The following is a 72,089-nucleotide window of genomic DNA, read 5'->3' on the forward strand; positions in this document are numbered from 1 at the left end:
AAATAAAACTAGTAGCTCTTTTTAATCATGGCCATCAAAACAATTCTTAACATGCAACTGCATTTAGAACTGTTATTTGTTGCGCAATGACTGGGCTTATAAAAGCACGTTTCACTCCAGTACCAGCTGGTCTCGCGTTGTCTGACAGCTGATAGGCCATTCCGCTCCTCAGACTAGACTCTATGCTGTGTGCATGACGACTAGCAAAAATTCACACGAGCCAATTTAATTCCACTGAATTATGCAAATTAACCTAGACTGAAAAGCATGACCGGTCAAATGTATTTTTTGGCGGCTAACCGATTAGCGGTTAACCGTTAAGATCCCTAAGTCAGAATGTCACAAAAGGAATGAGTGTGTTTGCTATTTGCCCCAGAACTGAGCGTGGTGCACCAAGGCTGGCCTGGACTGAGACAGGCTGCATAACAAATGGCACCCTATTCCCTATATAGTAATACTACTACCCTATGGTCCTGGTCAAAAGTAGTACACTACATAGGGGAAAGCGTGCTATTTGGGACGCAGACCAAGACTTGAAGGTCCTCCAAACACCTCCACATTACGCTGTTTGCACAATTATCAGAGGGAAACGCTCAGTTCTGCAGAGCTGCTCAAACCCCGAGAGACAAGCTCCAGGAATGTCTACTTCCATCTTCCCCCCCTCATTGAAACCAACCAATGGCCTCTATCTCTCTCCTCCCTCCCTCTCCTCTCCCCTGGAGGGAGGGAGGGAGGGGACCTATTTCTGGGACATTAATCTGCAGCAGCGAGACAGACAGTGAGGAAGGAGGCTGCTGGGTTGGTTTCAACAGTGATCAGTAATACATTACTGCAGGCCCAGGATTAGATGACTCAAGCAAGGATGATATCCTACAGCAACACACAGTATACGGCCCAAATGGCACCCTATTCCCTATTTAGTGCACTACTTTTGACCAGGGCCCATCAAAAGTAGTGCACTATATAGAGACTAGGGTGTCATTTGGGCCACCCCCAGAGACAACCAGGCAGGGGGGAAATAATGCAGATGCATGAAAATCTTTTGGCATCCTTGGGCAGGAATTAGTCTTTCAGGAAGACGGCTGTGAGCTGAGTGTGATGCGACTTAAAGGTGTGAATTATAACTGGGGTTGGAATATTAATGCAGGCATGTCTCAGTGTTTCTGCTGTAGAACTACAAGTGTGTATACAACCATTCAGAGAGAAGGTGAGCGGTTTGTACTGACAGGAAAGGGCGAGTATCTCAGCAGCATCTCTTATTTATATCTTGCTTTCCTTCCAGCTGACTTTATGAGAGGAGAAGGTGGCTGGATGGTACTAAGGGAGACACTATGAGGGTCATGGAGGAAACCACACCCACTCACCAACTAGTGCTTCAAGAGGCACAGACCTGCCCTACCAAATCTAATTTAATTGGTCACATACACATGGTAAGCAGATGATATTGCGAATGTAGTGAAATACCCTGCCCCGGCACCAGTTTTACACCTTGATAATTTTGCAAACGAGCCGCAAAGGTCCCCAAATCAACATTTAATGCATCTTCAACCAAAATGTTCAACTGAAGGCAAAAGTTTTTAGATGGGAGAGGAAGGGACAGATGTAATCCTAATATATGTTGAGTGAACAAAACATTAGGAACACCTTCCTAATACTGAGTTGCACCCATTTTGCCCTCAGAACAGCCTCAATTCGTCGGGGCATGTACTCTACAAGGTGTCAAAAGCTTGCACATGGATGCTGGCCCACGTTGACTCCAATGCTTCCAACAGTTGTGTCAAGTTGGCTGGTAGTAGATCTCTACTCCAAATAGCTCATTCCATCTCATCCCACAGATGCTCAACTGGATTGAGATCTGGTGACTGGGCAGGCCACTGCCCTAAGCTGAATTCACTGTCGTGGAACTATTCCTGGACAATCCTAGCCTTGTGGCATGGGGCATTATCCTGCAGAAAAAATACATTTGCAAATGGATACACTGCCATGAAGGGATGCACCTAATTGGCAATGTTGTTCGGATATCCTGTGGCATTTAATTATTGCTCTACTTTTATCAAGGGGCCCAATGTGTGCCATGAAAACACATCCCACCACACCACCAGCCTGCAATGTTGACATGCAGCATGATGGATGCATGTACTCATGTGGTTCTCCACACCCTTGTCCTCCCATCAGCGTGAAACAGCAGGAACTGGGATTCAACCGACCAGGCAATGTTTTTTTAATTTTCCAGTGTCAAGCGTTTTCGTTCCTTAGCCCACTGCAACTGCAGTTTCTTGTTTTTTGCTCAAAGTAGTGGAACTCTGTAAGGTCGTCAGCTGCCATACCCCATTCGTGTCAAGGTACGACGAATTGTGCATTCTTTTATGAGTCATTGGGCACCAATGTTGTACTGGACTGGCAGTTCAACTGTAGCCCGTCTGTTGCTCTGAACAATTCGTGGCAGCCTCCTTTTCTTTCATCAATGACCGTTTTCGACCACTGGCCTGCCGCTGTCTCCTCCCCTTCATCTACGCTGATTGAAGTGGATTTAACATGTGACATCAATAAGGGATCATAGGCTGACCAGGTGAATCCAGGTGAAAGCTATGTCATGGAAAGAGTAGGTTTTGTACACTCAGTGTATAATGGTAGGAGAAACACTGCCTGAGACGTAATATAAAGCATATAAGCCACGGGGTAATACTAAGTTTCGTTCACATCTGCTTGCAGTTATAAACTGTGGAATATAGCACCATCACTCTTCCTGGCAAACATCCAACATCATGAAGCGTTGCTACATTCTACCAGCTAAAGTACACTTGAGGTTCAAAAACAGAACAGGCTGCACCTGAAATGTGACAGTAAAATAAACGACACAATGAACTGAGCAGGACAAAAATAAAAACTGGGGTACTGTTAAGACCCATTGAGCAAGAGAGAGAGAGAAAGAACTGGCTGACCTCGTCTTCTCTTGCTGCTGGCTGTGATTTGAGGGGAAGAGGGCTGAGGTGCTGGGTGTCAACCCTCCCCACAGCTGTTAGTTACTGAGTTAGGACACTGGACCCTAAAGACCAGACATGGGTTGATATAAGATTTGTTTTCTTTGAATCGCATTTAATTTCGCCTGCCTGAGAGTGCCAGATTGGCGGGGTTTGCTCTGCCACTTTTGGGAGTATTGAATTAGGCAAGCTCAACCAAGCGTAGCTAAAAGCATTTGAAAGAAACTAAATAGTATCTGAACCCAGGTCAGCTCTCCAGACTGACAGACAGCGTATGTGTAACTAACAGTACAGTACTCACTGGCTGCCTCCACCAGCTCCGGGTGCAGGATGTAGGGGATGAGAGGATCAGGAAGGTCAGCGAAGAAGGCCTTCAGAGCCCCCGCCACAGCATTCACAGCCACGTCCATCACTATCAGGTCCACACTGTGGTCTGCAGGGGGGAGAGAGAGAGAGACATGGCTTGATTGGTGAGGGGAAGAAAGTTAACAGTACTCACAAAGCGTCTTTGGGTTTTAGAAAAAGAAAAAAAATCATATGTATTAATACTTATTATTATTATTATTATTATTAGAGAGAGCCCCAGAGTGAAGGAGAGCGGGGGAGTAAGAGAGAGCAGGAGGAAGTGAGAGGAGAGAGGGGGGTGAGATAAGAAGAGAGTGGTGAGAGGAGGAAGAGGCCGAGAGAGAGAAAGAGCTAGTGAGGGCAGGACAGGGCCTAAGGTGAACTGACAGCTGTCAGAGTAGATCTCTCTCCCAGACAGCAGAAAGGGCAAGAGAGGGAGAAAAATGCACTTAATTCACAAATTCCTGTGGTGGAAAGAGAGAAGAAGGAGAGAGAGGAAGAGAAATAGAGAGAGGGGCGGGTGAGACAGGAAGAAGAAGAGCGGGTGGAAGGAGGACTAATGGTTCCGGGCCAGCAGGCAGATTCATGCCCATAGTGTCTCTTTTGGGCAAACTGTGTCTCATGGATAGGAAGTCATTTGGCCACTCAGTGGAAGGAAGATTTTTTTCACCCAGCCCCTTTGCACAGCTCGATGGCTCAGATTGACTGGTATTGGATTTGAAAGATGGATGAAAACAAAAAGGGAAACGGGTCTTACAATGGGGCTACAGATGGGAGAAACTAAATCTATGGCCATCGTTCCCCTCTGGGAAATACAACCAACCGGTGAGCCTATGCAGTAATTCAATTCCAGACAGAAAATAAAAATGCAATTAATTGATTGCTTGTGCAAGTCAATTTGACCCGGTCCAGGTCAAATTGCACTATATATATATATATATATATATACATATATATATATACATATATATATATATATATACACACACACATATATACACACCAGTATTTTTCAAGCAAGCGAGAGAAGGTAGCAGAAAGATCTCTATGCAGCCGAGTGGGGACTATATCAACATCTATTCTAAATCATATTATGCAACATACCCCATCTGTCCCTAATTGGCAGGTTAATACAATCAGCCTTCCCCTGTGTGTTTTAAGACTCCCATTGATTCACAGTAATTCACTCTAATACTGTACCTAGTCCAGCTCTTTCATGGACAAACATCCATAATGCTTGTGGCTGAATTTAAACAATTAGGAGGGAAATTTAAAGTCCTTGGGAACAGTCATTATTGGTTGTCTCAACCAATTCCTTTCCTTCTGACATCTTAATGAACCAGTGTGATTTAAATGTGTGTCCAGTTTATAAATAACAAGAGAAAAAGACTAAGGGCAAACATGTCACGTGGGTATGAAGGGATCGGGAGACAGACGCAGGAATGCGTAATAGTTTTTTTTATTGTACCCAAATGACGGCGTGCCATTTAAAGGCATGGGGACCAAACAAACACGTAACAAAAACACAGGGTTGATACCCAAACAAAAGAGTGAGGAGTACCTTGAATAAATAACTCATGGGACGAGACCCGTAATCATCTGTGCAATCCGCAGGGGCACGAAAGCCCAAAACACACAGCACAGGTACTCACACGAACCAACGGACATTGTAACATTAAATGGACAGGACAATGGTGAACCAAAGACACACTTTTACAATTACTAATTCACTGGGAATAGGGGCGAGGTGTGCTTAATGAAAGTTCCGGAGGGATCCGTGAAAAAATATATGAATATTTTGAAGACGATAAGGGAAAAATGAGCTTTTAAAAGAGAAAATAATGTAAGAGCAGTTGACAGTTGCAGACGTGTTTTACCTTGATCAAACTGCTTCTGAATATTGTCTTGATCGGTCTTGTTTCCACTCACACGATACAGGCCCTCTGTATTAAGTCCTGGAAGACAAAATAAGAGATATTTGGAGATATTATGAAGTACAAAAAAACAGCCTACTAGGCTGACCTGCTATCAACATAGTTTGATTTCCACTGGGAAAAGGGTAGGAGAAGTCTAAAGCGGTTTTCCCTCTAGCAGTGATTTCAGATCAGAGAAAAATGTAAATGCAGACACAGCCACATTAAGCATGGCTGAACCATCTTACACTTACACACACACACACGCACACACGCACGTTGACAAGGAGGAAGGAACAGACACAGTTAAAGCTTGTGGATCCTGAGGCCATGCTTTGAGGAGGCAGCAACAAGCAGCCTAGCGCTACCCTGATCAGTTTGCCAGGTGTCCTCAGATCACACCAGCTGATCTGAGGACAGCGCTTGGGGAGCATCTAATCAGCTGCATAATGCAAGCTCTGTGGGTGTGTGTGTGTATAAGCAGTAAATGTGCGCTCTGTCCGTGCTCGCTGCAATGACAAACTGCAGTGGGTGTGACCTTGCAGCACATACACTGAGCAGCAGCACTGAGGCAGTTTATACTATAGCCGGGCGCTCCCACTCACACACACAGCGTGGGCTTATATATTCCTGAGACGCTGTAACATGTCAGAGCAGGTCCTTTCTTACAGCACTCAAGGTGAGACTGATGTGATGACACACTGGGTTCATACTCTATAATACTGTAGCACAGCAGTACAGGTGCAGAGGAACAGGTAGGAGCTGAATTTCTTGCTCACCAGCAGCCAGATAAATGGCAGGTGGCAATCCAGGTGAATCACACACTGCGCAGGACTGACTAGGCTCCGTCCCAAAGTCCCTATATAGTGCACCAGAACCCATAGGGCCATTTGGGACACAGCCCTAGCTTAGTTATGACATTAACGTCTTATGGAAAGTATTAATTTCCTTTCCCAATTGGTCCTTGTGCAATTTGTGTGTGAGTCTGGTCGGCGGTGTAAGGCCCCTCCTGACACTGTCAGCAGAATGTAAGCTCACAGGCAGGGCAGGAGCATGAACACAATCTTGCTACACACACACACACACACAGAGAAAACGCTGCACAAGAGCAGCACTGAGGACATTTCCATGGCATGATAAGATAGAGATAAGAGCTTCCATTTTATAGAGCGTAACACTGACTCCCTCTTAATGCTGTCATTCCTGACTTATGCTCTGATTTCCTCTAACCACTCGTTCATGTGAAGATAATGTTTCCTGTAACCACCATTAGAAGCCATTTAAAAAGCCACTCAATGTAAGTTAGGATCTATTCTGAGAGGTGAACGAAGGCATGCTAAGACAGCGGTAAGCTAAATACCACAGTCTAATGACTTGCTCTACATCCCTTCAGAAAGTATTCACACACCTTGACTTTTTCCACATTTTGTTATGTTAACGTTACAGCCTGAATTTAAAATGGATTACATTTAGATATTCTGTCACTGGCCTACACACAATACCCCATAATGTCAAAGTGGAATTATGTTTTTAAACATTTTTTTACAAATCCATTAAAATTGAAAAGCTGTAGGTATTCAACCCCTTTGTTATGGCAAGCCTAAATAAGATCAGGAGTAAAACTGTGCTTAACAAATCACATTATAAGTTGCATGGATTCACTCTGTGTGCAATAATAGTGTTTAACATGATATACAAATATTCCAAAACATGCAACCTGTTTGCAATAAGGCACTAAAGTAAAACAGCAAAAAAAAAACAAACAAAGAAATGTACTTTATTCCTGAATACAAAGCGTTATGTTTGGGGCAAATCCAACAACACATCCTTGAGCGGCACTCTTCATATTTTCAAGCATGGTGGTGGCTGCATCATGTTATGGGCATGCTTGTCATCGACAAGGACTAGTGAGTTTTGTATGATAAAAATAAACGGAATAGAGCTAAGTCCAGGCAAAATCCTAGAGGAAAACCTGGTTCAGTCTGCTTTCTAATAGACACTGGGAGACAAATTCACCTTTCAGCAGAACAATAACCTAAAACACAAGGTCAAATATACAATGGAGTTGCTTACCAAGATGACATTGCATGTTTCTGGGAGCTAAGCTAGAGTTTTGACTTAAATCTGCTTGAAAATCTATGGCAAGACTTGAAAATGTCTGTCTAGCAATGATCAACAACCAACTTGACAGAGCTTGGAGAATTTAGAAAATAATGTGCAAATATTGTACACATCCAGATGTGCAAAGCTCTTAGAGACTTACCCAGAAAGACACTGATTGTTGCCAAAGGTGATTCTAACATGTATTGACTCAGGGGTGAAAACTTATCTAATCAAGATGTGAGTTTTTCATTTTTACAAACGGTCACATTTTTCTTCCACCTTGACAGAGTATTTAATGTATATCGTTGACAAAAGAAATGACACATTTTTTATCCCACTTTGTAACAACAAAATCTGGAAAAAAGGGGAGTGAATACTTTCGAGAAGGCACTGTACATAGACACAGGTCTCAGCCATAGAAATAGAATGTAGCCTAATTGTTCTAGTCATTCTATTTCTATGGTCACAGCGCCTGTTAGTTCCACCCCACATCATGGCTTTTCTGACTGTTGCCATGCCATCGTTGAAACAGCACTCACAGAAGAGTGTGACCCTGGTTTTAAGGAGAAACGGACCTCAAACTGTGGGACTGGCAAGCGAACAGTCCTGTCTAGCTGATATATGCACATGCCTCATGGTTGTAATTTAGACACCAGTTCATCTGTACCAGGATGCAGCTTTAGTTATTGTGTGTTTGTGTGTGTGTGTGTGTGTGTGTGTGTGTGTGTGTGTGTGTGTGTGTGTGTGTGTGTGTGTGCCGACGGGTCGAGGCTTTTGACTGGATGTGACCCTTCCTGCTTTATTTAGTCGAATGACTGGGAGGAAGGTTGCAGCCAAAGACAATAAGAACAAAATGAACTCAAATGAGTGAGGGAGGGAAGTGCTACGGGGAAGTGATCCGAATTTAGATGTGTTCTACAAGCCGGATGTTCTATTGTCCTCCTCCCTAAATACTCTAACTCAGCACCACCATCTCCACCAACACTACTACTACACTCACTCTGTCTGGAAGTCGGAGCTAGCCTGGACCCAGATCTGTTTGTGCGGTCTTGTCAATGCCAAATCCTACGGAGTTTGCAGGTGCAAGACAGCAGAAATAGATCTGGGACCAGGCTAGTACAGAACATAGGCTCACCTTACAACTACAACTTCAGGAAATACCTGAGGAGACTGATGGCAGAACTGGAATTTTTGCATTTCAAAATCTGATTAAATGGAACCTCCAGCGGTAGATAAATCTCCTGATATCCTGGGTGTGACAGTTAGTTCCTGTGTAGTCATATCGCCGTAGAAACTGTGGAACGATCCACTACAGTGTTTTGTTTAACTGCTGGACAGCTGCCAGGATCGTTTTATTACCATGGCAACAATAAAATCCAATAACTGAATAAAAACCTCTTCCACCTGGCCTCTGGTTGTCCCATGATGATACTACAAAAAGGTCAGCAGTTAGCTAGTTATCAGATGTAACAGTTAACACGGTTGTTGAACACAAAGCTCGAGTTTAGGCTTAGATATGGTAACTACAGGCCAGGGATCGTCAACTAGATTCAGCCACGGGCCAATTTATTTATTTGAGCGGATGATCAGGTGGCCAAAACATAATTACAAATAATTTGTAGACTGCAAATTGACCACAAGAAGCCCTAACATATATGTTTGAGTAAAACATTTTAATTCAAACCTTGCTTACATTTGTATACAATCATATATATTATGCATGGGAATACTTTTTGAACAGATTTGCTAAATTAAAATCACTTGGAGCTGATGACAGTTGGGGAACCCTGCTGTAGGCAGTATGTCCCATAGTTTAATTTCCAGGCTAAATAACATTGAGGACAATTTTTGGCATCAAAATTGTCAATTAAAATCCAATAGAAGCCAAACTCTTCTAGGCAACAATGGCATGAGAAATATGCTGTATTAAACCAGTCAGGTGGCAGAGCTGAGAGAGAGTTGAGAACTTCACCATCATTGCCCATCTTCACAATCCTCCTGACCTAATGCTATCCTACATCAGTATCTACAGTAGGCCACAGATTCCCACCCATATTCCACAAAAATAACAGAATAAAGTGTTTTATTAAACCCATTGATCATGACAAGGACTCAACTAATTCAGTCAGAGACTTGACTGTTGTGGTGGTGAAATGTTCTGGTCGTTTGTAACTAGTAGCTACTCTGTCTAGACTGGAGTCTAGGGCCCTATTCCATCCTCAGTGGAGGGAGGCTGAGGCTCAGGCCAGTGCTTGCTTACTTCACAAATGGCACCCTATTCCTTACATAGCGCACGGCTTTTGACAATAGCACAGAATAGTGCACTATGTAGGGAATAGGATGTCATTTGGGATGTAGCGGTAACAGTAACTAACTACATTGTATTAAGAGACAAGAGCATCCTAGCCGACTCATACAATTCCAGCAGAGGTCGACCGATTAATCGGAATAGAACGACAGATTTTCGTCTTGTCAGCTCGGGGGATCCAATCTTGCAACCTTACAGTTAACTAGTCCAACGCAATAACGACCTGCCTCTCACTCGTTGCACTCCACAAGGAGGCTGCCTGTTACGCGAATGCAGTTAGCCAAGGTAAGTTGCTAGCTAGCATTAAACTTATAAAAAACAATCAATCATAATCACTAGTTAACTACACATGGTTGATTATATTACTAGATATTATCTAGCGTGTCCTGCGTTGCATATAATCTGACTGAGCATACAAGCATACAAGTATCTAAGTATCTGACTGAGCGGTGGTAGGCAGAAGCAGGTGCGTAAACATTCATTCAAACAGCACTTTCGTGCATTTTGCCAGCAGCTCTTCGTTGTGCGTCAAGCATTGCGCTGTTTATGACTTCAAGCCTATCAACTCCCGAGATAAGGCTGGTGTAACCGAAGTGAAATGGCTAGCTAGTTAGCGCGCGCTAATAGCATTTCAAAAGTCACTCACTCTGAGCCTTGGGGTGGTTGTTTCCCTTGCTCTGCATGGGTAACGCTGATTCGATGGTGGCTGTTGTCGTTGTGTTGCTGGTTTGAGCCCAGGGAGGAGCGAGGAGAGGGACGGAAGCTATACTGTTACACTGGCAATACTAAAGTGCCTATAAGAACATCCAATAGTCAAAGGTTAATGAAATACAAATGGTATAGAGGGAAATAGTCCTATAATTCCTATAATAACTACAACCTAAAACTTCTTACCTGGGAATATTGAAGACTCATGTTAAAAGGAACCACCAGCTTTCATATGTTCTCATGTTCTGAGCAAGGAACTGAAACGTTAGCTTTCTTACATAGCACATATTGCACTTTTACTTTCTTCTCCAACACTTTGTTTTTGTATTATTTAAACCAAATTGAACATGTTTCATTATTTACTTGAGGCTAAATTGATTTTATTGATGTAATATATTAAGTTAAAATAAGTGTTCATTCAGTATTGTTGCAATTGTCATTATTACAAATAAATAAATAAATAAAAAATATGGCCGATTAAATCGGTATCGGCTTTTTTGGTCCTCCAATAAATCGGTATCGGCGTTGAAAAATCATAGTCGGTCAACCTCTAATTTCCAGCTTAGTGTATTAATAATTGTTCATCCTTGCAGCCCTCTGTGCCCATAAATCACCAGCCCCATACAATGCGGGAGAGGAAAGGAGATGGGACGGGTGAACTAGTCTGTATCCCAAATAGCCCACCCTATGGGCCGAGGTCAAAAGTAGTGCACTAGAAGGGTCTCCCGAGTGGCGCAGCAGTCTAAGGCGTCACTACAGACCCGGGTTCAATCCCAGGCTGTTTTAACCCGGCCGTGACCGGGAGACCTATGAGGCGGCGCACAATTGGCCCAGCGTCGTCCAGGTTAGGGGAGGGTTTGGTCGGCCGGGATGTCCTTGTCCCATCGCGCTCTAGCTACTCCTTGTGACAGGCCAGGTGCATGCACGCTGACTCCGGTCACCAGCTGTAGTGTTTCCTCCGACACATTGGTGTGGCTGGCTTCCGGGTTAAGTGAGCAGTGTGTCAAGAAGCATTGTGGCTTGGCAGGGCTGTGTTTCAGAAGAAGCATTGCGTAGACCTCCACCTCTCCTGAGTTCGTACGGGAGTTGCAGCGATGGGACAAGACCGTAACTAGCAATTGGATATCAGGAAATTGAGGAGAAAAAGGGCTAAAACAAATACAAAAATGTAATAAAGAAAAGGGAATATGTAGGCATTTGGGAGAAATACATAATACAGTAGGATGCCATTGTTAACTATACTGAACAAAAATATAAACCTATGAAGAGTGTACCATGAGCTGAAATAAAAGATTCCAGAAATGTTTCATATGCACAAAAAGCTAATTTCCTCTAAAATGTTGTGCGCAAATTTGTTTACATCCCTGCTAGTGAGCATTTCTTCCATGTCAAAATAATCCATCCACCTGACAGGTGTGGCATATCAACAAGCTGATTAATACACAGGTGCACCTTGTGTTGGGGACAATAAAAGGCCACTCTAAAATTGTCTGTAATAAAGCCCTTTTGTGGGGGAAAACTAATTCTGATTGGCTGGGCCTGGCTTCCAAGTGACTGATTTCCTATGAACTTTAACCCAGAAGGCTAGGGTTTAAACAATTATACTGTAAACTTTGATGACAAGCTTAGGTAGATACTCTAGACAAGACACATAACTGCTCCTCTCTTCTCTGGAGCTGAGTGAGCACACTGACCCAGGGTTTATCCCAAATGGCACCCTATTCCCTATATAGTGCACTACCTTCATGCAGAGGCATTTGGACCAGGAGTAAAAGAGTGAAGGATAAGCTCATAGACATCAAGCCCAGTTGGCAGAGCAGAGTCTGTCAGTGGACGTAAGGTTCCATCAAGAATGTGTACACCTACAGCAGAACAGACAGTAAGAAGCAGCTCCCCTGGTACTCGAGAAGATTTAGCAGAATGAGGGATGGAGGGAGGAGAGGAGGCACGGCAACTGGGGCCTGACACTGCTACTGCACTGACTAGAGGACAGCAGAGAAGGCAATCATTAACATGAACTCCTTCTCTCTCCCTCTCTCCTCTCTCGATCCTCCTCTTCTAGTGCTGACTGGATTGCAGCCAGGCAGACTGGATTGACTGCCACACAGCATACCTGGGCAGAACCTCATCATGTTACCTAGGGTCACAAGAACACCTCGCGGAGAGAACATTCATTAAGTGTGTAGTTGGAGCATGTGTCGATACAGATAGGATGAAAAAAGGCAGCGATGCTCTCGGATCAGCTTTCTCCATTCAAATCCTACCGTAACATTAGTATTATTCCACAATTCTGACGACCGATCAGCACCTAGACATACATTTTCACCTACAGTTGAAGTCGGAAGTTTACATACACCTTAGCCACCAAATACATTTCAACTCAGTTTTTCACAATTCCTGACATTTAATCCTAGTAAAAATCCTGTGTTAGGTCAGTTAGGATCAACACTTTATTTTAGGAATGTGAAATGTCAGAATAATAGTAGAGAGAATGATTTATTTCAGCTTTTAATTATTTCATCACATTCCCAGTGGGTCAGAAGTTTACATTTGTATTTGGTAGCATTGCCTTCAAATGGTTTAACTTTGGTCAAACGTATCGGGTAGCCTTCCACAAGCTTCCCACCATAAGTTGGGTAAATTTTGGCCCATTCCTCCTGACAGAGCTGTAACGGAGTCAGGTTTGTAGGCCTCCTTGCTTGCACACGCTTTTTCAGTTCTGCCCACAAATGTTCTATAGGGTTGAGGTCGGGGCTTTGTGATGGCCACTCCAATACCTTGACTTTGTTGTCCTAAAGCCATTTTGCCACAACTTTGGAAGTATGCTTGGGGTCATTGTCCATTTGGAAAACCCATTACGGACCAAGCTTTAACTTCCTGACTGATGACTTGAGATGTTGCTAAAATATATCCACATAATTTTCCTCCCTCATGATGCCATTTATTTTGTGAAGTGCACCAGTCCTCCTGCAGCAAAGCACCCCCACAACATGATGCTGCCACCCCCGTGCTTCACGGTTGGGATGGTGTTCTTCGATTTGCAAGCCTCCCCCTTTTTCCTCCAAACATAACGATGGTAATTATGGCCAAACAGTTCTATTTTTGTTTCATCAGACCAGAAGACATTTCTCCAAAAAGTACGATCTTTGTCCCCGTGTGCAGTTGCAGACCGTAGTCTGGCTTTTTTATGGCGGTTTTGGAGCAGTGGCGTTTTCCTTGCTGAGCAACCTGCTATATATATATATATATATATAAGGTCCCACAGTTGACAGTGCATGTCAGAACAAAAACCAAGCCTTGAGGTTGAAGGAATTGTCCATAGAGCTCCGAGACAGAATTGTGTCGAGATACTAACATTGAAGGTCCCCAAGAACACAGTGGCCTCCATCATTCTTAAGTGGAAGAAGTTTGGAACCACCAAGACTCTTTCTAGAGCTGGTCGCCCGGCCAAACTAAGCAATCGGGGTAGAAGGGCCTTGGATGGGGAGTTGACCAAGAACCTGATGGTCACTCTGACAAAGCTCCAGAGTTCCTCTGTGGAGATGGGAGAACCTTCCAGAAGGACAACCATCTCTGCAGCAAGCCACCAATCAGGCCTTTATGGTAGAGTGACCAGACGGAAGCCACTCCTTAGTAAAAGGCACATGACAGCCCATTTGGAGTTTGCCAAAAGCACCCGAAGGACTCTCAGGCCATGACAAACAAGATTCTCTGGTCTGATGAAACCAAGATTGAACTCTTTGGCCTGAAAGCCAAGAGTCACGTTTGGAGCAAACCTGGCACCATCCCTACGGTGGAAGCATCATGCTGTGGGGATGTTTTTCAGCGGCAGGGACTGGGAGACTTGTTAGGGTCGAGGGAAAGATGAACGGAGCAAAGTACAGAGAGATCCTTGATGAAAACCTGCTCCAGAGCACTCAGGACCTTAGATTTCTGCTGAGTTTATAGTTTATATATCTGTGCATGTGACAGTAAATGAGAAAGATGTACATCACTGTTCCACTTTCCCTACAACCCCCTGCCCCTTTCCCTTTTGTTTCCTCTCGCTCTCGTTCTCTTCTCTCACCAGGGACAGCAGCAGCAGAGCAAAGCTACATTAGTTGCCTTATTGTAAAAGATTAACAGCTGCGAGGCCCATTAAAAATCCTGGCCTGAATATAATGAGACAAATGTGATGGATTATGCCAGCAACAAAAACAGGCTTGTAATAAGAATTCAGTTTAAAGTTTAACTAATAGGAACACAGTGTATATGATAAGGTTGTGCAGATATTCTACTCTTAAAAATTGACTTTTTCAGGCTTTGATGACATCAGCCAAAGATATTGATGGTGATGACACATTGGAATGACTTTCCAATCAACAGCTAGCTAGCTAGCTACATTCTTTTAATTCCTTAAACTTTTTCAATACTTTTCGTTTTTGCTGGCAGCCTAGAAAATGTTTCTGAAAAGTACCAAGTATATGCTCACACACACGCACAGGCTAATCACGCTAGGAGTGTTAGAGAGGCTTAACACAATGATCCGCTCATTCAAACACTTCACTCCTGCAGTCCTGAGAAGTATTAATACCTACGGTGTAGTAGCTACACTGGTTAACGCTGTCATACTAACGACGTTGTGATGTGGGGAGGACTACAAGCCAAGACACTATGCCAGCGCCGATCAACTGCCAGCCTAGAGCCATGAAAACTGTTACATAAACAATAAGTAATGTCCTATGGTGTGTCAGTAGTGCATTACACAGGGTAATTTGACCCTGGTTACCATACCAACAGTTAAGTGTTGATAAACAGAAAAGAGGAACTCTTCTGAGCTCCTTGCTATGGGGTGGGTAGGGCTGGCTGACGGTTGATGGAACCAGTAAAGTGTTTAGGGCCTGTTGGCAGAGAGTGTTCTGTTCAGGCTGTGTTGTGTTGTTCTTCCATTGTGAGGCTGATGTGACATGACTGCCAGCAGAAGAGGAAGGGGAGGGCCACCCCTGGTGCCTATGGTGGGCACACACTAGGGAGGGTCGGTGGCAGTGGCAAGCAGCTCCGAACAGAACAGGGTCATGTTGCGTAGTGAGAAAACGTTTGGAATCAGAGTGAAACAGGACGGCACTACCTAAGCTTTTCCAATAAGAATACAGATTTTCGTTTTGCGTTGCAAACACTGTGTTCTACTGAACAAGACCCAGGCCTGCTGTTATACACAGACCCCAAAACACTGGGGCCTCCTAGGGCCAGCACCAGGCTAGAAGAGGTAGAGGAGAAAGAGCTGGAGGAGGAAGTAGAAAAGGAAGAGGAGGAAGAAAGAAGAGCAAAAGGCGTAGGATGAAGAAGAGTGCTGAACACCCAGCCCAGCCTGCTTGCAGCCACAGCTTGAGAAGAACAGGACCTGATGTGTGTCGAGTCGACAGCTCTGTCATATCCAACTCACTCAAGCTCCCTCTGTGACATCCTCTGGCCCCAGACTGAGGGGAGAGAGCGGTGCAGAGCAAGCTGCCACAGGGAATAACAGGACTTTTGTCTTGTTCAACATGGACCGCTAAGCGTTTGCCCCGTCAGTGGAGACCTTGAAAAAGCAGTCTGTCACATCATCACTAAATTCCCCAGTTGCAGCTGGCCTCCAGCAAGGTGCTTGAGTCACAACGGTCAGGGGAGTGGAACAGGAAGAGTAGAACACAACAGCAGCACAGCAGAGGTCAGACCCTCAGTTCCAGTATTGCTGTAGAAAGAGAAGAGCGTGTCCCAAAGTCCCATGCATAACTGATTGTTGTTTGTGTGAACTGACGAATCATTCAGTCAGTCTGGAGGGACACAGATCCCCATAGTCATGGGGGGGGGGGGTAAGTGAGTCATAGTTCATCTGACTGGAGGGGAGAGAGCCAGGCAGGTGGTAGTTAGAGGCACATCACAGGGTAGAGCCATGCCCCAGAGGCGGCTAGCTGGAGCACAGGGCCTGCCATGTCATGCCCAACCCCACAAGGCAAAGTCATGCCCCATTAGTACACAGCACAGGGCCACAGGGCCTGCAATGACGCCCATCCACCGCGAAGCTACTGCTGGAGCTGGATTGAAAGGAGGCTTGACTAATACTGTACATCTGATCATGGCCCTACTACTGCACCTCCCTCCACACAGCTCTGAGCTCTCCCCCTGGGCCTGGCTCACTGAGGCCCTGGCTAAAAGCTCCTGCCTGGATCGACCTTAACAAATCACCTGAACAACAGACTGTGACTGACCTCAGGGCAATATACACACACATACACAAATGGAGACAGAGAGAGAAAGAGATGGCAACACTTCAATGCAGTATCACAGCTCGCCAGAGATGACACTTCAAAAGAACAAGGCAAAGATGATTAATTATGGCTGCTACTGTTACTGTCGAAGTACCACCTTATCCCTCCCTCTCAACTTCCGACACTCAGAAAAAGACCAACAAAACAAAGGTAATAAACACATACAAACAAACCTAGATAAGAATAGAAGAGGCCTAATCAAAGTTAGAATACGTCAACAAATCTTTTACTTTTTCCTACTGATATTGACTGTAGTACAGTGAGTATTCTCAAGAGCCGTTTCCTCGTCTTGGTTGACATTGACGGCTAGCGTGAGTAACTCAAACTAGCATGGCTGGCGCCTGACAATCATTGGCCCATTGAGGAGCAGAGTAATCCCTGAGACTGAGGAGAATGATAAACAGGACGCCGCGGCGCAGTCGCCACCCCCACCCTCCCAATCTTCAGATCCAGGGGCTAAACACGCACACACGCACTGCTGGGAAAGAGCTGACGGATGCTTTTCCACTCAGCATAAAGTCACTTTGAATGCTGAAAAAGCTCATGGTTATTGTAACTGCATCCCCACTGAGTTGGTCTGAGTCCTCTCTCTGCTCCCCCTCTTGCCTGGTAAGTACAGCAGCCATGGTCCGATTGGAAAACCAACTCATCAGGACACATACTGAGGGTTGAGGGCTTAATATGCAGGCTTATACAGAAGTGTTAACCAGGTCAGTATTGCAAAAGCTCATTTGGTCTCAGTTACTTGTGTCTAACAAATGTATACTGAACAAAAATATAAACGCAACATGTAAAGGGTTGGTCCCATGTTTCATGAGCTGAAATAAAACATCCCAGAAATTTTCCATACACACAACAATCTTTTTCATATCAAATTTTGTGCACAAATTTCACCTTTGCCAAGATGATCCATCCACCTGACAGGTGTTGCATATCAAGAATCTGATGAAACAGACCGCTCATTACACAGGTGCACCTTGTTCTGGGGATATTAAAAGGCCACTAAAATGTGCAGTTTGGTCACAACACAATGCCACAGATGTCTCAAGTCTTGAGGGAGGATGTAATTGGAATGCTGACTGCAGGAATGTCCAACAGAGCTGTTGCCAGAGAATGTCATGTTAATTTCTCTACCAAAAGACGCCTCCAATGTCATTTTAGAGAATTTAGCAGTACGTCCACCGGCCTTACAACCGCAGATCACGTGTAACCATGCCAGCCCAGGACCTCCACATCAGGCTTCTTCACCTGTGGGATCATTGGAGACCAGCCACCTGGAGAGCTGATGAAACTGTGGGTTTGCACAACCAAAGTATTTCTGCACAAACTGTCAGAAACCGTCTCAGGGAAGCTAATCCGTGTGCTCGTCATGCTCACCAGGGTCTTGACCTGACTGCAGTTCGGCGTCGTAGCCGACTTCAGTAGGCAAATGCTCACCTCCAATGGCCACTGGCACATTGGAGAAATGTGCGCTTCACGGACAAATCAACTGTATAGGACAGATGGCAGAAAGCGTGTATGGTGTTGTGTGGGTGAGCGGTTTCCTGATGCCAACGTTGTGAACAGAGTGGCCCATGGTGGCGGTGGGGTTACGGTATAGGCAGGCATAAACTACGGACAACAAACACAATTGCATTTTACCTATGGCAATTTGAACACACAGAGATACCGTGACGAGATTCTGAGGATAATTGTCATGCCATTCATCCGCCGGCATCACCTCATGTTTCAGGATGATAATGCACTGCCCCACGTCGCAAGGATCTGTCCACAATTTCTGGAAGCTGAAAGTGTCCCAGTTCTTCCAGACATGTCACCCATTGAGCATATTTGTGATACTCTGGATCCACGTGTACAACAGTTTGTTCCAGTTCCCGCCAATATCCAGCAACTTCGCACAGCCATTGAAAAGGAGTAGGAAAACATTCCACAAGCCACAATCAACAGCCTGATCAACTATGCGAACGAGATGCATGTCGCGCTGCATGAGGCAAATGGTGGTCACACCAGATACTGACTGGTTTTCTGATCCTTGTTTTTAAGGTATCTGTGACCAACAGATGCATATCTGTATTCCCAGTCATGTGAAATCCATAGATTAGAGCCTAATGAATTTATTTAAATTGATTGATTTCCTTATATGAACTGTAACTCGGTAAAACCTTTGAAATTGTTGAATGTTGCTTTTATATTTTGTTCAGTGTAGCTAGGAGTAAAAACTGGTTAGCTCATAGAATACCAATGCATTAATCTCCTTTACTTACTGTATAGCCTACATTTTATGTACACAAATGTCACTCAGAGATGACAGTCGTCCCTTATTGTGACCCCCTCATCCATCTGGTGTGGGTTAACTTGACTGTTGGCTTTCTCTGTGATCCAGTGAGATGGCTTTATCTGCCCATGGCTGTTTGTGAACATCACAGGCCTCCATTACCACTAATGGAAAAAGTGCATCAACGGAGCAGGCTACTCCTTCCTTACTATTGTGAATCCCTGGGGAAACAAATCTCTCTCTCGTACCAGTACTAGTACCAGTCAAAAGTTTGGACACCTACTCATTCAAGGGTTTTTCTTTATTTTTACCATTTCCCACTCTTTGCCTTGATGACAGCTTTGCACACTCTTGGCATTCTCTCAACCAGCTTCACTTTGAATGCTTTTCCAACAGTCTTGAAGGAGTTCCCACATATGCTGAGCACTTGTTGGCTGCTTTTCCTTCACTCTGCGGTCCAACTCATCCCAAACCATCTCAATTGGATTGAGGTCAGGTGATTGTGGAGGCCAGGTCATCTAATGCAGCACTCATCACTCTCCTTCTTGGTCAAATAGCTCTTACACAGCCAGGAGGTCATTGTACTGTTGAAAAACAAATGATAGTGGGACTAAGCGCAAACCAGATGGGATGGCGTATCGCTGCAGAATGCTGTGGTAGCCATGCTGGTTAAATGTACCTTGAAGAGAGAGCCAGTTTGATGGTTTTTGCGACTGTACATGAAGAAACTTTCAATGTTCTTGACATTTTCCAGATTGACTGACCTTCATCTTTTAAAGTAATGATGGACAGTTGTTTCTCTTTGCTTATTTGAGCTGTTCTTGCCGTAATATGGACTTGGTCTTTTACCAAATAGGGCTATCTTCTGTATACCACCCCTACCTTGTCACAACACAACTGATTGGCTCAAACACATTAAGGAAAGAAATGTCACAGATTATCAAGGCACACCTGTTAATTGAAATGCATTCCAGGTGACTACCACATGAAGCTGGCTGAGGAGAATCCAAGTGTGTGCAAATCTGTCATCAAGGCAAAGGGTGGCTACTCAAATATAAAATATATTTTAATTTGTTTAACACTTTCTTGGTTACTACATGATTCCATATGTGTTATTTCATAGTTTTGATGTCTTCACAATAGTTCTACAATGTAGAAAATAGTAAAAATTAAGAAAACCCTGGAATGAGTAGGTGCTTCCACATTTTTGACTGGAACTGTATATATAAACCAAGATTAGCTACTAGTCAGCATGCCAGTGTGAACATGCTTCTTTACACAGCACGTCATTAATTCTTTCATTTTCTTTCCTCCATTTTGTGATGTGGAGAGATGAGAGGGCCCATAGCAACAGGGGAGAGAAAGGGTGAGAGAGAGGAGAGATGCCGAGAGAAAATGGGCTGCCATGGGTGTCTGTTAATTGAATGTGATTGCTTATTTTCTTTCAGCATTCTTCAGGCTCTTGATGAAACCAGCCACTCTCTTCCTGCACTCTGCAGCACTGTGCTGTTGTATGTTATGTTCAGTGATCCGATGTTAGTCTGCCACCTATTATAACTATTTCCTTAGCACAGGACTTCCAGTCCAGTGGAAACCAAGGTCCCCAGAGCTAAATTCAGGCCCTGTCTGAGTCTCATCACAATTGTCATAAGAAACCAACAGAAGACAAACTCTTTTGGCCACAAACTAGGCTACTCGGACCCGTGTGAAATTCACCACCATGTTGGTTTGTTTGAGACCGACTACTAAGCTACTCACTCACAGGGTATTGATTAGTAGGCCTACCAGTCAATGTTTCCATTGAATATGGTGGTCAGCTACAAAGCATGGTAAAGGGAAGTAGGGGGGCACGATGCCCATGAAAGCAATAGCAGGCAGTTTCCAATGACTACTACTTGAATTAATTCAGACTTACTCTATTCCACTGACTTCAAAGCAAACAAAAATAATCATATTTTTTACCCAGTTTGGGTTAACATATGCTCTGAGATTACATTCAACCCCCCAAAATGAATGGAAAACCACTTTCTTATATCTATGAAAAAAACAAATGCTGCATGGCGGGTTCACTAAGCTCAGAGAGGATATCGTTTCCAGTTCCAGACACTACTGTGAACTGCAGATTTACAAATCAGATATCATAACCAATACCCTAGAGGGAGATTTCTGCTGCTGCCTTCAAAATATTGCCCTCTCTCGCATTAGGCTAAGTGCTTAGACAATAATGGCCAATGAGATTTCCAAATTCATCAACATCAAATTCCATTTAATCATTCACCATGCTCAGTCGCTCGCCCTCCCCTCTTCTACCCCCCTTGAAATGCAATTTATTACTGAGGAAAAAGGACAAGTTTAACGAAAACCGCGATTGAGTGTGTAAGCAGTTAGCAGAGTCTTCTTTCACCAGTCATTGCTTGCAGCTGGTGACTGATACACTTTGCAGATATGAAGGCGGGTCAAGACCTTTGTTTCATTGCAAAGGGAAACAATATTGCTACAATGCTACATTTGACAACTAAAGGATTATGAACAAATGTAGCTGGGCATCTCAGTGAATAAGCTTGTTTAAAACCCATGGGCCAAATTAATGAATCAATAGACTAACCCTTAACATTATATGAGATCCAACAATTAAAAGGATCAAGTGAGCTACGTAAGCGCTTCAGAAGATCTTAAGCAAGGTTAAGTCGATACAAAAAGGAGGGGACCCTTACAAGGAACTACACCATAGCTCTAATAAATTCATCCTCTCTTCTTCCTGGAATTCAGTGGTTTGTAATGCAATAACGGCAGTCTTTCCCCTAGGATCTTTTGAAGCAGTGGTGGGTTGATGGCTTTGGTCATCCTGGGGCATACCTTTATACATCTATTAATAGGGTTGGCTACACTTCCAGGATTACAAGCTGGTTACACCCGCAATAACATCTGCTAAATATGTGTACGGGACCAATACAATTTGATTTAGCTAGCTAGTTACCTTGGAGGTTTCTCGGAGGATCGGATGTTGTAACTTGTCTCTGATCTTAAAAGTACGTATCGGCAGAATAAAAAAAAATCTCTCTATATGTATATATTTGATTTTTTTGCATCTATTTTTTTCAGTGGTGACTGATTTAACAGTGGTGGTGTGCTGCTGCTAAATAAATATAGTGGAAACACTGAACAATAACCAAAACCCCAACGATGGTCCGTCATAAAGGTCATGCCAGTCTGTTGGGGCAGAGGACTTATCATGTTATCATAGAACTGAACTCCCAAGAACTGTCAGCTAGTAGTGAAAAGGCAGCAGGAATAAATCCCACATTTTATTAGCAGCGGCCGCAAAAAGCTCAAGTGAATTCCGACCAAATAGCAAAAGATACAGTACTTGGGGTTGCCTATGATCAAGAGAAAAATGGAAGGCACGCCCACATACACTACTACAGCGTCATGCTCACACACTCAAATAGCAACAACAACCCAAATCAGAGATGAGGGAGAACTGATAAAAAGTAACCTACCAGTGCGTTCAATGTAGTCCACACACTTCTCAATGAACAAGGGGATTGGCCGGTCCGGGGTGACCAGGTTCTGCAGGGGAACACCAAAGTAGTTGCTGTCCCAGTTCCTCCGTGTGGGTGGGTACAAAGGCTTTGGGGGCTTGGATTTTGGCTGTGAATAACACAAAAACACCGTGAAAGACAATATTACAGCATTGTTTTCAAGACAGAGAAAAAAGTAAATCCTTTGAATGTCAATTCTTCAAGAGTTGTCATCCCCCACAAGTGTAAAACACCTTGCAAGAAATAATATTTTGTTCTTTGTTTAATGTTCTGTTGCCTGGTTATCAAAGGAAGCAAAATGTTCAAAAAATGAGAATATTCTTCATGGCAGTAGTGCTACTGTACTGTCACCGATTCATGATTGTAATATATGAAGTTTGGCTTTTAGCCAAAACATTTTTGTATGATAGATTGCCCTGTTATATGCAAACAAAATCATTTACAAAATGAAGAATGAAGCAAGCTCTTTGAAACGTAATTGTGATGCTTTAACTACTGTATTTTTGTGAAAATATAAAGTTTGTGAGAATATAGTTTAACAGGCCAATCTCTCCCTTATGTCCCAAATGTCACCCTATTCCCTATATATTGCACTACTTCTGGCAAGAGTCCATAGGGCTCTGGTCAAAAGTTGTGCACTAAATTTGGAATAGGGTGCCATTTTGGACATAACTGCTGTCCACTGATTCATGCCTCAGTGCACTTCCTCCAAGCCCTGGGAACCCTGCCTGCCTCCAAATGCCTTTAACATCTGGCCAACTGTAGCCAGACCAGACTACAATACAGTGGGATGCCCAGATATTCTTCAACTGCATAAATCTCCTATCACTCCTCAACTATGACAACAGAAGGGGCTACCTGCAATATGGCGGTCATATTTAACCGTGATTATGTTGTCACTGCTTGTGTTGTAGCTTGTCTTAACTGCTGAGGAATGGGAGTGCATGTTTGCCAAGGAATATGTGATGTTGCAATATTGAACAGAAATTGCAAGTCACGTTTGCTCTCAGTGTGATAGATAAAACATCGACTTGCTTCACAGTGCAGACGATTCTGAATCTCTTTCATAGTAATCATGTGTAGTGCTTGAGATCACCGTATTGTATGACCAGCTGTTAAGACAATGTACAATTACATATAACATGTACAATAGCTTTGATTTCTCTTTACAGTATTAGGCCTATCTAAAACAACATTTTAAAAAATTATATAAGAAACGATTGCACAGAAGATGAAGAATCAGAACACTGACCTTTTTGGGTTCCTTTGTCTTTGGCGTTTTCTTCTTTTTCTTCTTCATGTCATCCTGCTCTGGATCGGAGGTGATGGCAGGGTTGTCTATCCCTCCCTTCCAGGGGTCAGCAGGGGAGAGCAGGGGGTCCTCCTCACTGCCCCGATGGGCCCTGCCCTTTTTCTTCTTCTGCATGGCCGGCCCAGACTCATCGTCGCTGACGTCGGAGTGGACACGTCTGTGGTACATCTTGGTTTTGCTGAAGAGTATTTTTGAGCGGTGCTTATACTTGGAGGGCCTCCTGCTGGCTTGTGTCTTGCGGTCAAAGCCGTTCTCCTCATCCCCGTGCAAGACGTGAAGCCCCCCAAACGAATTGCGCATTTTGACAATCCTGCTCTGGGTGTCCTCCGGGACAGCGTAGATGTCGTCGCTGAAGCCTTTTGATTTCAGGAGAGTGTCTATGGGGTCTGCGTAATTGTCGGACGTCTCAACGTCTTCACCGTGGGCCATGGGGCCGCGTTGTCGTCTGTTGCTCCTCATCCCAGCCTCGATGGTCTTCAGGAGATTGGGGTCCAGCTTCTTGACGTTGGACTTGGGTAGTATAGGCTTGGGCCTAACCGGGGGAGGCACTCTGTGGTTGCGCTCGTGGTCACTGAGAGGTGTGCTATGGACAGGGTACTCGTTTCCCTCCAGATCGATCCTGTACTTAGCACGTTCGCTAGGCGTTGGAAGAAGCTGCACGTCATCCCCGATGGGGCTGTAAGGTGGAGGAGCCTCGGTGTCATCCTCTGAGTCAGGGTAGTAATTGTAAGCAGGGGAATGACTGTGGGGAGACTGGGGGAAGACATCTTCACTCGCACCCATGCAGTCTCGAGAGCTATCGTACATGAAGGCGCTCTCGATACTGCTCTTCTTCTCTAGCACCTCGTTGAAGAACGGTGTGAAGACTTCCGTCTGCCGATGGTACTGAGACAGAGAGTATAGAGCTGTGAATTTGGCGGTTATCTCCGTAGCGATGTGCTCCCCTTCAGTCATGAGCTCTTTGATTTCGTCGTTCTCAAAGAAGTCGGCTTGACTGTCTGTGATGGCCACCATTTGAACAGGGATGACGTCTTGGACCTCCGCCAGGAAAGCTCTGAGCATCGCCATGGAGGACTTGCGTTTTGCCGAGTAGACCAGGATGTATCCGTGGACAAGCTCGTCTTTCCTGATTCCGATGGAGGAGTGGTAGGAGAGGACTGTGACCTGTATTCTTCTGCGACTGTCGCCGATGATTTTGTTGAGGATCAGAGTGTTACTTTGGCCAGGTTGCCCTGCGCTGCAGGAATGTGAATCCAGGAATGGTGAAAGGATAAGGTCCACACTGAATGGATCCCCACACACGGCACACATAACGATCCTCAAGTCGGTCTCTGACATGTCTTTGATGGAAGGCAGAGGGCTCGTCACATCAAAGTTGTGCTTTAGTCCTTCTAATACTCCTCTGAGAGCCTGTTTAATTTGTAACTCATTAAACTTCCGCGGAAAAGTATCAGAGGGTATGTCTACAAAGGTGCACTGTAGCTTATTTGCAAGCTGTTGGCCCTGATGCCTCAAGATAGGCATATTTTTGCAAACACTGTCTCTCTGGTTTGCTAGGATTAGAATGAATGGCAATGGCTGAGCGTATCTCTCCCTCCTGTTCTGTGCAATCTCTGCCCTGATTCGCCCTATGCAGTCGCCAATACAATTGAGCGACTCTATGGAGCTGAAGACACAGAAGATTCCGTGAGGTTTGAAGGTCGACGCCCATGTATGGCTAAAGAGCAACGTTGAATTGACATCAACAGGCAGAAGCTCCAGTTCATAGATTTTCCCATCCAGGGTGTACTCGTCATCTGTGGACTGGGCTCGGATTTCATTTGCGAGTTCTTGTGCGAGACCCTCTCTTCCCAAGAGACACAGATTGACTTTTTCAATGTTGGCACTGTTATAGTAGAGATTAGAGCGACTGTGGTCCAGTTGAACTAGCCTGTTAGCCAGTACCTGCTCGACATTCATGTCAACGCAGCTCTGTCCGCTCAGACACGTCTCCTTTGTGGGGTGGTAAACGAACCCGATGTGCTTGAGGAGAAGCGACTCCCTGTCCGGGGCCAGTTTCTGCAGGGCTCTGTATCTGGGCTCCTCGTTGAGCACAGTGTGGATCTCGCTCATTTTGTCACAGCTTGGGGTGGCGTTTAAATCAAGGTCATAAAACAGCTCGGCGTGTTCAAAAAGCATTTCCTGAAATTCCTCTTTGGCCCTTTCAACTATTTCCTGCTGATGCTGGCTGTAAACATCCCTGCGATCAGATTCACTGATATACTTGTAGGCCTCGTCTTCCATGACAAAACACATGACCTCTTCCCAGGGTTGTCCAGGGCTGATGAAATGGACTCTATCCAACGTCTTCTTGAATCTATCCTTCATTTCTAACCGTCTTTTCTCTGAGAACAGATGTTGGACATGGTTCTGATAAATCTTTTCCCCTTCCGACGTTTTGAGGAGATCAAAGGGCACTCTTCTGTCATTGACTTTGTCAATTTGGTCCGTCTCATCCCACGGGGTGTGCTCCAGCACCACAAACCAGAATTGAAACTCGGCCCTGCTCTTCAAGATGCTTTGAGCCTCTGACCAGCTAAGGTTCTCAAGTTCTTCCAAGTTGTTGAGCAAGTTATTGAGAATTTTTGGCAGGCTCAAGAAGTATTCTTCCCTCCTTTTCCTGATATGTTCCTGCTTCAGCTGTTCTATGTGCTTGTTGAGGGTGTTTCTAGCTTTTCGGGTGCCTTCCAGGTTGATGTATTCCTCATAGTCAGGGTGGTTTTTCAACGTGTTACTCACCATTTTCCAACTTGTGTGATAATCTCTGACGGTTTGTACAATCCGCTTTTCAAACTTGTCGGACACTGTGGCTACTAACTGTCTCTGAACTTTGTAGGCCTCCAAATAAGGAATGGTTTTGGGTTTGCCTCGTGTTTTGTCCATCTGCTGCGTTAACGCATTAAAACACAGGTCTACATTGATGCTAGATCGAGCCGACGTTTCTACCACCAGGAGGTTCTTTTTGCTTGCAGCGAATGCCTGAAGGTCCCTTAGATACTGCTCCACGCACTCGTCACATTTTGTTGCAGCAATGACGATAGGCTTTTTCGATTTGACCATTTGAGAATAAAGGCTGTTGACAAATTTCATCTGATCCTCAAATTTCCTATTGCAGCCTTTGCTCACGTCTATACACAATATATAACCGTCAACATTCAGTTTCCCATCGGCCATCTGCTTCTGATCAAAATCCTGCTCCAAGCCAAGCTGGTCGGTGCAAATGTACATCAGCTTTTCAGCAGACTGTATCTTGGAGGCTGCAGCCCTTTTAGTATAGGGCTGCAGGTTTGTGCTGCGATGGGGCAAGAAAGTCTGATCATCAATGAACTCTGTTTGTTCAATGATTTGAATTTTACACTCAAGCCCGTCATCACTTCGGTGTGGCACTTCACCCCAGTAGAGGAAGTGATCATTGTTCACTACGCGACCTCCAAAGTCAATTGTGCTCAACACAGAAGTGTGCTCAGTGTAGTAGCTGTCCGCGTTGGAGCGCACATATCTGTTGCATAGGCAGGACTTGCCCACGCCACAGTTGCCCTTCTCCTTCTCTGTCCCTGAGAGGCCAACAACACTGACAGCATATGTTAGGGGGCGTGCCTCCTTGTTCTTGGCCATTATATTCCCCCTGTCATTGCTTTGTCACTTTCAGGAAAGGTTTCCACCAGCACAGCTACCATTCCACTCCCATTGGTTAGATAGGGTAGTGTTGCACAATCATGGCTTCGTCCCTTTAGTGGTGAATCCCTCTTTCCTCCTAGATCCTCGTACTGCGATTGGGAAGCAGGTTCTCCCCTATTATCACCTCACTGAAAAACAAAGTGTATTATTGAAAAACACACATAGGAACCCCCACAAAACCTGATTTCATAGGCCTAATATGGTTTGTATACGAAATGGCACCCTATTCCCCATATATTGCACAACTTTTGCACTATGAAGGGAATAGGGTGCCATTTGGTGTTATTGCAGTGAGTCATTGTCAATGTGCAAACAGTCCACAGGCCTAATGACAAAATCTGAACAGCATGCTATTTCCTCTCTAGAGACTGTGTCACATAAGCCAAACCTACAGAAATGACTGTTAGTAGCAAATACAAATAAATCCCATGTTCAGTGTCTGTGACTCTTTTCAGTGTATTTTTCCCCCACAGTATATTGGTAACTCCATAAAAAACGTATTTCTTCCACTTTGAGTGGAATGACCAGTGACCCACAAATAATTTAGAAATAAACTACTATTCATCATCATTCAATATGGATTACGTTTCAGTTTACTATGGTTTATTTTACCTTTATTTAACTAGGCAAGTCAGTTAAAAACAAATTCTTATTTTCAATGACGGCCTAGGAACAGTGGGTTAACTGCCTGTTCAGGGGCAGAACGACAGATTTGTACCTTGTCAGCTCGGGGATTCGAACGTGCAACCTTTCGGTTACTAACTAGTCCAACGCTCTAACCACTAGGCTACCCTGTACTGTTGCACCTGCCATCTATTGAATATTTTGACAATACTGGCTATTATTTGTTCCACTGTGTATGGTCGTAAGAATCATGCAACACACCCCACCATGACATGTTAATTAGCAAACAGACTAGCAAATCAGTCAAATTGACGTCTGACACAATAATGTAGCTACAACCGTCCAACGCTTGTATTAGACAGGAATGTAGCTATTATTACATAGCTATTGCAGTTCTAGTTATTAGCGAGATATGTGAATATCAGTATCCAAGTGAGAAGGTAGCCAATAGCAAACCATCGCAACCTTCACTCTGTCGTTGACTTCCTTTCATTATGAGTTGTAGCTAGTACCTGGCTACATTTCATTCAAGGTCTGCTAACTACGTTCTGAACTGTGAGCCCTACTCAACCCCCGTCATTGATGATAATGACATACAACCAAGAATTTCATCGCCGGAGAGGCACACGTTGAAAACTCACTAGAAAGCAATCCACTACCACGAGATGTAGAGGTTATTTAAAAGTAGAACGCTGTTCTAGACAATTTGCGAGTAACCAACACATGAACGATTATCTTGCAACAATCATAGGTTCATTAGCTAGACAGTAACGTTAGCTTGCAAGTTAATAATTGGCCTAGCTGGCGTGCTTAATCTGCGCACTATTGGTACAATTAAAATAACCCATGCAATAAAAGGCTACGTCTGACTATGCCATTGTATTCATAAACTGTGACAAAGACAACCCATCAATGATATTTGCATGAAAGAATGACTAGCCAGCTCGCGGGCCTTTCCCCGAAACCACGCAAAAAATGCTCGCTTCCAGTCCTCTCTGGCTGAGGTTAGCCTGCTAACGTTAGCTAACTAGCTAGCAAGCTGTGGCTAACGCTGGCTGGCTAGCTAGCAAGATAGTGTTAGTCGAACAATACATTTCACTGAGCGCAAAATATAAACTACAAGGACCTTGCCGGAATATTTCGTTACCTCCCTTGATCGTGAATATAACCATTTGGAATTTACTTGACACAGACAATGCTATCCAGAGTGTAGCTAATGAAGAAACTCGATGCAGTCCATTCCAAATTACATTCCCCTACCTAACATGGTCGCTCCCAGCTCCCGAGACCACGAAAAAAAGATAGCATTCCAAGTGTATTATTTTACTCCAGCAAATTCCATTTTTCAACGGCTCGTGTCCTTTAAGTCACAGGGAGCGTTCGGAGTATACTCTTTCTATTCAAAATGTGATTGTATTCATATATTTAGTGTTATTGGTGTTAGCTGCGTGTACTCCGAGACCTTGCTCCCTCCCCTCTCATCCCAGTCAGTAATGGCGACTGATACATAACGCTCTCACCATCGCTCTCAGTAACTTTTCCATCAGGGCTCAAAGCGGGGGCGCGACGCTCGTGCATGGTTGCTATGTAATTGTGTAAATGAAGAATTTCAATCTATTAACTAATGTCTGAATGTTTGGTGTGCCTATTTGTGTGATACTGATAAACATACCGAGGACTTGGGGATCATCACCAGGAGATGGCACATTGTCAACAAGAATAAACATATTCATTGAGACTGTAGCATTTATACGGTACATTTTTCAATGGTGCATCAGCCTGGCCTGTTACAGCCTGGCCTGTTACTGGTACATTTTCCTACTTGAAAATACAGTAGACTTTTTAAGGCTACGGACACATATTGGTGGTTATGTTGTAGCGTGGAGCCAAACCATGTTATTACATGGTTATAACATGTTCATTATTGGGATATGTACATACAAAATAGTCAATCTGAAGAATTTCATTAACATTCCATGTGAATTACAATAATATTCCATGAGGGTTTTATATGACAGACACCTTTTTTTCAAGGATAGTGCGCAGCTCTCTGTAGCAATGCAATGTGAGGTTTTTAATACTAGATAGTATGCTGCTCACCCTGAGGCCTATACTTTCAATGCTCCGCTAGTGGATTTTAAGCAGATTTGCCAAACCTTGTTTGCTAAGCTCTTGCTTTTATCTTGATTTAGAGGGGAGGGGGAATCCACTACAGCTTGTCTCTCACTCACCAATAGCCTATATGTCTATACACTGTTCTATACACATTAGTGTCATTGCTACTTGTGTGTCTGCTGTTGATGATTCTTTTGTAATTGAAGTGGAAATTTATTGTAGAATTAATTTCAAACTGATGTATTTGGTTCTTTCCAGAAGGATTGACGGCTAGTAGATAGAATATCCATATGCAAGCATGGTATGTGATGGTCAACTTACATGTTGTAATGTACATGTAAAATGCTAAAAATGTGCTAGGGAGTTTATAAGAGGACTGATCATTGTATCAAAGAAAATGTGTCACTCACAACTGACACAAAGTTATCAGCCCTTTTAGAAAAGCCTTTTCTACATTGAGTTGGAAATCCAAACATTGCTGTGCTGTTTTGTTGTCAGTCATAAGGCAATATCTCTAACAGTGAAGCTAGGAGTCCAAGCTCCATTGTCTGGGTCTGTTTTGGGTGTGGGCTCAGGCTCAGCTGTCCCTCTGCAATTGTGGTGACACAAAACACCAGGGACAAGTAGGAAGGCTGAGGAAGCTTTGTCCAATTGTTTCTGTCGCTTCAGTGTTCATATTTTCATGCTCTCCTTCAAACTACACTGAAACAGAGCGTAAATATTCCAGGGAAGGTGCCCATTCTCTTCCAACCAATGCTGAATGGTGGAGAACAAGTGGGAGTTGTTTCACACAGGATCCTAGTGTTCTGGATTGGCACCTTTCCATCTGTCAATATGAAGAACAAGGCATTGGAATCAGAGTATGTTCATTACAAACATGAAACACTCAGAGCTCTCTCTCTATATCTCTCTCTATCTCTCGTACTCTCAGAGCATTGCAGCTTACACGTTAATAGGTCAATCAACATAACTTTAACCATGTGTCATTGTTGTCACAAGTTTTGTAGTAAAAATAGGAGGAGAGAATATATTTCTAAAAGAAGGATGATGCTTTTACTTTAAGTACACACTTGATCCTGGAGTCATTATGCCTGCTGTTTTGCTTCTAATTTAAGAGGTCATAGGGAAATTGTAAAATTCGGATTTTACTCCTTTCAAACAAAACCACTATTCTTTATTTGTTAATATTTTTTTATTTAACCTTTATTTAACCAGGTAGGCCAGTTGAGAACAAGTTCTCATTTACAACTGTGACCTGGCCAAGATAAAGCAAAGCAGTGCGACACAAACAACAACACAGAGTTACACATGGAATAAACAAACATGCAGTCAATAATGCAATAGAACAAGTGTATACAATATATACAATATACAGTGTGTGCAAATGAGGTAGGATAAGGGAGGTAAGGCAATAAATAGGCCATGGTGGCAAAATAATTACAATGTAGCAAATAAACACTGGAGTGATAGATGTGCAGAAGATGAGAAGAGATACTGGGGTGCAAAGGAGCAAAATAAATAAAACAAATAACAGTATGGGGGATGATGTAGTTGGAAGGGCTATTTACAGATGGGCTATGTACAGGTGCAGTGATCTGTGAGCACTTTATGCATCCAATGGATTACCAGAAACCTGATAGCAGAAACCTATTTGTAACCTGACGCTCTCTGAATAACACTGAATACCATTGTTTTACAAGCCAATAGTTCAATTCAAATCAGTTCCAAGAGCAGACAATGTGTGAGGTTCCCATGTCATGCAAGTGTGAAGATCATGCTGTATCAACCTGGAAATAGACATGATCCAGCAGACACTAGTGTGTGTTCTCATCTAATGTAAGTGTTGTTTGTGAATCTCAACCATTGGTCCTTACACCCTCCTTAGTAATAGCCTTCTCTTTCAGCCCTGCACAATCAATATAGTCTAAGTCTATATAGGGAATGGGGTGCCAGTTGAGATGCAAACATAGCCCTTATGATCAATAAATGTCACAAGGTGTTGGAAAAATCTATTGCTAAAAGCTTCCTTATGAAAAGACAAACTCGGAACTGAGCGGTTGAACAGATCCGATTGACATTATAGCAGAGTGCAAATACTGAGGGTATGGGTGGATGATGTGTATAAAGTTAAAGCTCGTTGCTAGTGTTTGTTACCGTTGCATCAGGTGCTGTCGAGCCCCTACTTGCTTCACTGTTGGCTCTTTGATCACATCGCATCCTCTAGAGCGATATGCAAAATGTCTCTGCTCTTGCCAGAGAGGGACTGCAGGTATACAACTGTACTGCTTTAATAAAGTAAGGTCTCAGCTCACCTTTTAGTCATATTGGTACCTCTTGCAAAAAAATTGACCTAAGGACTACATAACACATTCATAACCCTTCATACCACAATTATAAGCAATACATCATAACAACAACTGCAGATTGAAATGTTTGTTGTTTTGTCTTTGTTATGAAACGCTCATGTCCTGCTTATGGATGTATGGGTTATGCATGTTTGAAATCCTACAGTATACCCTTTAAATAAACTGTGACAAACCTCTTTTGGCCCTCTTCAAGCCAATGATGGTGGGTGGTGTTCACTGTCTGATATCATAGGGGAAAGAAACATAATAATTAATTCCTCTTTGATTGAAAACTAGTTGGTCACAGTGTGAGAGAGGTTTTCCATGCTCTATGGGGTGCCCTCCAGAAGGCATGAAACAGCTGGCTATGGGAGATACTAATGTTAAAAGGCCTTAATGACAGCCTCCCATGTTGAACTGGAAATGTATGCACTTATCATTTGCTAGTATACACGTGCAATTTGCTTCTTACAAAAAAAGTGCAAATGGCCAACAAAATAAATTATTCTGAGATAACATCTGTGAAGACAGCCTGTCAGCTAAATTATTTCCTAACACGACACCATGCAGATTTATTACACTGTCCATTCACACAAGCCTCAATGGCACTACATCAATGCTCCACCACCTAAAAGGGCCAGCATCCCTGTGGAACGCCTTCGAATTGTGGAGCGCCGACGAATTGAGTCTGTTCTGAGGGCAGGGGGGTGGGGGGTGTAACTCAATATTAGAAAGGTGTTCCTAATGTTTGGTATACTCGGTGTATAAGGGATAGGGTGTCAATTGGGACACAGCCATGGTTAGTCACCAGCAGTGCTACTACCAGCGGTATCTCCAATTCCAACAACAGGTCTGCTGTGCTGACTCATCGCCCTGTGGAGGAAACTCACAACATCCAAATGATTCTGTCATTTTCAGTAACAGGTCTTAGTCTGCATCATAAAATGTAAGCTTTATATAATCTTGTGAACTTGCTCCTACAATATGGATTCATTGCTGCTTTGTATGTTTGAAACAGAAGACAACATAGTAAGGAAAATGCAAAGTACCTCAATGAAAATAACTCACAACAACCCTTTGATGTTAAGTTGGCTTAATTATATGGCAAGGAGGAAGAAGAACTAAGCGCTGAGGCTTCTACCAGCTTCAAGTTTGTCTGTGTTGGTGAGGGTTGGTGTTCAATTCACGACAATGGCGTCTTCATGCTCTCTGTATCGCAGGTCAGGCGAGACTTCACTTAAGCAATAGGTCCCCATGGTGTTGTGGTATATGTCCAATATACCACGGCTAAGGGTTGTGGTACGCAACGACGCAAGGTTCCAAATAGGGTTCTTCTGCTGTACCTACAGGAAAACCCTTTTTGGCTCCTGGAACCTAATAGGGTTATTCAGTGGGTTTTCCTATGGGGACAGCCAAAGAACCCTTTAAGATTCTAGAGAGCACTTTTTTTTCTAAGAGTGTATAAGCGTAATCTCCGTAAGTTTCAAAATAGTCAAAAGGCTATATCTTTATGGGAGAGATGGGGAAATGGAAGTGATTCATCTATTACTGTTTTCCTCTCTTGGGACATCCAGTAAAGTACACACAGTACAGTCGTTTTTTAGCTGAAACACAAAATAGGCTTTATACAAGGGGCCACGAGAATAACCACCAGCATCATATTTGTCATAATGTCCAGTCATTTGTCTCAAGAATAGGGCATAAAACATCCCGAAACACATCATACTGTATGGACTGCCTGCTTACTATCACTAGTGAAACAGTTAAGTAAATCCAGACCATATTCTTTATGAAATCCTTCATGAAATAATTTAATCTATTGAGTCAATATCGTCTATCAGCAGACCTTGATCTGTTTGAGCCTTTCAATGCCCTGCTAGCCAAACAGTCCTCCTCATTCAGACTGGGAGAATTCAGCAATGCAATGCTGTGACAGAACAGTGACTATAACACAGTTTCTTTTCCAGAGGAGTACCAGCTGATCTCTCTCACTGAATAAACAACAGTGACTGTGTGGGTAAATGATTCACTTGAAGATAGAGATTTAATTTACGACAAGTGTGTGCTTTATGTCTCTTTCTATGGACTTGAATGATTGTCAAACAAACACTCAAATAAAAATATCCTTAAATAGACGTACTGTACAGTGTATAGTCAACTCTAAGTTTTGGGCAAAATAAAGGTGTATTGGATTTTTATTTTATCAGGTCGCAGCAAGTCCTGGTACAGATGCGGATGTCCTCGAGAGCTGAGAGTTGCTACATATTACTATAGCAACCTAAGTTTTATTTTGAATTTAACCCTGAGGTGATGCAACGTCAGTGAGCCCCTCCATTCTCTCCGTCCCAACCACTGGCCCATGCCTCAGACACACACATCCTTCAGCAGCAGACACAGAGAGGGAGATAAATGGATTGAAGTGCCCAGCCCAAGTCTCAATCAGGCTGAATTCCATTTCTATGGCCATGCCCGCCCATACATCAAAAGCCCATGGGCAGGCCGAAACCGAAGCTTTCTTCTGTTTGTCTCCTATCCCGACTGTCTGTGGGCACAGTACCCCTGCTTCATCTAAAATGTCCCCTTCTCTTCTCCACAATCATGAATTATTCACCTACCCAACCCCCAAATCTCACTCTAAATCTCCTCAGATCTACAGTCTCCTGCCAATTGTGTTTGAGAGTCCCTCTGCGTCCAAGCCTGTGGCCCACTGAGCTCTTTGGTCCTTTGTTTACTCTGCAGCTGCAGAGGGACAGGTGAGCACTAATAAGCTTCAAACACGGCTTAACACTGAAATAAAGAACTCCAAATTATAATGGCTGAAACCAATCTCACTCAAAGGAGAGCAAAGATCGTGTATACTGCTACCATAGCAAGCAGTCCTATAATTCCTCCCGGTTCATTTATTTGCATTTTCAATGTGTCAGTGGCACTGTTGTGTCCTCCTAGGCCTAGGATATCATCTGATTTACATGGATATTTTCCCCTGTTGTGCACAGATATCCTAGCACTAAAAGCAAGTCGTTATTCAGCTCTGTTCGCAGTGTTGAGACTGCAATGCTCCATCACACTCTGCGTTGGTTCTAGAGCTCTCAGCAGCAGCATGCAGAGAAACAGAACTGCAAGACAGATGACTGGAGTGTGTGGGGGTGCTGCTGCAGTCACCCCCCACCACCCTCACCCCTACCTCCCCCACCCCTTCACTCCCATTCTGAGCCTATGCATGCCCTCCCAGTGACGCAGCACAATTGGAACCAGCTGCTGCTGTTTACCCAGAGCCCCGCCACAGCTGCATTGGCATGGCAACGGAGCAACGCTAGGGCCAGCCAGGCAGGTCAGGGATCCCAAGGTCAAGGGAGATGGGGCCATGGATAGGTGGGATAGCGGGGAGACCACCTAGAGCTGGAGTGTGAGAGACTTCATCCACCCCCACCATTAACACCAACTCCATCCTACGCTACGGCTACATATGGTCGTGCTGGTGCTAGCTAGTATCTGCCTTATCCATCTGGGGCGATGAGGACTGGAGATTGTTGTTGTTATTTCATGATATGAATCTGTCTGATAACAACAAGGTCATAGCATACAGGTCACAGCATACAGAAGTATCAGCGCTATGTATTTTAAATGGCAGGTTTAATGGCTGATTTTAGAAAGTGAAACTGAAAGCCTTCAGTTGCAGAAAATCACAGATATTTTTTTGATACTTTTTTTTGTTCTCTGAAAATCCATTCCTTTCTAATTTTGGAACGCAGGATGTGGCGTTCAAAACAATAGCGTTATATTTCATGTAGTTACTGACAGAAGCAAAGGGAACCGTTGGAAGGAGACCCAACTGAATTAATGGGTTTACTGAATGGAAAAGACAAAATAACCAGCTTTTCAATCAGAGATTTTCAACACTAAAGTTTAGCTCTCAAAAAAGAAAAAACATACTACTTAGCATAATCTCAATCAATAAAATATGTCTCTCGTATATAATAGATGTGGGTGTTCTCACGTCGGATGATTTAGAGCAATAAATGGATCCTGTCCTCATGTACAGCATGAAGAAAGCTTCAATATTTGAGCACTTTAATGGAGTGCATAGCAAATGATAAAGTTAGGAAATGTTCAAACTCTTTAGACACACATATTCATTTCATTTTACTTCCATGTTATAAGGTTACAATTGAGCATCTGTGTTACTAACATTAATTCACAATCAATATACTTCCATAGGGCTCAGGTGTCACTGATACCAGACACCCCCTCTCTCTATGTTTCCCCCTGATTTTTTTACAGAGCTTCAGGAAGTAGTTAATTCTGTAACTACGGATATCTTAGTCAGGGACTTTATGGGCCTTTGTATCATGGTCCGTTTATTGCAGTAAAGGCCCTGGTCAAAGGCAGTGCACTAAAAAGAGAATAGGGTGCCATTTGGGACACTGACTGAGACAGAGAAATCGCCCACCTGGAGAGGGAGATACTGTAAATCAGCTGACCTATGTGTAGCCATGCTGTTGTGTTTATATGGGAATACTAGTGTCCCTCTGCCTAGAAAAACACCACATGCCTGGGCAAGAGCCACTGGCAGCTGCTCATAGGGAAGAATGCCAGTCACTAAGGAGTCACTCAGTACTGAATCACATGAAAGGATTTCTCCCACTCTTGCTTTCTCTTCCCTTCTCTCTCTGGTTCTGACACACACTCAAACACACACCCTCTCTCTCTCTCTGAGAACTAGAGGAAGAACTTGGCAAACGAGGCCATCCTCCACACATCCTTGTTATCTGTAAAGCCCCCTGCCTGTACTGTGTTTAAAAGCCACACCACAGCAGTAATTACTGTACACAGGAGTCCTCACTTTGGACCCGCTAGCTTTTTCCTCCACAGCGCTGGCCTTTTCAGAAACAGAGCAACCCTGTAGTGTGTGTATGTTGGGAGTGTGTCTGTGTAGCCTTGAGGTAGCATGTCTGCCCTGCAGTAGCTACCTAATTTCACCTCATTAGCTACCGCCATCTTTCATCTCTAAGTCTCACTTCTCCTTCTTCGTGTTACACTGTTCCCCTTTCGGGAATATATCTAGATTTACGGGATGCAGATTTTTGTTTTTAAAGGAACTTGTGTATTTACGATGGACACAATAAGTGTACAGAACAGAAAACACAACTAGAAGGCAAATGAATACACCACAATACTTTAGTTATTTAAACAAAACCACAAATAGACAGCTCTGCCAGTGGGACTTCCTCTTTAATGGGGACCATCTGACACATCAACACCCCCCCCCTTACAAAAAAATGATTGCAATTTTGAAGCTGCACTTTCAACTGCGGTCGACTGTGGTATTTTGGACGCAGAAGTTGCCGCATACTGTGGTTATACTGCACTCTTTTTTCGTAAGTGGCACACTGTCTTTGCCCCAGACAGTATCTCCAGGACAAGACAGGGCTCAGACCAGACAGAGCTGCTGAAATAGGAACTGGTCCGGAGGGCTTTGGTAGGACTTCATATTCTGTTCCTCAGAATATATAGAGCAGCATGCAAATGACTAACCATAGCTACAGAAAAACAGAACAGTAGTAAACATTCAACACTCATTGACCCGATAAGACACCGAGCCGTCTGGCTTGGCTTTCATGACGGTTGGTTCGGTTGGAAGCGAAACAGCTGCTGTAGTTAGCGGAGTCTAGGGAGCAACAGAAATATGCAGGAAGTGGTCCTGTTTGCACAATTCACAGAGAGCTCATCCAACTCAGGATGAGGAAATAAATATGACTGGTGGCCTGGGAAGTGGGATGTTTGATTTGATATGCAGTGCCACCAGGTGTTAATAGAGAGTAACTGCAACCCTTACTGGCTTCAAGTTAAACGAGTTATTATTTTGTAGATGTTGATGCCTGGTGAGTTGTTATTTTGTAAATGTTGATGCCTGGTGAGTTGTTCTTTTGTAAATGTTGATGCCTGGTGAGTTGTTCTTTTGTAGATGTTGATGCCTGGTGAGTTGTTCTTTTGTAAATGTTGTTTACAATATTTACACAATCTTCCATCTTCACGAAATGCAACTAATGTTTGCAATGTCAGAGATGAAAATAAAGAACGTACAACCTAGAACATTAGTTGCATTTCGTGAAGATGGAAGATTGTGTAAATATTGTAAACAACATTTACAAAAGAACAACTCACCAGGCATCAACATTTACAAAAGAACAACTCACCAGGCATCAACATTTACAAAAGAACAACTCACCAGGCATCAACATTTACAAAATAACAACTCACCAGGCATCAGAAAGAGGCATCAAGCGTCAAGTCAGAAAGAAAAAACAACAACATAGAACCATTCCTTTATTTTTGCTCTACGCTTTTAGGGCATAAATTACTTTCATTTAGTTTACAGTCGACTGCACATTTTGTTCCCAAGGCTTGAATTAAACGTGTTGTATTTGAATATCAGACTGAACAATGAATACTGGATCTATATATTGAATACACATTGGTTCGAAGAGACAGGTTGCTATTGAAACGGAACATTATGCTACCACGGTCTAGATATACATACTATGTAACAGATATGTAATCAGATCAGACCCCAAGGATTTGTGCGTACTCCACAGCTAGGGATATGGAGGAGTGCAGGGTTCTTCTGGTCTACAGTGCACTCGGAAAGTATTCAGACCCCTTCACTTCTTCTACATTTTGTTATGTTACAGTCTTATTCTACAATGGATTAAATATTCTTTCCCCTCATCAACCTACTCACAATACCCCATAACGACAAAGCAAAAACAGGTTTTTAGACATTTTTGCAAATTTGTTAAATTAAAAACAGATACCTTATTTCCATAACTATTTAGGCCCTTTGCTATGAGACTCAAAATTTAGCACAGGTCCATCCTGTTTCCATTGATCATTTTTGAAATGTTTCTACAATTTGATTGGAGTCCACCTGTGGTAAATTCAATTGATTCGACATGATTTGGAAAGGCACACACCTGTCCCACAGTTGACAGTGCATGTCAGAGCCAAAACCAAGCCATTAAGTCGAAGGAATTGTCCGTAGAGCTCCGAGACAGGATTGTGTCGACGCACAGATCTGGGGAAGGGTACCCAACATTTTTTTGCAGCATTGAAAGTCCCCAAGAACAGTGCCCTCCATCATTCTTAAATGGAAGAAGTTTGGAACCAACAAGATTCTTCCTAGAGCTGGCCACCCGGTCAAACTGAGCAATCGGGGAAGAAGGGCCTTGGGTCAGGGAAGTGACAGAGAACCTGATGGTCACTCTGACAGAGCTCGGGAGTTCCTCAGTGGAGATGGGAGAACCTTCCAGGACAACCATCTCTGCAGCACTCTACCAATCAGGCCTTTATGGTAGAATGGCCAGACGGAAGCCACTCCTTAGTAAAAGGCACATGAGAGCCCGCTTAGAGTTTGCCAAAAGGCACGTCAAGGACTCTCAGACCATGACAAACAAGATTCTCTGATCTGATGAAACCAAGATTGAACTCTTTGGCCTGAATGCCAAGTGTCACGTCTGGAGGAAACCTGGCACCATCCCTACGATGAAGCATCATGCTGTGGGGGTATGTTTTTCAGCGGCAGGGTCTTAGAGACTACTCAGGATCGAGGGAAAGATGAACGAAGTACAGCGAGATCCTTGATGAAAACCTGCTCCAGAGCGCTCAGGACCTCAGACTGGGTCGAAGGTTCATCTTCCAACAGGACAACGACCCTAAGCGCACAGCCAATACAACACAGGAGTGGCTTCGGGACAAGTCTCTCAATGTCCTTGAGTGGCCCAGCTAGAGCCCGGACTTGAACATCTCTGTAGAGACCTGAAAATAGCAGTGCAGTGACGCTCCCCATCCAACCTGACAGAGCTTGAGGGGATCTGCAGAGAAGAATAGGAGAAACTCCCCAAATACAGGTGTGGCAAGCTTGTAGCGTCATACCCAAGAAGACTCAAGGCTGTAATCGATCGGAAAAGACTTGAGGCTGTAACAAAGTATTGAGTAGGGTCTGAATACTTATGTAAATGTTATATCATTATTTTTTATTTTTTTATACATTTGCAAAAAAAAAATAAAAACCTGTTTTTGCTTTGTCATTGTGGGTATTGTGTGTAAATTGATGAGGGGGAAAAAAACTATTTAATCCATTTTAGAATAACAAAATGTGGAAAAAGTCAAGGGGTCTGAATACTTTCCGAATGCACTGAATCTCCTGTAGATGACGAGTTGTCCAGTTGTCCTACACAGTAGAGGGCAATAACTCAACCAGAGAGTTCTTCTAGACGCTGGACCACGGCAGTCGCCACCTTTCTGTAGGCCTCAGCCTAAAACAATGGGCATAGGCAGACATATTAAACAAACCCAGGTAGAAAACTAACATGGCAAACTCTCAAAGGTGTAAAATGTATACAATGTTATGGTGAAGAATACACTGTTTGTTTTCCAACATAGTCAAGATAAACATTGGCAATCTATTGTCATCCAAGCAGCATACCAACCTCAGGGCTGTCAGGTGAGGACACCACTACAGGCTGGCCTCTGTCTGACATCTCTCTGATGCTCAGGTGTAGAGGAATGTCTCCTAGACAGAGGAGGGAGAGACATCAGTCTCTACACTATACTATCATTCTATTAGATCTGAGATTGAGAGAAATAATGAAATCTGTAATGATTTATGTTTGAAATGGATCTTACCCAATACTTGCACTCCCAGAGTATCAGCAAGGGCCCTTGCTCCATCTGCCCCAAAGATGTGGGTCTGGTGGTTACACTTGGGGCACTGAAACACGCTCATATTCTGGACTATGCCCAGGACCTATGAGATGTGACATATATAAATATACACTGAACAAAAATTTTAACGCAACATGTAGTGTTGGTCCTACGTTTCATGAGCTGAAACAAAAGATCCCAGACATTTTCCATATGCACAAAAAGTGTATTTCTCCCTGTTAGTGAGCATTTCTCCTTGGCCAGGATAATACATCCACCTGACAAGAAGCAGGTGAAACAGCATGATCATTACACAGGTGCACCTTCTGCTGGGGACAATAAAAAGCCACTCTAAAATGTGCAGTTTTGTCACACAACGCCACATTCATTTCTCTACCATAAGCCACCTCCAACATCATTTTAGAGAATTTAGCAGTAGATCCAACCGGGCCTCAAAACTGCAGAACATGTGTAACCATGCCAGCCCAGGTACTCAACATCTGGCTTCTTCTCCTGTGGGATGATCTGAGACGAGCCACCCGGACAGCTGATGAAACTGTGGGTTTGCACAACTGAAGAATTTCTGCAAAACCTTCAGAAACCATCTGTCACGATCGTTATATAAATAAGTTGACCAAGGCACAGCGTGAGTTCCACATATTTATTAAAGTGAAACTTCCAAAAAACAGCAAAGAAATAACAAACGTGCAAATACGTAGCGGACATAGGCACTATACAAAATCAATATCCCACAACGCAGGTGGGAAAAGGGACACACTAAGTATGATCCCCAATTAGAGGCAACGATATATCAGCTGCCTCCAATTGGGAACCATACACACACACCAACATAGAACAATAATAACTATAAAACCCCCCTAGTCACGCTCTGACCTATTACACTATAAAGAACCCCGAGGGCTCTCTATGGTCAGGGTGTGACACCATCTCAGGGAAGCTCATCTGCGTGCTCGTTTTCCTCACCAGGGTCTTGACCTAACTGCAACTCTGCGTCGTAACCGACTTCAGTGGGCAAATGCTCACCTTCAATGGCCACTGGCACGCTGGAGAAGTGTGCTCTTCACGGATTAATCCTGGTGTCAACTGTACCGGACAGATGGCAGACAGCCTGTATGGTGTTGTGTAGGCGAGCGGTTTGCTGATGTCAACATTTGGTGATGCCACCGTGAGTGCCCCATGGTGGAGGTGGGGTTATGGTATTGGCATGCGTAAGCTATAAACAACGAACACAATTGTATTTTAATCGATGGCAATTTGAATTCACAAAGATACCGTGACGAGATCCTGAGGCCCACTGTCGTGCCATTGATCCTGCCGCAATCACCTCAGAATGATTATGCATGGCCCCATGTCGCAAAGATCTGATCACAATTCCTGGAAGCTGAAAATGTCCCAGTTCTTCCATGGCCTATATAGTCACCAGACATGTTCTGGATCGACGTATATGACAGCATGTTCCAGTTCCCGCAAATATCCAGCCACTTCACACAGCCATTGAAGAGGAGTGGGACAACATTCCACAGTCCGATCAACTCTATGTGAAGCAGATGTGTCACGCTGCATGAGACAAATGGTGGTCACACCAGATACTGACTGGTTTTCTGATCCACGCCCCTACCTATTTTTTAAGTTATCTGTTACCAACAGATGCATATTTTTTTTTTTTTACATTTTACCTTTATTTAACCAGGTAGGCTAGTTGAGAACAAGTTCTCATTTGCAACTGCGACCTGGCCAAGATAAAGCCTAGCAGTTTGACACATACAACAACACAGAGTTACACATGGAATAAACAAAACATAGTCAATAATACAGCGGAACAAAAGAAAACAATATGTCTATGTACAGTGAGTGTAAACGAGGTAAGATAAGGGAGTTAAGGCAATAAATAGGCCGTGGTGGCGAAGTAATTACAATATAGCAATTAAAACACTGGAATGGTAGATGTGCAGAAGATGAATGTGCAAGTAGAGATACTGGGGTGCAAAGGAGCAAGATAAATACTGTATGGGGATGAGGTAGGTAGATAGATGGGCTGTTTACATATGGGCTATGTACAGGTGCAGTGATCTGTGAGCTGCTCTGACAGCTGGTGCTTAAAGCTAGTGAGGGAGATATGAGTCTCCAACTTCAGAGATTTTTGTAGTTCGTTCCAGTCATTGGCAGCAGAGAACTGGAAGGAAAGACGACCAAAGGAGGAATTGGCTTTGGGGATGACCACTGAGATATTCCTGCTGGAGCGCCTGCTATGAGTGGGTGCTGCTATGGTGATCAGTGAGCTGAGATAAGGCGGGGCTTTACCTAGTAGAGACTTGTAGATAGCCTGTAGCCAGTGGGTTTGGCGACGAGTATGAAGCGAGGGCCAACCAACGAGAGCGTACAGGTCGCAATGGTGGGTAGTGTATGGGGCTTTGGTGACAAAACGGATGGCACTGTGATAGACTGCATCCAATTTGTTGAGTAGAGTGTTGGAGGCTATTTTATAGATGACATCACCGAAGTCGAGGATCGGTAGGATGGTCAGTTTTACGAGGGTATGTTTGGCAGCATGAGTGAAGGATGCTTTGTTGCGATATAGGAAGCCAATTCTAGATTTAATTTTGGATTGGAGATGCTTAATGTGAGTCTGTAAGGAGAGTTTACAGTCTAACCAGACACCTAGGTATTTGTAGTTGTCCACGTATTCTAAGTCAGAGCCGTCCAGAGTAGTGATGCTGGACGGGCGAGCAGGAGAGGGCAGGGATCGGTTGAATAGCATGCATTTAGTTTCCCCTGCGTTTAAGAGCAGTTGGAGGCCACGGAAGGAGAGTTGTATGGCATTGAAGCTCGTCTAGAGGTTAGTTAACACAGTGTCCAAAGAGGGGCCAGAAGTATACAGAATGTTGTCGTCTGCGTAGAGGTGTACCAAAGAATCACCAGCAGCAAGAGCAACATCATTGTATACAGAGAAGAGAGTCGGCCCGAGGATTGAACCCTGTGGCACCCCCATAGAGACTGCCAGAGGTCCGGACAACAGGCCCTCCGATTTGACACACTGAACTCTATCAGAGAAGTAGTTGGTAAACCAGACGAGGCAATCATTTGAGAAACCAAGGCTGTCGAGTCTGCCAATAAGAATGTGGTGATTGACAGAGTTGAAAGCCTTCGCCAGGTCGATGAATACGGCTGCACAGTAATGTCTTTTATCGATGGCGGTTATGATGTCGTTTAGGACCTTGAGCGTGGCTGAAGTGCACCCATGACCAGCTCTGAAACCAGATTGCATAGTGGAGAAGGTACGGTGGGATTCGAAATGGTCGGTAATCTGTTTGTTAACTTGGCTTTCGAAGACCTTAGAAAGACAGGGTAGGATAGATATAGGTCTGTAGCAGTTTGGGTCTAGAGTGTCACCCCCTTTGAAGAGGGGGATGACTGCAGCAGCTTTCCAATCTTTGGGAATCTCAGACGATACGAAAGAGAGGTTGAACAGGCTAGTAATAGGGGTTGCAACAATTTCGGCAGATCATTTTAGAAAGAGAGGCTCCAGATTGTCTAGCCCGGCTGATTTGTAGGGGTCCAGATTTTGCAGCTCTTTCAGAACATCAGCTATCTGGAATTGGGTAAAGCAGAAATGGTGGGGGCTTTGGCAGGTTGCTGTGGAGGGTGCTGGGCAGTTGACCGGGGTAGGGGTAGCCAGGTGGAAAGCATGGCCAGCCCTAGAGAAATACTTATTGAAATTCTCAATTATAGTGGATTTATCGGTGGTGACAGTGTTTCCTAGCCTCAGAGCAGTGGGCAGCTGGGAGGAGGTGCTCTTATTCTCCATGGACTTTACAGTGTCCCATAACTTTTTTGAGTTAGTACTACAGGATGCACATTTCTGTTTGAAAAAGCTAGCCTTAGCTTTCCTAACTGCCTGTGTATATTTGTTCCTAACTTCCCTGAAAAGTTGCATATCACGGGGGCTATTCGATGCTAATGCAGAACGCCACAGGATGTTTTTGTGCTGGTCAAGGGCAGACAGGTCTGGAGTGAACCAAGGACTATATCTATTCCTAGTTAAAAAAAATTGGAATGGGGCATGCTTATTTAAGATGGTCAGGAAGGCACATTTAAAGAATAGCCAGGCATCATCTACTGACGGGATGAGGTCAATGTCATTCCAGGATACCCCGGCCAGGTCAATTAGAAAGGCCTGCTCGCAGTTTTAGGGAGCGTTTGACAGTGATGAGGGGTGGTCGTTTGGTTGCAGACCCATTACGGATGCAGGCAATGAGGCAGTGATCGCTGAGATCTTGATTGAAAACAACAGAGGTGTATTTGGAGGGAGAGTTAGTTAGGATGACATCTATGAGGGTGCCCGTGTTTACGGATTTGGAGTTGTACCTGGTAGGTTCATTGATAATTTGTGTGAGATTGAGGGCATCAAGCTTGGATTGTAGGATGGCCGGGGTGTTAAGCATGTCCCAGTTTAGGTCACCTAGTAGCACGAGCTCAGAAGATAGATGGGGGGCAATAAATTCACATATGGTATTGAGGGCACAGCTGGGGGCAGAGGGAGGTCTATAGCAAGCGGCAACAGTGAGAGACTTGTTTCTGGAAAGGTGAATTTTTAGAAGTAGAAGCTCGAATTGTTTGGGTACAGACTTGGATAGTAATACAGAACTCTGCAGGCTATCTTTGCAGTAGATTGCAACACCGCCCCCTTTGGCAGTTCTATCTTGGTGGAAAATGTTATAGTTAGCAATGGAGATTTCAAGGTTGACAGAAATCTGTATTCCTAGGTCATGTGAAATCCATAGATTAGGGCCTAATGGATTTATTTCAATTGACTGATTTCCTTATATGAACTGTAACTCAGTGTGCATAGATAAACATCTCACAAATGTGTATTTTGTCCTTACCAAGGTCATTTGAAAAGAATTGAAGTAAGAATAAAGGGGCATTTAGCATCCAAAGCTCTTACCGGTACATTGACCTTTCTGAACATTTCTGCTCCTCTGCGTGCATCCAGCAAGGCAATATCCTGAGGAGTGGACACGATCACTGCCCCTGCTATTGGGACGTTCTGAGTGATTGATAACTGAACATCTCCAGTCCCAGGTGGCATGTCAATAACCAGGTAGTCCAGCAGTCCCCAATCTACCTGCATAGGTAACAAAAAAATGACATGGCAACCTAACATTTCTAGTAGCTGTTACTCTGATATCGCTAGTATAAAAACTAACACGGATTACTGTACTGCCCTACAAAAGCAAAGTGCATTAACAACAAAATGTTTACTGCAAAATCTCACTTCAACGTCTTTCTGTATAAATTCTGGTACTTTATGATATATTCTGATCGACTGGCTTGTTCTTGTCTCAGAAAACAAAAAAACACGTTAATGAGATTATAAACTTGTGGATCGAGCCCTGAATGCTGATTGGCTGACAGACGCAGTATATCAGACCTTATACCACAGGTATGACAAAACATATATTTTTACTGCTCTAATTACGTTGGTAACCAGTTTATAATAGCAATAAGACACCTAGGGGGTTTGTGGTATATGGCCAATATATGGCCACTCTGCGTTGCACCGTGCTTAAGAACAGCCCTTAGCCGTGGAATATTGGACATATACCACACTCCCTCAGGCCTTGTTACTTATATATACACAAGGCCATTTCAACAGACCAAAGATTTTGGACCAAATTCGTACATGAACGATAAGTCTCTCCCACCTGTCTAAGTAGCTTCTCTATAGCTGACATCACCATCAGGCCCCTCCAGACAATGGGTGCAACATCCTCTACCAGAAACCCCATGGACATACTGAGGACAGAAGGATGAGAGAGGGACATGACAGTCAATGACTCAATGGTTTATTTGTTTGCTTACCTCCCCTGTCACTGGCAATTGTAGATACATTTACTCACCAAGGAATCCCAAAATTCATAAGTGGTCTCATTAGGTTGTCTGAAAACAAAGAAAACATAGGTTGTCTTTTCAGTTTGATCTCTGTAATGAATGGATACATCTAAAACATCCTTGTTATTCCTCAGGCTAGACTACATGCAGATTGATGTCTCCTACTGTCAGTTAGTTCTGGGTTCCCCTTCAGGCTCATCAGCTTGGGAATTGAGGGACCGTAAACATCAGCGTCTAAGATGCCCACAGTTTTACTCTGTGTGCAGAAAAGAGACATGAAGAGACACTAAGTGGACAATGTAGTGAAAGAGAGAGAGATTGTCATGGTTCTGCATACCCATTTTGGGCAAAAATTGGTATGCAACAGTAATAATAAAATGTGCAAATTAATAATGGTGCTTTCCTTACTGGATCATTAGCTGTGAGTCCAAGGGCCAAATTCACTGTTGAGGGGAGGAAAAAGGTTGTAGGCTAGCAAATGACTACACTGTATAAAAATATATATTTCATAAAGATAAAAAGATCAGACCAAACCACTGTCTGTTGAAATGTATGCAAATTGTACACATTTGTGCAAATGTTTCATGAATGAGCAGCACAGAGAGCCCAATAAGAACCTGCTTACCTGCAGTGGTTGATTTCCCAACACCCCCCTTCCCTGAGGCCACCACAATAACTTGTTTCACTCCAGCAATGGGCTTTTGTTTGGGCAAGCCACGAGCCATGTGCTGCTTCTGTCTCTCCTGCAACGACCTCTCAGGACCTGAGGTCTGGGGAGTACAGAGACATATCATGGAATGAGCAAGTGAGTTTATCAACAACACATGATAAACTTGAATGTAACTTGTATATACAGTACCCGTCAAACATTTGGACACACCTACTCATTCAAGGGTTTTCTTTATTTTTACTATTTTCTACATTGTAGAATAATAGCGAAGACAGCAAAACTATGAAATAACACATATGGAATCATGTAGTAACCAAAAAAGTGTTAAACAAGTACAAATATATTTTATATTTGAGATTCTTCAAATAGCCACCCTTTGTCTTGATGACAGCTTTGCACACTCTTGGCATTCTCTAAACCAGTTTCATGAGGTATTGGTATTGTATTAGGATCTTCATTAGCTGTTGCAAAAGCAGCAGCTACTGTCCCTGGGGTCTACACAAAACATGAAACATAATGATGTAATACAGAACATCATTAGACAAGAACAGCTCAAGGACAGAACTACATACATTTTTAAAAAGGCACACATAGCTTACATATCAGTACATACAAACTATCTAATAGGTCAAATAAGGGAGAGGCTGTGAGCTGTTGCTTTATCGGTTTTTTAAAACCAGGTTTGCTGTTTATTTGAGCAATATTAGATGGAACGGAGTTCCCTGCAATAATGGCTCTATATAATACTGTACGCTTTTCTTGAATTAGTTCTGGATTTGGGGACTGGAATTGGTTCTGGATAAGTCACCTGGAATGCATTTCAATTAACAGGTGTGCTTTGTTAAAAGTACATTTCTTTCCTTCTTAATGCGTTTGAACCAATCAGTTGTGTTGTGACAAGGTAAGGGTGGTATACAGAAGATAGCCCTATTTGGTAAAAGACCAAGTCCATTTTATGGCAAGAACAGCTCAAATAAGCAAAGAGAAATGACAGTCCATCATTACTTTAAGACATGAAGGTCAGTCAATCCGGGAAAATGTCAAGAACTTTTAAAGTTTCTTCAAGTGCAGTCACAAAAACCATCAAGCGCCATGATGTAACTAGCTCTCGTGAGGACCGCCACAGGAAGGGAAGACCCCGAGTTACCTCTGCTGCAAAGGATAAGTTCATTAGAGTTAACTGCACCTCCGATTGCAGCCCAAATAAATGCTTCACAGAGATCAAGTAACAGACACATCTCAACATCAACTGTTCAGAGGAGACTGCGTGAATCAGGCCTTCATGGTCGAATAGCTGCAAAGAAACCACTATTAAAGGACACCAATAATAAGAAGACGAGCAATGGACATTAGACCGGTGGAAATCTGTCCTTTGGTCTGATGAGCCAAATATGAGACTTTTGGTTCCAACCGCCGTGTCTTTGTGAAACGCAGAGTAGGTGAACGGATGATCTCTTCATGTGTGGTTCCCTTCGTGAACCATGGAGGAGGAGGTGTGATGGTGGTTTGCTGGTGACACTGCCAGTGATTTATTTAGAATTCAAGGCACACTTAACCAGCATGGCTACCACAGCATTCTGCAGCGATAAGCCATCTCATCTAGTTTGCGCTTAGTGGGACTATCATTTGTTTTTCAACAGGACAATGATCCAAAACACACCTCCTGGCTGTGTAAGGGCTATCAGGTGACCTGGCCTCCACAATCACCTGACCTCAACCCAATTGAGCTGGTTTGGGATGAGTTGGACCGCAGAGTGAAGGAAAAGCAGCCAACAAATGCTCAGCATATGTGTGAACTCCTTGAAGACTGTTGGAAAAGCATTCCTCATGTTGCTGGCTGAGAGAACGCCAAGCGTGTGCAAAGCTGTTATCAAGGCAAAGGGTGGCTACTCTGAAGAATCTCAAATATAAAATATATTTTGAATTGTTTAACACTTTTTTGGTTATTACATGATATTACATTACGTGTTATTTCATAGTTTTGATGCCTTCATTATTATTCTACAATGTAGAAAATAGTAAAAAATAAAGAAAAACCCTTGAATGAGTAGGTGTTTCCAAACTTTTGACTGGTACTGTATATACATGATGTAAATCTTATAGTGTTGCTGTTAGTTATAATTAGTTATAGTTATACAGATACGTAAACAAACATGCTACATAATTGGCCTCAATGGCTTGCAATGATTAGCTAACTAGCTATGTAGGGTGAATCAGAGTGAACTTGATAGCATTTACTTAGCTAGCATGTAGCAAGCTACCTAGCTAGTTAGTTGTAGCGAACTAAACAACACTCCATGGAGTGGAGTTTAGTTCGCTAGTTAGTTGTAAACAATTTTAGCAAGAGCTAGAATATTACCTTATGAAAACGTATGAAATATTTGCAGCGTTGTGGAGCATGTTGAATGTCTCTCCCTGTCCGTAACACTGTTGGTTTATTTAGGTTAGCGGTTGTTAATTTTAATAAATGTGAGAATTTACTGTAGCCACAGTGAGCCATCTTGTGTTATTGCCATAGAAAAAATAGGTTATTGGTCAAGTGCATGTCGATTTTCTATGACGTATACTTGTTAACTGCGCGTCAGGAGGAGCCTCACCCGGAAGCGAGTGTCAGAGACACGAACGTTTTCGTGTCTATTCTGTTATTTTCCTTCACTGTCCCTTTTAAAAGTGAGTTTTTTTACGAGTCCTCTTGTGCTTTATAATCTGAAACAGGCAGATATCATTTCAAAATGACTGAAAAGGCAGGTTCTCCACTAGCAAGAACTGTTCTTCAGCAGTGTCTCAATGCAAGGCTTCAAGTCAAACCTGCAGATGATCAGTCTGAGGCTGAATGGGTGGAGGTACTATTGAATTATCTTCTACTACTTTCTTAAATGCAAATATGGTCTGCCTGCTCAGAATAAGATTTGCACCTTGCCTAAAATAATATTTGGGTGATGGGCTGCTCATAAGATTTCATGTTTTCAGATTGACAGAGGGATGGTGGTCTACATCTGCTTTTTTAAAGGCGCTACAGAGGAAATTATTCAAAAAATCGGTATTTATTGTGCTTTTTCCAGTTTTTGGATAATACTGCAATAAAAGCAACTACCTGGGCTTCACAAGACTGTGAACAGTAAATGTCACTGTTATTCAAGGAATCATAAAGCAATGTTGCTAGTACTGAATGGTTATTGATTCCTCTGCTCTACTCCACAGTGAACACTCTGCTCAACTTGAAGCTGTGTGAAGCTGACTCTGGGAAGTATGTGTCAGTGTTGGACCTGCCTGGGAACGTCCTCATTGTGCCTCAGGCTACACTGGGAGGCAAGGCCAAAGGGAAGGGCATACAGTACCACCATAACATTGGGAAAGAAGAGGGCCTACAGCTCTATTCTAACTTTGTCTCCCTGTGTGAGAAGGAACTGGCTTTGTCCAGTAACAGTAGTGAGACTGGGATAATCGTCAAACATGGAACATATGGGAACAGACAAGTGCTGAAGCTAGATACTAACGGACCATACACACACCTGATGGAGTTTTGAACCTTCCAATACTAATGACATTTCACAGTAAATTACCAATTGCACTCTTGTCCCTGAAATGGTGGTACTGTAAATCTGATTATTAAAGCTGCCACTATTATGTATTGTAATGCGTGTGTTTGTATCGTGTTGTTCTTTAGTGTTAAATCATACAAATACAGTGGGGCAAAAAATATTTAGTCAGCCACCAATTGTGCAAGTTCTCCCACTTAAAAAAGATGAGAGAGGCCTGTAATTTTCATCATAGGTACACTTCAACTATGACAGACAAAATGAGAAAATGAAAAATCCAGAAAATCACATTGTAGGATTTTTAATGAATTTATTTGCAAATTATGGTGGAAAATACCCTTTGTTGGCAATGACAGAGGTCTAACATGTCTTCACAAGATTTAAATAAACTATTGCTGTTTTTTTGGCCCATTCTTCCATGCAGATCTCCTCTAGAGCAGTGATGTTTTGGGGCTGTTGGTGGGCAACACAGACTTTCAACTCCCTCCAAAGATTTTCTATGGGGTTGAGATCTGGAGACTGGCTAGGCCACTCCAAGACCTTGAATATTCTTCTTACGAAGCCACTCCTTCGTTGCCCGGGCGGTGTGTTTGGGATCATTGTCATGCTGAAAGACCCAGCCACGTTTCATCTTCAATGCCCTTGCTGATGGAAGGAGGTTTTCACTCAAAGTCTCACGATACATGGCCCCATTCATTCTTTCCTTTACACGGATCAGTCGTCCTGGTCCCTTTGCAGAAAACAGCCCCAAAGCATGATGTTTCTACCCCCATGCTTCACAGTAGGTATGGTGTTCTTTGGATGCAACTCAGCATTCTTTGTCCTCCAAACACGACAAGTTGAGTTTTTACCAAAAAGTTCTATTTTGGTTTCATCTGACCATATGACATTCTCCCAATCTTCTTCTGAATCATCCAAATGCTCTCTAGCAAACTTCAGACGGGCCTGGACATGTACTGGCTTAAGCAGGGGGACACGTCTGGCACTGCAGGATTTGAGTCCCTGGCAGCGTAGTGTGTTACTGATGGTAGGCTTTGTTACTTTGGTCTCAGCTCTCTGCAGGTCATTCACTAGGTCCCCCCCATGTGGTTCTGGGATTTTTGCTCACCGTTCTTGAGATCATTTTGACCCCACGGGGTGAGATCTTGCGTGGAGCCCCAGATCGAGGGAGATTATCAGTGGTCTTGTATGTCTTCCATTTCCTAATAATTGCTCCCACAGTTGATTTCTTCAAACCAAGCTGCTTACCTATTGCATATTCCGTCTTCCCAGCCTGGTGCAGGTCTACAATTTTGTTTCTGGTGTCCTTTGACAGCTCTTTGGTCTTGGCCATAGTGGGGTTTGGAGTGTGACTGTTTGAGGTTGTGGACAGGTGTCTTTTATACTGATAACAAGTTCAAACAGGTGCCATTAATACAGGTAACGAGTGGAGGACAGAGGAGCCTCTTAAGAAGTTACAGGTCTGTGAGAGCCAGAAATCTTGCTTGTTTGTAGGTGACCAAATACTTATTTTCCACCATAATTTGCAAATAAATTAATAAAAAAATCCTACAATGTGATTTTCTGGATTTTCTTTTCTCATTTTGTCTGTCATAGTTGAAGTGTACCTATGATGACAATTACAGGCCTCTCTCATCTTTTTAAGTGGGAGAACTTGCACAATTGGTGGCTGACTAAATACTTTTTTGCCCCACTGTATATTATGATCAGGAAATCAAAAGAAAGTCTGAACTCAATTGAAATAGTTGTATAGACAACCTTGTTGCAAATTGTTGATGGGTTTATGAAGTGCAACCTGTGATATCTAGTGGGGATTTATGAGCACTGCACTAAAAAAAACAAATCCCCTACACCTGAAATAAATCTATATAAGATCATTTAAAACTTTTTTTCAGCTAAGATTGCTACTAGTACAAAAAAAAATGAAATACTGTATATACATTAAAACAATGATGGGGAGGGGAAACAAATGTATGAGTACTTGTATCAGTTCCTCCCACTCTATGGTGGTAATGTGCCTTGCATGTCAATTTCCCATCGATAAACCCATAGAAAAACGTGAGGAAGTGTAAATTAGAGAACGCATCAAGTACGATTTGTGCCATAACTTCGTGTTTTAGTGAGAATGGGGTAGTTGCGTCCCAATATCGGAATAAGTCGGTGTGTCAAAAGGAAAGTAGTGGGCGTGTCAAGCGCTCTGCTACAAGTAGTGATGGGCATTCTGGCTCTTTTCAGTGAGCCGGCTCTTTTGGCTCCCAAACGGCTCTTTAAAAAATATATGTTTTGTATTTTGTCAAGTCAAACAGTTTGCGATAGTTCGACTATGATTGGTGTTAAAACAATTCTAATTAAATTATTAAATGAAATCATACTCTACCTTAACCACAATGTATTTAAAAATGCATTGGTTTGTTATGAAAAAGAATGCTATTTAACATTTGCATTTAAAGTATAACTTTTTAATGTATATAAACAAAGTGCATGTAAATCTAACCATTCAAAACTAATTGAATCTAAACAGCATAATATAATATTGCACCATATCAAAGAAAAATAAATAACAGAGGAGGGGCTCCTCCAAATAGGATCGGACCTCCATTATGGCATCTGCTGAGGGGTTCCTTCGTGCTGCATCACCAGGTGCTCTCTCGTCAAACAACATCCAAACAGCAGACGTTTGTGGCACTACTGCTGGTGCTTCTGCTCCATCTGATCCCTCTTCTTCCTGTTGCCCATATTGCCTGAGCCAGCTGACTGCTGGGGCTGTCCCTCCCTGCTGCTGAGGTTATTCTTTGAAGAGCCTCATCAATCGCTCTGGCATCACTGACGGCTAACTTCTTAAACCTGGGGTCAAGTGCAGCGGTTTCTGATAGCACGTGATTATATTCCATTCTGTGGAACTTTCTGTCCATTGATGAACATACAGTGCCTTGCGAAAGTATTCGGCCCCCTTGAACCTTGCGACCTTTTGCCACATTTCAGGCTTCAAACATAAAGACATAAAACTGTATTTTTTTGTGAAGAATCAACAACAAGTGGGACACAATCATGAAGTGAAATAACATTTATTGGATATTTCAAACTTTTTTAACAAATCAAAAACGGAAAAATTGGGCGTGCAAAATTATTCAGCCCCCTTAAGTTAATACTTTGTAGCGCCACCTTTTGCTGCGATTACAGCTGTAAGTCGCTTGGGGTATGTCTATCAGTTTTGCACATCGAGAGACTGAAATTTTTTCCCATTCCTCCTTGCAAAACAGCTCGAGCTCAGTGAGGTTGGATGGAGAGCATTTGTGAACAGCAGTTTTCAGTTCTTTCCACAGATTCTCGATTGGATTCAGGTCTGGACTTTGACTTGGCCATTCTAACACCTGGATATGTTTATTATTGAACCATTCCATTGTAGATTTTGCTTTATGTTTTGGATCATTGTCTTGTTGGAAGACAAATCTCCGTCCCAGTCTCAGGTCTTTTGCAGACTCCATCAGGTTTTCTTCCAGAATGGTCCTGTATTTGGCTCCATCCATCTTCCCATCAATTTTAACCATCTTCCCTGTCCCTGCTGAAGAAAAGCAGGCCCAAACCATGATGCTGCCACCACCATGTTTGACAGTGGGGATGGTGTGTTCAGCTGTGTTGCTTTTACGCCAAACATAACGTTTTGCATTGTTGCCAAAAAGTTCAATTTTGGTTTCATCTGACCAGAGCACCTTCTTCCACATGTTTGGTGTGTCTCCCAGGTGACTTGTGGCAAACTTTAAACAACACTTTTTTATGGATATCTTTAAGAAATGGCTTTCTTCTTGCCACTCTTCCATAAAGGCCAGATTTGTGCAATATACGACTGATTGTTGTCCTATGGACAGAGTCTCCCACCTCAGCTGTAGATCTCTGCAGTTCATCCAGAGTGATCATGGGCCTCTTGGCTGCATCTCTGATCAGTCTTCTACTTGGATGAGCTGAAAGTTTAGAGGGACGGCCAGGTCTTGGTAGATTTGCAGTGGTCTGATACTCCTTCCATTTCAATATTATCGCTTGCACAGTGCTCCTTGGGATGTTTAAAGCTTGGGAAATATTTTTGTATCCAAATACGGCTTTAAACTTCTTCACAACAGTATCTCGGACCTGCCTGGTGTGTTCCTTGTTCTTCATGATGCTCTCTGCGCTTTTAACGGACCTCTGAGACTATCACAGTGCAGGTGCATTTATACGGAGACTTGATTACACACAGGTGGATTGTATTTATCATCATTAGTCATTTAGGTCAACATTGGATCATTCAGAGATCCTCACTGAACTTCTGGAGAGAGTTTGCTGCACTGAAAGTAAAGGGGCTGAATAATTTTGCACGCCCAATTTTTCAGTTTTTGATTTGTTAAAAAAGTTTGAAATATCCAATAAATGTCGTTCCACTTCATGATTGTGTCCCACTTGTTGTTGATTCTTCACAAAAAAATACAGTTTTATATCTTTATGTTTGAAGCCTGAAATGTGGCAAAAGGTCGCAAAGTTCAAGGGGGCCGAATACTTTCGCAAGGCACTGTATGGTGTCCATCAACTCTGTCACGTGTCCTGTGGTTATGTTTGCTTCTCTCTGGTCGCTGGCTGTGATCTGCTGCAGACCCTTACACAGGAGTATAATTTTTGAGGCTGTCACATAGCTGAAAAGAGAGAACAGTAACTTATTAGTTAAGGTTCATGTTTTGTATACCGATACTACATTCTCATCTACTGCTCATATACATATATAATACTGGATTAAATAATGTAGTAATAACTGCATACTGTACCTCTCTCCCCTGATCTCCACAGTGACCTACTCAAAGGGTTCCAGGACTCTGAACACCTCCTCCACCACCTCCCATTCCTCTTGGGTCAGAGCATCAACAGGTGCATTGACATTGAAAATGGCCAGGGTAGAGATGATGGCATCCTTTGACTCAAGAAACCGCCTCAACATATTCCACCTTGTAGTGCAGTCTTGTTTAGGCCTCAGCTCAGGCATCCACATCTGGCGTTGTGTAGACTTTAGTTTCTCAGCACCTATTGTGCTCCTGTGGAAGTATTCCACAGATAATTTCACTTTGTCCACAGTGGGCTTCATCACCTTCAGAGCATCTCTTACTACGTTGTTTTCTTTTTTCTACTGTGTCATTGACTTGTTTGTGTTATTGGCTTGTTTATTGTTTACTCCATGTGTAACTCTGTGTTGTTGTCAGTGTCACACTGCTTTGCTTTATCTTAGTCAGGTCGCAGTTGTAAATGAGAACTTGTTCTCAACTAGCCTACCTGGTTAAATAAAGGTGAAATAAAAAATAAAAAATAAAATACTACAATCAGGTTGATTGTGTGGGCAAGACATTGATGGGTCCATTTAAAAAAAATGGTTATGTTAGCTGCATTGTCGCTAACATTACAGACCACTTTCCATCTACTTGCCATTCTCTGGCCACTCTCAACAATTCCTCTGCCAAGTTCTCTGAGCTGTGTCTGTCGCTGAACTCAAAGCAGTCCAGAAGACAGCTAGACATCGAAACATCTTCAATGAAGTGACATGTAACTGACATGTAAGAAGTGGTTACCCTTGATGTCCAGCAGTCAGTGGTAAGGCAATATCAATTTGGCCTTGTTTTGTTACAGACATAGACTTTGGCATAAACTGGTCCATAGAAGACTGCGTTGCTGTGGGTCGCGGAGTAGGCCTACTTGACTGAGTGGTGAGGTGCTGGCTCCACCACTATCACTAGCAGGCCCGCTAGTTTCTCGAAGCTCCGCTACAGCTAGCTTCACAGTTGGGTGTACAGTTCACATATGACGGTGTAGGTTGTATGTAGAACCGGCTTTATATAAGATTTTTTGTTTTGGCAAATTCTACACTGTTCTCTAATATTGTCTACATTATTAAAATGCATCGAAATAAAACATTTATTGATTTGAGTTTTTCCCTATCCACCGTGCTTCTACACCTGCATTGCTTGCTGTTTGGGGTTTTAGGCTGGGTTTCTGTACAGCACTTTGTGACATCAGCTGATGTAAGAAGGGCTTTATAAATAACTTTGATTGATGGAAATTTGATTAAAATGCTACTGTGCTTCCGATTCATTTTCAAACTGTTGTTTCCACAACTGTCCTTCCTCTCTCTCCTCGGCTGCTAAGTGTGTGACTGAGTGAGTTGGCTCGGCCCTCCCTCACGCATCTTTGGTTCATTGGTTGACACTGCGTGTCTGATTGACAGGAACAACAGGTGAGGCTGTTGGTCTGATCAGACAGTCAGAACGAATGTGTGTGCTTGAGCATTTAGGCCTATATTATTATTATTTGTTCGTTCTTTGAATTAGTTAATTCTATTCATTTAGATATTTTGATTATTCATATCTTAATTTGTTTATGTTTTTATAAATAGATTTGGCTCTTCTGATATGCGAGCCGGTTCTCAACGTTCACCTACAAGAGCCGGCTCTTAGAGCTAACTCGTTTGCGAACTACCCATCACTAGTTAGAACGTTTTGATTTGGATGTATTTTTCTCCCTTTTTACCATGGAAGTACCATTCATTGAGCTACTGTACAGCGAGAATTTGGACTTGTGTTTTTAAGCCAGATGAGTCGGAGTCATATTTCACATAGTTTTATACAAATAATTGTACATTTTCAATGACAAAACTGACGATAGTTTATTTTTTATTACAAATATTAGATGAGTGTATCGTTGCTTCATGCGTTGTATGCGTGTGCTTACTGGGACGGTCACCCTGATATTAGCTAGGTAGCTACTTCCCATGCTACTGCACTTGCCGGACAGTAGTGCTTGTCAAGCGACAGCGAAGGGTATTGTGTCCCAAAGTGTTGTTACCGTCAATGTCTTCCCCATTGAGTAATTAGACTGTATGTATGCATTTAAAAAATATATTTTTTACTTAACATTTCTAGGCAAGTCCGTTAAGAACAACTTCTTATTTACAATGTGTATCAAGGTGACTTCTACATGGTTACAATTATTTCTTGTATAGGCTGCTATCCCACTTGAAATAAAATAATGTGTGAGAAAATAAATGGCTGCGTAGCTACCGCCGGCGACACGACCATGATACCTAGAAGGACTTCAAATTGAAGGACTTCAAATTGGCAGGCACAACACCAGAGCACTGGTGGCTTACTATCGACTCGTAGTGAAGCCCAATCAGCCACACAAAACCGTCTTGAGTGGCAACACATCTGCCCATTTAGCTGATTCACTTTCCATACACCCACTCCTTTCGACTCACCCATTCTCCGGTCACTATATTGGGCTGCAGCTACCTATACCAAAGATGATGGATTATGACTCTGTGCTAACACTGGGAGTTGCTGTCTAGCTCCCGCCTATCCTTTCTTTGGATTGGTGGATATATCTCATTATTGTAATCCTTTTTTGAATATTCGATGAGGGTTGTTGACGTCAACTGCCTGTATTCAATTGAGAGAGATGGAGGAGGCGTTGGCAAAGTGTCAGTAGACATGATTAGCTAGTTTTGACAGCAGTGTACGACTGACCTTGCACTCTGCACTCCCACCGTTTGAATGAGATGGTGACGTTGACTTGTGAAAGTTGAAACAAGGAAGAAGGGTGTTGCTAGCCTGAGCGGTGAAGTAGGACGCTGAATGCTGGGTAAGCAATGTTGGGAGAAGAGGAATATTGGGACAGGGATACAGAAAGGTGCATTTCTGAGAAGGTCTGGAGGGGATAAAGAGGAAGAAGAGGTTTTAAGAGAATGAGGAAAGAGGTTGGATTTGAATTTGAGGAAAATGGTGATAAAAATGGAGATGGGGTGTCGAAGAAGATTGGTGTCAAGTGCAAACAGAGTGAGCCATGCTCCAGTTCTGGAGGTGAAATGGAAGTGAAAGAGGGCGAGTTACGTGAGGTGGAAGATGTGGTGAAGAGCTCGGAGCCCAAGCCTGGCATCGATGGACATGATAAAGAAGAATCTGGTCCAATAGGAATGACATTTTTGAAGAAAGTGGATCCTTGCCTTTTGGTGGATCCATTTAAACAACGTTTATGGTCATGTCTAGCAGCTTGTAGGAGAGAGATCCAAGATGTGGGAAGTGTGCTGGAGGGCATGGGATAGAGAATTGTGTATTTTAGGTGGAAAAGTTGTTTGTGTCAATTGTAGGGACGCCCATGTTGCTGGGTATCAGAGGTGTCCGGTGCGAGAGAGGCAGGTGGAGGTAGCCAGAGTCAGAGTATTGCAGAAGGTGTCGTATGCTAGGGCAGTGAATAAAGTAGAGGAACTGGTGAGGGATCCTGCAAGGATTGAGTATTGGATCTGTGCCAGCACAGAGTGATAGGCCAACAAGTGATATATGCTTCAGTAACGTTGGCTTCTTAGCGTGGAAATCTGACCTTTGGTCTGATGAGTAAGTCTAAATTTGCCATTTTTGTTTCCAACCGTTGTGTCTTTGTGAGACACAGAGTAGGTGAACGAATTATCTCCGTATGTGTGGTTCCCTCCGTGAAGCATGGAGGAGGAGGTGTGGGGGTGCTTAGCTGCTGACACTGTCAGGGATTTATTTAGAGGCACACTTAACCAACATGGCTACCACAGTATTCTGTAACGACACGCCATCCCATTTGGTTTGCGCTTAGTGGGACTATCATTTGTTTTTCAACAGGACAATGACCCAAAACACACCCCCAGGCTGTGTAAGGGCTATTTGACCAAGAAGGAGAGAGATGGAATGCTGTATCAGATGACCTGGCCTCCACAAACACCCAACCTCAACCCAATTGAGATGGTTTGGGATGAGTTGGACCACAGAGTGAAGGAAAAGCAGCCAACAAGTGATCAGCATATGTGGGAACTCCTTGAAGACTGTTGGAAAAGCATTCCAGGTGACTACCTCACGAAGCTGGTTGAGAGAATACCAAGTGTGTGCAAAGCTGTCATCAAGGCAAAGGGTGGCTACTTTGAAGAATCAAAAATATTTGTTTACCACTTTTGGTTCCTACATGATTCCATATGTGTTATTTCATAGTTTTGAAGTCTTCACTATTATTCTACAATGTAAAAATAAAGAAAAACCCTTGAATGAGTAGGTGTGTCCAAACTTTCGCCCTGTACTGTATATACAGTAGGAGAGAAAGGGAGTAGGGGTTTGAAGGGGAGTGAGAGGTCTATGGAGGCGGAGCTGAAGAAGAAAAATACGTTTGTGGAGAGTGTTACGTTCCCCAGTTTATGTGTTGTAGTTTGTGTATTTGCATGTGTTTATTTCAGGAAATGGCTTCCTGAAATCCCTCAAGCAGCTGATTGGTCGACTCCAGGGCTATTTGGAGAGCTGACCCCGCCCCCTCGTCAAGACACAGCTGTCTCCAATTACCCATTCCTTCAGAAGCTATATAAAAGCCAGTGTTCTGTTCAGGAGAGAGAGATTTGCTGGGAGGTCATTGCATAGGGATTTTTGCTAGAGGTTGATTTTGCTGGGAGTTCATTGCTGAGAGCTGGTATGTTCTGTGAGTTTGTTGCTCAGGTAGAGCTTATTTGATGTCCTTTGTTTCTTAGTTTGTTTGTGAAATTGTTTAATATTCTGTTTCATTTGTTCCCAGGGGGGAAGGGGAAGGCACCTAGGCACCCGCGGGCATACATATACCCGTAGTATATTCATTGTCTAGGCACAATAGGTAAGACCTGGGCGGACCACCCCCTGTATTTTGGTTAGGGCACCAGGTGGTGCTAAATTAGGTAAGTAGTGGGTAGGCAGGTAAGATAGGAGAGGGGGGGGGGCTTTGAGATTTACTTTCTTTGCTTTGGTTCCGTCCAGCCCCTTTTCCCCATATTACCGTGTAAAGGAATAAAGTCCTTGTAAACGGTACCACATTCTGCCTGTTGTCATCCTTACTCGCACCTACAGTCCATACCTTTTTCACTTCACGGTGAGTTTAGTTGTAGCAGGGTGTTGCGTTCCCTCTTCATAGAGGTGTGCGTAACAGAGAGCAACATAGTTTTCAACGCCAGAGGCAGTTCAGAGGAGGAAGGGCAAGCTAAGTCGCGAGGGAATCATGGAGGTGAGGAGGAGCATAATGTGATTCGGAAGTTTAGGGAGGAAGGGGGAGTTGGGGTGATGAGTCCGACAAGGTTGACTGCTGTGATAAAAGAGCTGATTGGGTAAGTTGTCAATGCTAAATTGTTAAGAGATGGGATCTTGTTGGTGTTCTGTAAGGACATGGCGCAGAGGGTAAAAGCTCTGAGTGAAGCTAATAGGGAAGTGTAAGGTGTTGTGGAGCAGCTGGAATGATGAAGCAGTGGACTAAAGGGGTGATAACAGGAGTGCCGTTGAAGCACTGAAGAGTTAAGGTAAACTTGAGAGGAGGCGTTATTGTAAATGTTCAAAGACTGCAAGCAACAAGGGATGGAGTGAGGGTAGATAGTCCGTCTATTCTGTTACACTTCAAGGACAAGGTACAGCAAAATAAAGTAACCATAGGATATATGAGTTATTATGTGAGGGGTTATGTACCAAAGTCTTTAAGATGTTATAACTGCCAGATATTTGGGCATGTGGCAACAGCCTGTAAAGAGAAAAAGAGGTGTGCCAGGTGTGGAGGGGAGCAAGAGTACGGGAAGTGTGGGGATGGTGTACAACCAAAGTGCTGCAGCTGTGTGGGTGCTCATTGTGTGGCATATGGTGGGTGTGAGGCAATTAAAGAGGCAGTGGAGGTGCAACAAGTGAGAGTGGAGTAGGCAGGTGGGTGTTTGGAAAAGCAAAGTGGGATCAATTTCTGGAACTGAGAGAGCAAGTGGTGGCTCGGGTGGATATGACAGGGGATGTGGATAGTATGAATAACTTTGGTGAGAACAGCTTTTGTGGGGGCAGCTACTGAGGCTATACCCAGGAGTTCAGGGAAGAGGAGGAAAGCAATGTGGGGCAGCGGTGAGGAGTAGGAACAGGGCATTTAGAGTACTGAAAAGGACAAATAACATCCAACATCTGAGTCTGTATAAGCAGGCCCAGGTGAGGAGAACTATCCGTCAGCCAAAGAGGTCATGTTGGCGTCGGTTTTGTGACACCATTGGAAGGACGACGCCTGTAGGAGGAGGATCGAGAGGAAGAGTGGGGTCAGAAGGGAGTGGGACTATCCAGTGTTGATGAGTGGGGAGGATATGGCAGTAACAGATGAGGAGAAGGCAGAGATGATGGCAAAGCGCTTGTTCAAGTGCATAGCTCGGCTAATCTGTCACAGAGACAGAGGGGGAGAGAGAGAACGAGAGAGGAGCACCCTGATGTATTGGATTGGATTACCATGGCAGAGATGAAGAGGGCAAATCAAATTTGATTTGTCACAAACGTGTTTAGCAGATGTTATTGCAGGTGTAGCGAAATGCTTGTGTTTCTAGCTCCAACAGTGCAGTAATATCTAACAATACACACAATCTAAAGTAAAGAAATAGAATTAGAATATATAAATATTGGATGAGCAATGTGGCAGTAGGGAAGGCTGGGTTAACTTCACCTGGGAAAGATGAGGTGTGCCATGGCATGTTGGCCCATCTTAGTGATGAGGCACTGGATAAGGTATTGGGGTTGTACAATCGAGTGTGGGAGGAGGGGAAACTACCGGGCAGCTGGAATCCTGAAGCCAGGGAAGTACCCGACGAGGCCAACAAGCTATCGGCCAACAAGCCTTTGGTCAGGCTGGACAAAGTGGAACAATACCTACATTTTGGAACATTCACAGATCCTCTAGAAAGATGTCTCCATAAATACAAATAAATACTCAGTCAGAAGGTTTAGTTAGGAATGTATCATCAAAGGTATGATTTAGGTATACTTTTTTGTTAACACAGTGGGACAATGGGAAAAATTCAGCACTTTGTGTCCGTCCCAAATGGAACCCTATTCCCTATATTGTGCACGACTTTTGGTCAAAAGTTGTGCACTGCATAGGGAAAAGGGTGCCATTTTGGATGCGGACATTGTTTTCAGTCCTGCTCAAGCCAAATGTTTCTTTCTTCAGGTGACGTGCTATGGTGTAAGGATGGCAGTTCGCTAGACAGTCAGTTGTTAGGAGCACAGAGGAAGTGAAGGCGTTGGTGGTACAGTACCATGACAACAACGGCCTTGTCGGCAATCATAAGACCTGCACGGCAGTCTTCACTACTGGAGCGCAATCTCACCAGACACTAAAAAGTGGATTCATAACTGTGAGACTTGTTCAAAGAAGATATTCCCACCAGAATCGGATAAATGGCTACAATGTTTTGCCTATGGAAGTAATGACACTTCTTCCCACAATGAAGATGTGGTAAAGGAAAAAAATTCTCTGCCGTCTACTGTGGTGAACAACTGTATATATTGTATCTCAAGCGCTGCTATCACAACCCCTGGGACCGTATTCAGGGTAGGATTGCTGATCCAGGATCAGTTTTGTCTTTATTATAAAGAATGGACAGGGATGACTACTCTAAGTCGCTTTATGAATACAGTTTTTGAATGTATTTATCAACACAAGGGGTCCCTTGAGTGTCAGAGTCATGAAAAGTCCTGTGTTCCTTTGCACTTTACAGAGGACTGCTTCGAACTCCTTGAGGACACGGTAACTCTCAAACCAGATGCAGTTCCCACCATAGTGGTGTCTCCAGAGTCTCAAGTGGTGTTTATTCTACAAAGTAATGTAGCATTATGGATAACGTAGTCAGTGCATGCATAGACGTTACATTAGAAAAATGCACTTTTCTTAGAAGGATCGTCTTAAAGGGAGACAATGTTCACTCACTATAGGCTATTAGATAAGAAATCAATTCCCAAACACTCTTTTACATGGCTTTATATGCTCTTCTTGCTGAAGCCACCCTTCCCAGAATGTGTATTGGATGAAGATAGGAATATTTCTGACATGAACATTGAAAACCTGCTCTCCATCCCAATTGAGGCCACGGAACACATAGAACATCACTATGCACTACCTCCACCTGAAACCAACAGGCAGTCTTTCAGAAAGGGGAACGTTGGTGTTCCTGCCCCATACAATGCATAGGTCATTTTTTAAACGTTACAATCAGATTGATAATTACCTGCACACTGGGACATGGGGCAGTATATAAAATAACCAGAAAATCGTGTTGAAATAAAGAGCTAAATTCTCTCTGGTTCAGACCTCTCCCCAGGCCTAAACAATTAATTTATTTCTCTCCATTTATAAGATGGAATTCTATATCACAAGAAAGGTTTTGGGCGTCCCAGAATGATCGAAGAGAGGGGGAAAGCCAAGCCTCGCAGAGTGGTCCAAAAAAAGGGAGAAAGTGAACGATAGTTTAATGACGACAGGTGTCACTTTGGGCTGATCAGCAACCTGCTGTAACATACACTATATATACAAAAGTATGTGTACACCCCTTCAAATTAATGGATTAGACTATTTCAACCACACTTGTTGCTAACAGTATAAAATCGAGCACACAGCCATGCAACTCCACAGACCAACATTGGTAGTAGAATGGCCTTGCTGAAGAGCTCAATGACTAAAAGTGGCACTATCATAGGATGCCACCTTTCCAGTCAGTTAGTCAACATTTTTTTGCCCTGCTAGAGCTTCTCCGGGTAACGTTTAAGTGCTGTTATTGTGAAGGGGAAACGTCTAGGAGCAACAACGGCTCAGCCGCGAAGTGGTAGGCCACACAAGCTCACAGAACGGGACCGCCGAGTGCTGAAGCATGTAGCGTGTAAAAATGGTCTGTCCTCATTAACGAGTTCCAAACTGCCTCTATAAGCTTGCTGCCAGCTCTTAGCAAATTGTTGGAAAAAATTGTATTTGACCAAATACAATGCTATTTCTCTGTAAACAAATTAACAACAGACTTTCAGCATGCTTATAGAGAAGGGCACTCAACATGTGCTGCACTGACACAAATGACTGATGATTGGTTGAAATAAATTGATAATAAGAAAATTGTGGGAGCTGTACTATTAGATTTCAGTGCAGCCTTTGATATTATTGACCATAACCTGTTGTTGAAAAAACTTAAGTTCTATGTCTTTTCAAACTCTGCCATATCGTGGATTCTGAGCCATCTATCTAATAGAACTCAGTGTTTCTTTATTGGAAGCATCTCTAATGTCAAACATGTTTTGTTTTTTTCACCATTATTTAACCAGGTAGGCCAGTTGAGAACAAGTTCTCATTTACAACTGTGACCTGGCCAAGATAAAGCAAAGCAGTGTGACAAAAACAACAACACAGAGTTACACATGGAATAAACAAACACACAGTCAATAACAATAGAAAAATCTGTATACAGTGTGTACAAATGAAGTAAGAAGGTAAGGCAATAAATAGGCCATAGTGGCGAAGTAATTACAATTTGGCAATTAACACTGGAGTGATATATGTGCAGATGAGGATGTGAAAGTAGAGATACTGGTGTGCAAAAGAGCAGAAAAACAAAAACAAATATGTGGATGAGGTAGGTAGTTGGTTGGATGGGCTATTTACAGGTGGGCTGTGTACAGCTGCAGCGATCGGTAAGCTGCTCTGACAGCTGAAGCTTAAAGTTAGTGAGGGAGATATGTCTCCAACTTCAGTGATTTTTGCAATTCGTTCCAGTCATTGGCAACAGAGAACTGGAAGGAAAGGCGGCCAAAGGAGGTGTTGGCTTTGAGGATGACCAGTGAAATATACCTGCTGGAGCGCATGCTACGGGTAGGTGTTGCTAAGGTGATCAGTGAGCTGAGAAAAGGCTGAGCTTTACCTAGAAAAGACTTATAGATGATCGGAAGCCAGTGGGTTTGGCGATGAATATATAGCGAGAACCAGCCAACGAGAGCATACAGGTCGCAATGGTGGGTCGTATATGGGGCTTTGGTGACAAAACGGGTGGCACTGTGATAGACTGCATCCAATTTGCTGAGTAGAGTGTTGGAGGCTATTTTGTAAATGACATCACCGAAGTCAAGGATCGGTAGGATAGTCAGTTTTACGAGGGTGTGTTTGGCAGCATGAGTGAAGGAGGCTTTGTTGCGAAATAGGAAGCCAATTCTAGATGTAATTTTGGATTGGAGATGCTTAAAGAGGGGGCTGGAAGGAGAGTTTACAGTCTAGCCAGACACCTAGGTATTTATAGTTGTCCACATATTCTAAGTCAGAACAGTCTAGAGTAGTGATGCTAGTCTGGCGGGCAGGTAGCGATCGGTTGAAGAGCATGCATTTCGTTTTACTAGAATTTAAGAGCAGTTGGAGGCCACAGAAGGAGTGTTGAATGGCATTGAAGCTCGTTTGAAAGGGCCAGATGTATACAGAATGGTGTCGTCTGCGTAGAGGTGGATCAAAGAATCACATCATATAGAGAAAATAGTCGACCCGAGAATTGAACTTTGTGGCACCCCCATAAAGACAGCCAGAGGTCCGGACAACAGGTCCTCCGATTTGACACACTGAACTCTATCTGAGAAGTAGTTAGAGAACCAGGCGAGGCAGTCATTAGAGAAACCAAGGCTGACTCTGCCGATAAGAATACGGTGACTGACAGAGTTGAAAACCTTGGCCAGGTCGATGAAGATGGCTGCACAGTACTGTCTTTTATTGATGCCGGTTATTATATAATTTAGGATCTTGAGCGTGGCTGAGGTGCACCCGTGACCAGCTCGGAAATCAGATTGCATAGCGGAGAAGGTACGGTGGGATTCAAAATGGTCGGTGATGTGAAGTGTGGTGTACCGCAGGGCAGCTCTCTAGGCCTTTTACTCTTCTCTATTTTTTACCAATGACCTGCCACTGGCATTAAACAAAGCATGTGCCTATGCATGCTGATGATTCAACCATATACGCATCAGCAACCACAGCTAATGAAGTCACTGAAACCCTTAACAAAGAGTGGCAGTCTGTTTTGGAATGGGTGGCCAGTAATAAACTGGTCTTGAACATCTCTAAAACTAAGAACATTGTATTTGGTACAAATCATTCCTTAAGCGCTAGACCTCAGCTGAATCTGGTAATGAATGGTGTGGCTGTTGAACAAGTTGAGGAGACTAAATTACTTTTGCGTTACCTTAGATTGTTAACATTCATGGTCAAAACATATAGATTCAGTGGTTGCAAAGATGGGAAGAGGTCTAGCCGTAATAAAGAGATGCTCTACTTTTTTGACACCACACTCCAAAAAGCAAGTTCAGCAGGCTCTAGTTTTGTCTAATTTTGATTATTGTCCAGTCATGTGATCCAGCGCTGCAAGGAAAGACCTAGTTAAGCTGCAGCTGGCCCAGAACAGAGCGGCACGTTTTGCTCTTAATTGTAATCAGAGGGCTGATATAAATACAATGCATACCAGTCTAAGAGTTGAGGAGAGACTGACTGCATCACTTCTTTTTATAAGAAACATTGTGTTGAAAATCCCAAATTGTTTGCATAGTCAACTTACACACAGCTCTGACACACACTTATCTCACCTGACATGCCACCAGGGGTCTTTTCACAGTCCCCAAATCCAGAACAAATTCAAGAAAGCGTACAGTATTATATAGAGCCCTTATTGCATGGAACTTCATTCCATCTCATATTGCTCAAATAAACAGCAAACCTGGTTTCAAAAAACAGATAAAGCAACACCTCACAGCACAACACCTCTCCCTTATTTTACCTATTAGATAGTTTGTGAATGCATTGATATGTAGGCTACGTGTGCCTTTTTAAAAATGTATGTTGTTTTGTCCTTGAGGTGTTCTTGTCTAATAATGTTCTGTATTATGTCATTCTGTATTATGTTTTGTGTGGACCCCAGGAAGAGTAGCTGCTGCTTTTGCAACAGCTAATGGGGATCCTAATAAAATACCAAAAAACCTCTGGAAGCAACATCAGCACAATAACTGTTCATCGGGAGCTTCGTGAAATGGGTTTCCATGGCCGAGCAGCCGCACACAAGCGCAATGCCAAGTGTCGGCTGGAGTGGTATAAAGCTTGCCACCATTGGACTGTGGAGCAGTGAAAACACGTTCTCTGGAGTGATGAATCAACCTTCACCATCTGGCAGTCCGACAAACGAGTCTGAGTTTGGCGGATGCCAGGAGAACGCTACCTGCCCCAATGTATAGTACCAACTGTAATGTTTGGTGGAGGATGATTAATGGTCTGAGGTTGTTTTCCATGGTTTGGGCTAGGCTCCTTAGTTCCAGTGAATGGAAATCATAAAGCTACAGCATACAATGACATTCTAGATGATTCTGTGCTTCCAACTTTGTGGCAAAGTTTGGGGAAGGCCCTTTCCTGTTTCAGCATGACAATTTTTTTCAAAGTATTTCTACACTAGGTGGAGACATTGACCACTGTACTCCACACACTGAGTACCACACTATGTGGTCTTTCATTAGCACCACCAGCTGAGTTTTCCCCCCTTAATTGCCTTCCCCATGCCCTATATGAACTTGTCCATTTCCTTTGTAATTATTCTGAAAAATGTAATTGAAGGCTGAAACATCAATCTTTTAAACTTGCTTAAAATAAATAATTTTTAATGGTGAGCAAGCGTTGCGCCTTTTCCTGTCCAATGACGAGCAGGTGTCTACAAACTTTTGGTGTAATATGCTGATCTGCTGCTTCTTACAGATATATTTTTGTAAATCATTTTGTGAATAGTAAACTAAAGTTTCACTGCAATATACAGGCCGCCTTTTTATCTCTTCTGGACTCACACTGCCGTTTATGGGCCCTTTTCCCCACCGACCTACTCTCACTTCTGTTCTGATCCGGTTCCAGAGAGCCATCAGTGCCCACTACTACTGGGGCTCTATATTACCGGACGTGGCAGACTTGATCAGCAACTGTGCGTGTGGATGCTGGACGGCATCCAAGACGTATAGCTGTAGCGTGTACAGACAGCTGCAACAACCACAACAGATCAGTGGAGAGGAGCCTGGGTCTGACCTTTCAAATCAAATCAAATTTGATTGGTCACATGCGCAGAATACAACAAGTAGATTTTACCGTGAAATGCTTACTTACGAGCCCATTCCCAACAATGCAGAGTTAAAAAGCAAGACAAATATTTGCTAAATAAAAAAGTTTAATAGTAAAACAATAAAATAACAATAACGAGGCTATATACAAGGAGTACCAACACAGAGTCAATGTGCAGGGGTACGAGGTTGTTGAGGTAATACAGTATGTACGTGTAGGTAGGGGTAAAAAGTGACTAGGCTGGCCTCCTGAGTGGCACAGCGGTCTAAGCCACTGCATCGTGGTGCTTGAGGCGTCACTACAGACCCGGGTTCGATCCCAGGCTGTGTCACAGCCGGCCATAACCGGGAGTCCCGTAGAGTGGCACACAACTGGCCCAGCATCGTCCGGGTTAGGGGAGGGTTTGGCCGGGGGGGGCTTTACTTGGCTCATAGTGGCTCTTAGTGACTCCTTGTGGTGGCCTGGGTGCCTGCAGGCTGATTTTGGTCGTCAGTTGAATGGCGCTTCCTCCAACACATTGGTGCGGCTGGCTTCTGGGTTAAGCATGTGGGTGTTAAAAAGCGAGGTTTGGCGGGTCATTCTTCAAGGACGTATGACTCGACCTTCGCTTCTCCCGAGCCCGTTCGGGAGTTGCAGCGATCAGACAAGATCGCAATTGGATATCACAAAATTGGGGAGGAAAGGGGGGGGGTAAAATGATTATATATATATATATATAAACAGTGCCTTGCAAAAGTATTCACCCCCTTGGCATTTTTCCTATTTTGTTGCATTATAACCTGTCATTTAAACATATTTTTATTTGGATTTCATGTAATGGACATACACAAATAGTCCAAATTGGTGAAGTGAAATAAAAAAAAAAGATTTATTCAAAAAATATTAAAATCAGAAAAGTGATGCGTGCATAAGTATTCACCCCCTTTGCTATGAAGCCCCTAAATAAGATCTGGTGCAACCAATTACCTTCAGAAGTCACATAATTAGTTAAATAAAGTCCACCTGTGTGCAATCTAAGTGTCACATGATCTCAGTATATATACACCTGTTCTAAAAGGCCTCAGCGTCTGCAACACCACCAAGCAAGAGGCACCATGAAGACCAAGGAGCTCTCCAAACAGACAAAGTGTGGAGAAGTACAGGTTAGGGTTGGGTTATACTTATTTTTTTTAAACTTTGAAAATCCCAATGAGCACCATTAAATACATTATTAAAAAATGGAAAGAATATGGCACCAGAACAGACCTGCCAAGAGAGGGCCACCCACCAAAACTCACGGACCAGGAAAGGAGGACATTAATCAAATAGACAACAAAGAGACCGAAGATAACCCTGAAGGAGCTCCAAAGCTCCACAGCGGAGATTGGAATATCTGTCCACAGGACCACTTTAAGCCGTATACTCCACAGAGCTGGGCTTTATGGAAGAGTGGCCATAAAAAGGCTATTGCTTAAAGAAAAAATAAGCAAACACGTTTGGTGTTTGCCAAAAGGCATGTGGGAGACTCCCCAAACATATGGAAGAAGGTACTCTGGTTAGATGAGACTAACATTTAGCTTTTTGGCCATCAAGGAAAACGCTATGTCTGCATCAAACTCAACACCTCTCATCACCCCGCGAACACCATCCCCACAGTGAAGCATGGTGGTTGCAGCATCATGTTTTGGGTATGTTTTTCATCCGCAGGGACTGGGAAACTGGTCAGAATTGAAGGAATGATGGATGGCGCTAAATACAGGGAAATTCTTGAGGGAAACCTGTTTCAGTCTTCCAGAGATTTGAGACTGGGACGGAGGTTCACCTTACAGCGGGACAATGACCCTAAGCGTACTGCTAAAGCAACACTCAAGTGGTTTAAGGGGAAACATTTAAATGTCTTGGAATGGCCTAGTCAAAGCCCAGACCTCAATCCAATTGAGAATCTGTGGTATGACTTAAAGATTGCTGTACACCAGCGGAACCCATCCAACTTGAAAGAGCTGGAGCAGTTTTGCCTCGAAGAATGGGCAAAAATCCCAGTGGCTAGATGTGCCAAGCTTATAGAGACATACCCCAAGAGACTTGCAGCTGTAATTGCTGCAAAAGGTGTCTCTACAAACTATTGACTTTGGGAGGGGGGGTGAATAGTTACGCACTCTCCAGTTTTCAGTTTTGTGTTCTTATTTCTTGTTTGTTTCACAATAAAAAATATTTAGCATCTTCAAAGTGGTATGCATGTTGTGTAAATCAAATGGTACAACCCCCCCCCAAAAAAAATCTATTTTAATTCCAGGTTGTAAGGCAACAAAATAGGAAAAATGCCAAGGGGGTGAATACTTTTGCAAGCCAGTGTAGACTACGCAGTCAATATATATAATAGAGTAGCAGCAGCGTGTGTGAAAGTGTGCCTATGTCTAAGTGTGTGTGTGTGGCTTCAATATGCATGTGTGTGAGCGTATGTTGTGTGTGTGTGTGTTGGAGTGTCAGTGTAGTATGTGTGGGTAGAGTCTAGTGAGTGTGCATAGAACCAGTGCAAGTCGTGGTAAGTAGTTGAAAAGTTTCTAATTAATTACGTTTCTAATTAAATGCTAAATGTTGTTCGTAATGAGATTCGAACTGACAACCTTTGCGTTGCTAGAAGTTCGCATTAACCACCCTCCTTTCATTAAGTAACCATCTGTCTTATGTAACCATACCAAATGTCGGCCTCCCGAGTGGCGCAGCGGTCTGTCATTTGAGATTTTGGGTTCGAGTCCAGGTTCTGTTGCAGCAGGCTGCGACCGGGAGACCC

The 72,089-nt window shown here is 43.3% G+C and overlaps 3 protein-coding genes across 3 annotated transcripts in view; 1 reads left to right on the forward strand and 2 right to left on the reverse strand.

Moving 5' to 3' along the window:
* Nucleotides 1–29,648, reverse strand: part of LOC139375051 (rho GTPase-activating protein 5-like) — a 36,878-nt gene extending 7,230 nt beyond the window's left edge. The window contains exons 1-5 of the mRNA XM_071116432.1: nucleotides 29,376–29,648; nucleotides 23,715–27,619; nucleotides 22,421–22,571; nucleotides 5,204–5,281; nucleotides 3,283–3,414 (exon numbers count right to left, since the gene is read on the reverse strand). Coding sequence (XP_070972533.1) covers nucleotides 3,283–3,414; nucleotides 5,204–5,281; nucleotides 22,421–22,571; nucleotides 23,715–27,428 — 4,075 coding nt within the window. The 5' untranslated portion in view covers nucleotides 27,429–27,619; nucleotides 29,376–29,648. The remainder of the gene's footprint in view (nucleotides 1–3,282; nucleotides 3,415–5,203; nucleotides 5,282–22,420; nucleotides 22,572–23,714; nucleotides 27,620–29,375) is intronic.
* Nucleotides 29,649–38,889: 9,241 nt separating this feature from the next.
* LOC139375053 (nucleotide binding protein-like) lies at nucleotides 38,890–50,407 on the reverse strand. The gene is made up of 10 exons (XM_071116436.1): nucleotides 50,221–50,407; nucleotides 47,817–47,961; nucleotides 47,600–47,634; nucleotides 47,357–47,447; nucleotides 47,200–47,239; nucleotides 47,005–47,095; nucleotides 46,245–46,424; nucleotides 41,261–41,381; nucleotides 41,065–41,147; nucleotides 38,890–40,890 (listed from the first exon to the last, which is right to left on the reverse strand). Exons 1-10 carry the CDS (start codon nucleotides 50,359–50,361, stop codon nucleotides 40,828–40,830), a joined length of 990 nt encoding a protein of 329 aa, XP_070972537.1. The 5' UTR covers nucleotides 50,362–50,407; the 3' UTR covers nucleotides 38,890–40,827.
* A 46-nt stretch (nucleotides 50,408–50,453) lies between these two features.
* LOC139374213 (D-aminoacyl-tRNA deacylase 2) lies at nucleotides 50,454–51,495 on the forward strand. The gene is made up of 3 exons (XM_071115235.1): nucleotides 50,454–50,704; nucleotides 50,832–50,901; nucleotides 51,063–51,495. The coding sequence occupies exons 1-3, from the start codon at nucleotides 50,594–50,596 to the stop codon at nucleotides 51,386–51,388; spliced, it is 507 nt and encodes a 168-aa protein (XP_070971336.1). The 5' UTR covers nucleotides 50,454–50,593; the 3' UTR covers nucleotides 51,389–51,495.
* The last annotated feature ends 20,594 nt before the right edge of the window (nucleotides 51,496–72,089 follow it).

This window comes from Oncorhynchus clarkii, chromosome 19 (genome assembly GCF_045791955.1).
Source record: "Oncorhynchus clarkii lewisi isolate Uvic-CL-2024 chromosome 19, UVic_Ocla_1.0, whole genome shotgun sequence".
NCBI lineage: Eukaryota > Metazoa > Chordata > Actinopteri > Salmoniformes > Salmonidae > Oncorhynchus > Oncorhynchus clarkii.

Excerpts from the sequence above, each read along its gene's own strand:
- LOC139375053 (XM_071116436.1), bottom strand. The coding sequence starts at position 50,361 with ATGGCTCACTGTGGCTACAGTAAATTCTCACATTTATTAAAATTAACA. Across the intron at positions 47,635-47,816 it reads TGGGAAATCAACCACTGCAG|TGAATTTGGCCCTTGGACTC; the intron begins GTAAGCAGGTTC and ends TCCCCTCAACAG. Across the intron at positions 47,096-47,199 it reads ATGAATTTTGGGATTCCTTG|TATGTCCATGGGGTTTCTGG; the intron begins GTGAGTAAATGT and ends TTCTGTCCTCAG.
- LOC139374213 (XM_071115235.1), top strand. The coding sequence starts at position 50,594 with ATGACTGAAAAGGCAGGTTCTCCACTAGCAAGAACTGTTCTTCAGCAG. Across the intron at positions 50,705-50,831 it reads CTGAGGCTGAATGGGTGGAG|ATTGACAGAGGGATGGTGGT; the intron begins GTACTATTGAAT and ends TCATGTTTTCAG. Across the intron at positions 50,902-51,062 it reads GGAAATTATTCAAAAAATCG|TGAACACTCTGCTCAACTTG; the intron begins GTATTTATTGTG and ends TCTACTCCACAG.